The sequence below is a fragment of the Ursus arctos genome, unplaced genomic scaffold (genome assembly GCF_023065955.2).
Source record: "Ursus arctos isolate Adak ecotype North America unplaced genomic scaffold, UrsArc2.0 scaffold_23, whole genome shotgun sequence".
Taxonomy (NCBI): Eukaryota; Metazoa; Chordata; class Mammalia; order Carnivora; family Ursidae; genus Ursus; species Ursus arctos.
In genome coordinates, this window is record NW_026622908.1 from 46,993,140 (window position 1) to 47,061,120 (window position 67,981).

The 67,981-nt window shown below is 63.5% G+C and overlaps 2 protein-coding genes and 1 long non-coding RNA gene across 7 annotated transcripts; 2 read left to right on the plus strand and 1 right to left on the minus strand.

Annotated features, from left to right (window-relative positions):
* Positions 1-18,137: 18,137 nt before the first annotated feature.
* On the plus strand, positions 18,138-20,834 carry LOC113243958 (uncharacterized). Its single transcript, XR_003312258.4, has 5 exons — positions 18,138-19,539; positions 19,637-19,766; positions 19,847-19,964; positions 20,040-20,168; positions 20,254-20,834. It is a non-coding gene; the product is annotated as an uncharacterized LOC113243958 (long non-coding RNA).
* A 16,145-nt stretch (positions 20,835-36,979) lies between these two features.
* LOC130544621 (uncharacterized) lies at positions 36,980-53,460 on the plus strand. Its single transcript, XM_057317075.1, has 2 exons — positions 36,980-37,435; positions 37,810-53,460. The coding sequence occupies exon 2, from the start codon at positions 50,078-50,080 to the stop codon at positions 51,110-51,112; it is 1,035 nt and encodes a 344-aa protein (XP_057173058.1). The 5' UTR covers positions 36,980-37,435; positions 37,810-50,077; the 3' UTR covers positions 51,113-53,460.
* Positions 52,736-59,775, minus strand: MRPL23 (mitochondrial ribosomal protein L23). Of its 5 annotated transcripts, XM_057317078.1 has the most exons (6): positions 59,440-59,687; positions 58,725-58,785; positions 57,708-57,830; positions 56,809-56,891; positions 56,146-56,219; positions 53,456-53,761 (listed from the first exon to the last, which is right to left on the minus strand). In XM_057317078.1, the coding sequence occupies exons 1-6, from the start codon at positions 59,474-59,476 to the stop codon at positions 53,561-53,563; spliced, it is 579 nt and encodes a 192-aa protein (XP_057173061.1). In that variant the 5' UTR covers positions 59,477-59,687; the 3' UTR covers positions 53,456-53,560. The 5 variants fall into 5 exon arrangements, with proteins under 5 accessions (XP_026338698.1, XP_026338697.4, XP_057173061.1 ...); XM_026482913.4 differs by lacking the exons at positions 53,456-53,761; positions 58,725-58,785; positions 59,440-59,687 and adding exons at positions 52,736-52,961; positions 59,697-59,775; XM_026482912.4 differs by lacking the exons at positions 53,456-53,761; positions 59,440-59,687 and adding an exon at positions 52,736-52,961 and having other exon boundaries at positions 58,725-58,983.
* Between the last annotated feature and the right edge of the window lie 8,206 nt (positions 59,776-67,981).

The following is a 67,981-nucleotide window of genomic DNA, read 5'->3' on the forward strand; positions in this document are numbered from 1 at the left end:
GGCCTTGATGTCCCCGAGGCGACTGGTGGCCCCTGGTGGGGCCTCTCAGGGTCGTGATCCAGGTGGGTCCCGGGGCCGGCTCTACCTTGAACCCTCCAGATGCCGGAGGAAAGGGGTGGGTGACAGGGCTTCGGGGACTTCGGACAAACGCGGAAGAGGCGGTGGCTGGATGGCTGGCCACATAGCGGAAGAGTGAAGGAGAGCCATGCAGAGGAGCCTGGAAGGGTACCGGGTCTGGGCCAAGACTCCCACCCCCAGAGGTGGTCAGCAGAGATGCCTCCAGGGCTCCAGGGCCTCCCCTCAGTGTCTCCACACAGGGGAACCATAGAACACCCCTCCCGGGCCCAGCCCTGCCTCTTCTCTGCCCTGCCGGCCTCCCGCGTGGCTCCAGCCACAGGCCACGGGCGCCTGGCCACCTTCCCTGCGCATGTCCGCTGCCCCTCAAGGCTCAGTGGCCTGCTCCAGCCCCAGCTCAAGCCTCCCCGGAGCAGGGCGGCCTCCTCCTGCAGACTGGGACCTTTTCACGGCAGAGGAGATGCCTCCCCCATCAGACTAGGCTCTCCCTGGGACAGAGGCTGCTTCTCCCCTCAGATGCAGGCCTTTCTGGGGTAGGGGACTGCCTTCCCTTCGTGGGGGGGCCTCTGGCAAGGCAGGCGGGGCCACGACTTCCGTGTCTGCCCAGAGGCGCCCGGCGGGCGGCCCCCCCAGAGCAGAGATTCCCGGAGCCAAGGCGCTGCCTGCCCCACCACTGTGGAAAGTTGGCCTAATCAATAAGGCCGCATGCTAAATAAATCACTTGAGGGGCTTAGAGCCGTGTTTTTGCAGCGGCTGTAATAATAATATTAATAACAATGCCCCTCAGAAACCTGGCAAAGGCTACACTTGTGAGTGGGGGGGGCACGCTGGGGCCCCTGCCCCCCCTCTGTCTCTGCCCACCCACCAGGCCCTGAGGCCACCCAGGGCAGCGCACATGCTGGGGAGAGGGGGGCATCTGGGAAGACCCTCAGAGATACCCTGGCCAAAGGGGGCCAGAGGGGCAGGGGGGCAGGAGACGACGGGTGGAGGGGGGATCGAAGGGAAGGCGTGGGCCAGGGGCACCTGGGGAAGAGTGGGGACAGGTTCCCCGGAACAACCCCCCCACACACCTGCCAGGGCTCAGGGAGAGGTCTCACTCGCGATCATCCACGCGTTCTGTTCGCCCGTGACTGTCTCCATAGTCATAGGACTGGCAAGGCTGTGGGCCCGCGGTGAGCTCTGCCCTGGGTTGGGGTCGGATGGGCAGGCAGGAAGCCGGGACCCCGGCCCGGTGAGCACAGGGACTCAGCCGGATCCGGCCCGCTGGCTGGAAGGCTGAGCGTGACCCTCTCTCCGTGTAGGGCTGGGGCGGAGCCGCCAGCTGGCCCCATGGGCACACGGACGGCTCCAGGCGCCACAGGGCTAGGGTGAGGATCTGTGGTGGGTGTCCCGGCTCCAGACCCTCTGCAGGGGGCGTGAAGGCAGGACGCTCCCTCTCGGCCAGCCCCTCTTTCCCTGGCGCCCCCTCCTCTCCGCAGCCGCCCTCCCCAATGGGGGTCTCTTCACCTGACCTCATTCCCCCCTCACTCTCTACAACAGGTTCCCTGCCCACCCACCCCACCTCCCTAAGACGAGGGGGTCCTGCCCAGGCTCAGATTTTGAGGCCGCAGATTCAGGCCGTGTTCTAGGGCCCCAGGGGAGGACTGGAGGGTCTTCACCCACTACACTCTGCTAGACCCCGTGAGACCACTGGGCCACCACCCGATTCTGGGGGCGGAGAGGGCCAAGCTGGCTGCGGGTGTTCAGAGTAAGTGCTGCGGGGTGGGGTGCGGAGGAAAGCGTGCCCAGGACCTGGACAGACCTGGATGATTTGGCCGGGGGAGCAGGGGGACCGGCCCCCGAGGCTTCTAGGAGGGAAGAGGGACCTCTGTGTGGGGCTTTGGAGCAAAGGACAGAGGAGACCGGGGGTCCCAGGGTCTCCCATGCCTGGCCCAGGGTGGCCCAGAGGGCATCCCATGGGGGCTCCAGGGACAGGTAGGAGCCGGGCCAGCTGCCTACGCCCTGCCCAGTGGCCAGCTCTGCTCCCCAGGGCTGCAGATGAGAAGGCCAGGGGGCCGCTCTGTGCCCCGCTTCTGCCCAGCTGGTCCTGTCGGTGTCTGGGCCCTCGGGGTCTCTCCTAGCGGCCTCCCTTGTGAGGGCCCCGTGGCTTCCTGTCACGGGGGGGCAGCAGGGGGCACCAGCCAAGCTGACCGTCGGGCTAGAGAGCAGAGACCATGAGGGCAGCAGGTCCCTGGAGACAATGCTGAGGGGAAAGAGGCCTGAGGACAGAGGAAGATGGGAGAGGCGGTGTGCTCGGAGGGTCACTGGGGGACCAGGTGTGGGCAGGGGAGACCATGGGCAGCGGGCCTGGGGGGCAGGGAGGGAGGAGGGGTGAGCCGTCCAGCTTCAGGCTGGCTGAGTGCGATGGTCCCGGGCTTCGCTTTATTTGGAAACTGATTTCTGGGGGCCTAGGGGGTCCCCAGAGGACCCACTTGAGGGAGGGTTGTCTGTGCAGAGCACTGCTCTGGGAGCTGGTGTGGTGGTGGGGGCTGGCGGTGAGGACATCGAAGCCTCTCCTGAGTTCAAAGACGTCAGGGAGTAAAGGCCGTGGGCCCCCTTGCCCTCTGTTTAACCTCAGCCCCAAAAAGAGAAAAGGGAAGTGAAGGAGAAAAATAAAGGCCCCCACCCCTCCATCTTCTGAGTGGGGAGAGGGTCCTAGCCGGGACTTTCCGAAGTGGGACCCCTCCCCCGTCTGCAGCAGTGACAGAAGACACACAGTGTCCCCGGCCCGTCCCCACCCCCCCTGCAACCCCAAGCTCCACCACGTGAAAAATGAATTCCTTGTTTTATGATGAGAAGGGGGAGGGGGCACAGAGAGGGAGGGCGGTGGGGGGTGGGGGCGGACAGAAGGAGAAGGAGGGGAGAGGGGGAAGTAGAGAGGGGAAAGAAGTTCACGTTTTATCATTTTCCCTTCTCCTGGTTTGAAGGCCCCCGCCTGGGCAAGGCCACACCCCAGGCTTAGCCTGGATGCCCACCCCTGGGCCTGGGGCCCAGCCAGGCAGGAAGAAGGGGGAGGGGAGAAGGGGCAAGGGGTGAGTCTAAACTGGCTATGGGCCCAAACAGCAGTCAAAGGCCAGAGTGGAGGAAATGCATAAGGAGAACCAGGGCTAGGGGGTGGGCGGCCAGGGTCCCAGCTGTCCTGTGGGGAAGGGGAACCCTGTTCCAGAGGGCATATGGAAATGGGGGCGGGGGGGGGCAGAGAGCAGGGGGGGTGTGGCCTTCTGGGTGAAGCAGGGCAGCCAGCACCAGGCCCTACAGTGGACTCCAAAGGGAGCTGAGGGGTGACCGCTAGGTGCTTGCAGCAGCCCAGGTATGGCCAGCTTGGTCAAGGAGCTCAAAGCCCCAGGACCCTCCTTTCTTGGTACGAGGACCACAGGCCTGATAGGTGGTCAGGGGGCTCTCTAACGGGAATTTGCTCCCCGTGGACCCTCGCACGGTGCGCATCTCCAAGCCCCTTGGAGCCAGCAGCCTCCTCCCCAGCCCTCCACGCAGATGCCCCACAGGGACGGGGTTCATGCCAGAGCCGCCCCCCAGCACCCTGCAGCCCTAGGCCACGTGGGCACCCACAGCTGCACCTACACAGACCCAGCTGCTGCCCACTGGCCTTCAGATGGGCCTGAGCTGGGGTGGCTGGCCGACCAGGCCTGAGCCAGCAGACCTCCAGCAGGAGCTCAGAAGAGCCCCTCAGGGTCTGCAGTGGGAACCTGGCTCCCTATGGAGGCCCCGGGCCCCCTGCATCCAGGGAAGCTTCCCAGACAGGGCTGGGCCTCTCATTCCAGCAGAGACTCTGGCCGAGTTGCCCTGAAGGCCGGGCTCCCCAGGGCACAAGCAGATAATGCCCCTCAAAGCCCCATGTCCATGCCCCCCCCACCCCCCACCCCCACCTTCCCTCTGGCCCCAGCATCTCCGTGCAGAGAAGCATCAGGACAGAGCACTCTGAGAAGAAGTGGGCTGTGCCCACCGATGCCTGGGCTGCTGCTGGTGGTGCACGGGAAGGTGCCTGGGCTCTGGACCCCGGAACGGAGCCGGGCATCCCCCAGCACAGCCTGGTTGTACGTGGGCCCGACTGGGCAGGCTGAGAAGACACTCAGAGGCTATCCCGTGGGGATGGCTGAAGCAGTCCAGATCCTGGGAACGTCCCAGGGGGAGGTGTGCTCCAAGTTGGGAAGGCTGGCCTCTGTCCCCACCCCTTCGGACGGCACTGGGCCCCAGCACAGGGGTTTGGATGCCTTGAAGACGTGCGGTGTCAGGAGAGTGCCCTACCCCCAGGGCCTGGCCTACTTCCTGTCTATCCTGAGCCTCCTTTGAGAAGGGGTGCACCCTCTGTCACACCCTGAAACAGGCATGGAGTGAGGCGGGGAGAAGTGTGGCCCCTGCGGTTCTCCCCGCCAGCCCCAGGCAGCAGGGCCAAGCCAGATGCTGCAAGAGTGCCAGACGGCCTCTAAGGGTATCCTGTGAGCCCCCCTGCTCAGCCCAGTCCAAACCTCAGCAGAGCGGAGACCCCAGGCCCACCGTGGGCCGGCCCCTCCCGCGGAAGGAGAGAGAAGGGGGCAGACGGGGAGGGGCACAAGCACGGGCAGTGGGGCCTGCAGGGGCCCGAGCCCAAGCTGCTCCTCTGCCAGGAGACCCCAGGCTCATTGGAGCAGCCCATGCCCTTTGGGACCCTCCCAGTGGGACCTCCCGAGGATCCCTTCGGAGCGGCAGCCTTGCAGGTTCATGACATTGAACCCAACGGCCAGGAGGTTCCTCTGGAGACTGAGCTGTCCATGGAGGATGAGGAGGCTGGGGCCCCGAGGGGTGGCACAGACATTTATTCTCTCGTAATCCTGGAGGCCGAAGCCTGAGGTCCAGGCATGGACAGAGCAGGGTCCCCCTGAGGCCCCTCTCCTTGTGTGTGGATGGCCGTGCTCTCCCTGGGTCCTCACGGGGTCGCCCCTCTATGTGTGTCTGTGTCCTGATGTCCTCCTCCTGTAAGGACCCCGGTCTCACGGGATCAGGGCCACCCCAGTGACCCCATTTTAGCTCAAGCACGTCTGTAAAGGCCCCAGCTCCAGATCTGGCCACATCCTGGGGTGCTGGGGTCAGGACTCCAGCACAGGAATCTGGGAGACACAGTCCAGCCCATGACAGTCACTGTTTCAAGGAGAGTCACCCTAAAAGGCAGGAGAGGCTGCCACAGGGACAGGGGCAGGGAGGCAGGGACACCTTTGCCAAGGTCTGGGAAGTGGGGAACTTGGAAGTGACCTGAAGAGAGAAGGGGTGAACGAGCTTTGCCTTGGGGCCAGGGGGAATGACAGCCTTCCAGAACCTGGTCACTTGCCCCACTGGCCCAGACGCCCGAGCCCAGGTGTGCAAGCCAGGAGGGGAGGAGGCAGTGGGTGAGGGCTCCGTCTCGCCCAGGGGCTCAAGTGGAGGCCATCGCCCCCGAGCGAGGCCCCTGGACGGGAGTGGAGGGCCCTGGGGTCTGGGCGGGGTGACAGTGAGCATTTCCTTAGACAGGGTGATGGATGAGTGGGGGGACGCGTGGCTGGAAACAGTGTGGGAAGCGGCTTAGCCAGAGCCGGACGTCCAAGAGCCAGGAGAGGAGCCTGCACGTGCGCAGATGGCCCCCCACCTCCCAACCCCCAGCCCCGGCCTCGGAGAGCCAGAGCTCTGACGCACGGTCACACAGGGCCGGCGCAGGACGCAGCGTGTGCCCCCGCCGAGTGTCCCCCCAGCAGCCCCCGTGCGTGGCCGTGTCTCTGCCTAATGGTCCCCATGTGAGCTCGGACAAGGGAAGTGAGTTAAGGCAGAAGTTCTCTCCAAAATAGCTCATCAGCAAAGCCCAGATGGAAAAATCCGCCTCCATGGAGCGCCTTGGAATTGGAAATTATTTCTTTCTGGAAATATGCAGCGTGAGGGGTGAGGCAGAGGACAGACCCTGGGTGTTCCTTGAGACAGACACTATTGAGCCCACATGCCACCAGCCCCCTCCTCCTTGTCCCCTCCTCCTGGCTGCCCCAACTCGGGGGTGTGGTGCAGGGGGTCCGAGCCCCGGCACGGGCTCAGGTGGGCTCCTTCCGCCCCAGACCCACAGAGATGCAGGGGCCGTTGACCTCCAAACCATACCGTCCGACGGCCACCTTCCAGAGTGACCCAAGCATGCCCCCACGATCCTCTCGGCCCCGACGCCCGTGCAGCCCATGAGCACGTTTCTACTGCCCCTGCCGCTTGGCGAGGGTGGCCGTGCCGGGTGGGGGCTCTCCTCCAGGCACCTGCAGGGGCCCAGACTCCTGCCATCTTGGGGCTCTGCGCTCCTGAGGATGCTGGAAATTCCCACCTCCAGCTGGGGGTGGAGGGAGGGGAGGGAGGGTCCTTTAGGAAACTTAGGGGTCAGAAGTGGCACAATGTTTTCTGTTCACTTTTCCTGGGCCCACTCCGTCCTGTGGCCGAATCTACCCTGCACAGGAGCTGGAAGACGTGTTCCCGGGACTGGTCCTCGCTGGTCCCATCAGTGGCACCCCGCCCCCTGCAGCCCTGGTCTCTCTGCTCTCCCACCAGCCCCTGTCCTGTGCGTCCTGGCCTTCGGATGGGAACTTGGGAATGCACTGGGTCTGCTGTGGTGGGGGCTCCCACAGCCTTCAAGTTCCAGAGGAGGCCGGCTCTGCCGATGGGGAGCCCTCCATCCCCGAGTCTGTCGTCAGGGAGCTTGCAGTCTGAGTGGGAGAAAAGGCTCAGGTGCGGGTCCCTAGGTGCCAAGTGTGGAGGGGAGGAGAGAGGCAGCCCCCACAGCAGGGGGCCACTCTGAGGGGCGGCCTGGGGGCTCCAAACGCAGCCTGCAAGTTGGGCCCTGTGCATGTTGACCAGAGCAGGCAGGCCCTGGCATGTATTTTGGGAAGGGAAACAGGGCAAGGGTCCCCGTCTTCTGGGTCAGCCTCAGGGGCCAAGGAAGATGGGGGTGGGGGGAGACAGAAGTGACTCTCAGCTAGGAGATGACCGTGGACCTTCCCTGGCCTTTCTAGCTCCAAACCCCAGACACGCAGTCGCAGCTTTCAGGAATGTCCTGTCCGTGGGGGGAGCTGCCAAGGAGGATGGACAAGGGCCCAGGAGTGGGGGCCCAGGCAGGTGGCCAGCCGCTCGGACACTTTCCTGGCTGAGGTCTGCGTCCCCCATGGACGTGGCTGTGAGGCTTTGGTGGGCTTGCATCTGGGGGTGCGGGAGAGAGTCCAGGCCCCTCAGGTTCCCACTTGGGGGGCCTGTGTCGAGATGTCTGAAATATTTGTTTTCTAAGGGATTAACTTCCAGATGAGTGTCGAAGAGGCCAGGAGCCATCGCTCTGGCTGCAGCAGGAAGGGCCTCCTTCCCTCTTGGATGCTGACCCAGGAAAGCATCATCTGTTCCCTGCAAGCTTCGGGACACATCCCCGTCCTCCCTTTGCACGTCTGCCCATCTGTCTATCCGACCACCCGTCCACCATTCGTTCATGGAACAAGCATGTCTGCAACGACCGCCCATGGCCAAGGGCTCAAGACCCCATCTGGTCAAGCACTCCTTTCTCACCAAGCAGAGAGCGAGGCGGCCCCCCGCCAGGGGCTCCGTGCTGCTCAGCCCTGGCATTCAGGGGTCCCTCCTCGTCCTGCAACCTGGCTCACAGACACCCGTGCATCCCAGCGCCTGTCCCAATGGAAGTGACGGTCCCAGATGGAGGCCGGGCCGTTGCCCCCCTCTGTCCTCTCTTCCCACCGCCCCCTTAGGGGTCTGGTACGGAGCGAGGGGGGCATGTGGCTCCTCCTGCCTGCGGGACGTGGCCGTGTGGGCGGGCTCTCCGTCCTTCCGTGGCTGGGCCCACTGGACTTCAGCGTCCCTGACTGAGATTCAAGATGGCGGCGGCCCCTGTGGGCATCAGCCGGGGGCTGCCTGCACCAGGCCGGTGGGGGAGGAGACCCAGAGAAGGGCTTGGATCGGGGCGGGTCTGACTGTGGTGGGCTGCGAACGTGTGCGGGGCGTGGGCCGGGGCCCAGGCATCGCCGGTCCCCAGCTTGCAGGCCACAGACACCCCACAAACCAACTGCGAGTTGGGTTGGCCCGCGCTTGCCTGGTGTTCCCTGGCGGAATCCAAGAGGACCTTCCGGAGGAGGAGCGTGCTTGGGGGTCAAGGAAGGAGGGATGGTGCTTGCTCTGGGGCCTCTCTCCTGGGCAACCAGCGTGGGCTTTCCTCTCAGTGGCTTCAGGCCTCTTGCTTAGTGGGCAGCTGGCTTCTCAGACACAGAAACCGTGAGGCTTCCTGACACCGTCTGTGAGGCTTCGCCACTGCCGGTACTGGTCAGAACACCCCAGATTCCAGGGCAGAGCAGGGCAAGGGCACAGGAAGCAGCAGGCCACCCAGGGGCCGGGGTTGCTGGGCCGTCCCTGTGCCCCAGTCAGAGAAGTGGGTGCTGCTGAGTCACGGGCAAATCCGGCCATCCGGCGACATGCAAGGCGGCCTCTCCACGCCAGTCCCTCTTGGACTGAGTATCTCGTCTTATCTCTCTTGTAACCACGAGATGAAGGAAGGATCAGGTCAGAAAACAGAACCACCCAACAGACAAACAAGGGGTTCTAGGGGATTGGCCCCTGTGCTGGGATGGGGCAGGCACTCAGGGGATCGACAGACGGGAAGTGGAAGCAGGCAAGAGCCGCCAGACGCCACGAGGACACACACACTCACGTGGACAGTCTGGAGCCCAGCCCATCTCCTGCCACAGTGAATGGATTAGAGAGTCCCCCCAGCCACCCACAAATTCACGTCCACCCAGAACTAGGAAAGTGACTTGCTTTGGACAAAGGGTTTGTGCAGGCAGTCACGCTAGAGGGGACAGCCCTGACCCGATGGCCATGTCCTTATGAGAGAAGAGGGAATTTGCACACAGACCCACAGACACAGGAGGGGCCACGTGACCACAGAGGCAGAGCTGGGGGAACACCTGGGGCCCTGGAAGCGGGAGGAGGCGGGAAGCCTCCTCCCCTGGGGCCTCCAGAGGCAGCACGGCCCTGCGACACCCTGATTTCAGGCTCTGGCCTGAAGAAGCAGGACAGAGTCCCTTTGCATCGGCTTCATGCACCCAGTTTGTGATGACCTGTCGTGGCAGCAGCCACGGGAAGCAAGTGGGCCCCTCGAAGTTGAGGAGTGAGGGCGCCTGGCATGCACTGTGCCCCTCATACCAGGCCACGGACTCCGGGGACCAGAGGAGTGCCTGGTAGGACCTGGGGGCAGAGGCCCAGGTGCCAGTGGGCTGAGCGGCAGTGACAGGTCGGTGACAGGGTGCTCTAGTCTTCCCCAGGCCTGTGCCCACCTTCCCAATGCAAACACGGTGCGGCTTCCCTCCCCCAGGAACCTCGGCTGCTCCAGCCAGCTCGGCCACACTACAAAACCACGGCTGTGGCTGGAGCACGGAGACGTCTGGTCTCCCACTTCCGGCCTTTAGGCGGGAACGCTTCTGCCCACTGGGTCCAGGATTCTGGCCTGCCTGTGTCGTGCTCGAGCTAGGTTTCTGGGCCACAGGGAAGGATGTAGCATGGGCATGCTAGCTAGGCCATGAGATCCGTCTCCGGGACCTCTTCTGGGACCACTAGGACAGGAGCTGTCTCTCCGCCACGAAGTCCATACCCATTTCTTGGAACAGCTGGAACAGGTGACCCCATGCCAGACGGCTGACACAGCAGGAATCGTCTCTTCCCGGTGCTGGAGGCTGGCAGCCTGAGGTCTAGGCAGGGGCACTAGGAAGGGTCCTGCCTGCCTCTTCCAGCTCTTGGTGGCCCCAGGTGTCCTTGAGGTGGTGGCCACGTCCCTCCAGCCTCTGTCTCTGTGGTCACGTGGCCTTGGCTTCTCTCTTGTAAGGACACCTATCATGGGGTTACGGTCCAGTTACGTAATCCACGATCCCATCTCAAGACCCTTAGCTGAAGCACCACTGTGAAGACCTTTTCCCAACAAGGACACACTCATAGATTTGGGAGATTGGGACATGGACAGGTCTTTTGGGGGCCACTGTCAGCTATCTACAGACTACCTGGGTGGGGGGTGGGCGTTGTAAGCCTGGAGCTGCCCGTGGCCTCCACGCCACAGCCTGGGGAGAGACAGCCTCCTTCACGCGAGGACGAATGAGCAGCGGGGCGCAGAGCTGCAGGGAGGTGTCTGGGGAACACCACTCTGCGGTCCAGCCTACCTGCTGAAGGCAGTCGAGCCAAGCTGCTACCACTGCCACTGAGTCCGGTGGGGCTCTGGGCTGCTCACAGTGGGAGGAAGGAAAGGACCATCGGGGCTGCCTGGCTGCCTGGAGAGGGTCCCCAGGCGACCGTCTAAGGACCTCCCCAACACCTGACCAGGCCACCCGTCTGCAGGACAGATGTCCATCCGCTGAGCCAGCCGACCTAGTCTGGGTCGTCCTAGCAGGAGTCAGAACAAGCAGGTGGTGCTTCCTGTGTGCGCCCCGGGCGCCAGGATGGGCCAGACTCAGTGCAGCAAGGGGGGCCGATTTCGGCTTGGCCACCTCCTCTCAGCTCGGCCCACCCTCCTGCCCCCAGGCCTCAGAAGGCCCCACCAGGTAGCCCTCCCTGGACACATCGTCTGTGGCCCCTGTCGGCAGCCGCCCTCAGGCTGTGTCTCTCTTGATCCTGCAGTCCCGTCCCCCGGCAGCCAGCTCTGCGCGCCCCCAGTGTCTGGTTGGCTCCGATGGAGGTGTCCTCGCGGCAATAGAGATGGCACTCGGGGCGTCCGGCAGGCGCCCTTGGCCCTCCCCAGCTGTAAGGCTGCCTCCTGTCTCGCTGCTCTGCACCCCCACACGGAGTTTCCATCTTGGGGTCTGTCTTGGGCTGAATTGTGTCCCCTGTACATTCATATGTTGGCGTCCTAACCCCAGCCCCTCAGAATGGGACCGTATTTGGAGACGGGGTCATAAGGGATCATCGATGAGGTTCTAGTGGCGTAGGGAGGGCCCTTATCCAATGTGGCCGTGTGCTTACAAGAAGGGAGTGACGCGGGGTAAGACCCAGACACACAGGAAGACAGGGCAGAGGGGTGTGTCCGCAGGCCCACGGATGCAAGGACTCACCACCACTGGCCGCTGGGAGAGCCTCCAGAGGAACCATCCCCACTGACGCCCTGATCTCTGGCTTCTGGCCTCCAGAGCTGTGAGGGAGTCCCTCCCGGCTATTCGAAGGCACCCAGGCCATGGGGCTTCCTTATGGCAGCTCCAAGGCACCAGTACAGGCCCAGGCTGGCGGCCCCAGCCGGCACCATCTGTGCCCTGCTCCCCCTGCCAGCGGCGAGAGGACACGGCAGTGTGCGCCCGGACAGGTGACCTGCTCAGCACTCCGTCACGTGGCCACACCTAGCTGCAAGGGAGGCTGGTAAGTGTAACAGTACAGCAATTAGCATCCAGAAGCTTCTAACAGAAGACCCTGTTGGTCCATAAGGAGGGAAGGGGGGGGACAGCTGGCAGTCTGCGGAGTGGGGGCTAGACCAGCTATCTCTGCAGCCCACCCAACAGACGTCTGCCCCCACCCCCACTGCAAGTCGCTCTGTGCCAACGTGCTCTGAACGCAAGGCTGTTGCGGGAGGCAGCAGATCTGGGGGAGGTGGAGGACGGACGTGAGAGCCCTGGGCACCGCGTGCTTGAGTGTCAGACAAGAAAGTTTGGGTTTGCCTGAAGAAAGCCCTCACGTTTCCACTGGAACTGTGCACACACCGATAGCGTGGGCTTGGGGTAGAGCGAGGCTGCAGGGGGAGGGATTGCGGTGGGTCTACGGGGACCAGGGACCAGGGCGTGTCCAGGTGGCAGCTGAGGAAGAGGAGAAAACGTTTATAAGCAGGAGCAGAAGAAGGCAGAAGCCAGGGGTCGAGGAGGTCTTAGAACCTATTCAGGGAAAAATATGCAGGTGTCTGGGGTGTTAGTACCTGGTGGAAGGTTAGCTCCCAGGAGGGAGGCTGGCACCTCAGAGGGGAGGCTGGTACCCCAGGGAGGAGGCTGGTACCCCAGGGTGGGAAGCTGGTACCCAGGGGGGAGGCTGGTACCCCAGAGGGGAGACCGATACCCAGGAGGGAGGCTGGTACCTAGGGAGGAGGCTGGTACCCAAGGGGAAGGCTGGTACTCCAGAGGGGAGACTGGTACCCAGGAGGGAGACCGATACCCAGGAGGGAGGCTGGTACCCCGGCAGGAGGTTAGTATTCACGTGGGAGGGTACCCAGGGATAGGCTGTCACTGAGTGCAGCTGATGGACGTGGCCCTGGGGCTGGCAGGATGCAGGGAGAGTGTGGGGATCTGGCTCAGCTCACGGGGGCAGAAGTGATTACCTTGCTACTGATGGGATTTGGAAGGTGAGGGAGAGTAAGCATCACGGTGATGAGGCCAGGAGAGACTTTTTTTTAAAGATTTTAAGTAATCACTGCACCCAACATGGGGCTCGAACTCACAAGGCTGAGAGCCAGAGTCGCATTTTCTACCAACTGAGCCAGCCGGGCGCCCCGAGGAGAGACTTTTCTGAGAAGGGAACACAGACGGAGGCCAGATGGGGGGAAATGGCAGCTGGGCCTGGGGCCCACGGAGCCGTGGACACGTGCGAAGCTGCCGGCCAACACACAAGGGGCTAGTTCGTTAGTCCTTGGGTTTGCTGGACTGAGTCAGGGGAGCAGCCAGGCGTGGCAGGGGGAGCATGGCTCAGGCTGTGGCCCTGCCACCCTCCATGGTCCTGTGGCCTGTGCCAGCTGCTGCAGCCTTGAATGTCCCCCAGCATGTGACAGGGGGGTCATGGCCCCGTCTTTCCAACCCAATTCCTCTCCACGCCATGCCTGGTTCCCCCCACCGTGCACGCTTCTGCCACCACTCCTGACTCAGTGATGCTCCTTAAACTCTTACCTTTGACTTCTCCTGGCTCGGGGCAGGGACTTCTCCGTGCTTGCATCCAGGTGGCTCAACTCTAACACTTCTGGGGTCCAGGGTAGCCCGTGGGATCATGGCCTTGTTTCCTACTGAGCTTAAGTGGAGCCCCAAGCCCCTCACTCAGACCTCCAAGGAGCCGTCCGCAGCTCATCAGGAAAATCTGCCAGCTGGGCCACATTGCCTCCCCTCTGCCTGCCAAGCATCACCTGCAAAGATGACCCCTATTGGGGCACCTGGGTGGCTCAGTGGGTGAAGCGTCTGCCTTCAGCTCGTGTCATGATCTCAGGGTCCTGGAATCGAGCCCTGCGTTGGGCTCCCTGCTAAGTGGAGAGTCTGCTTCTCCATCTCCCTCTGTGCTCTCTCTTTCAAATAAAATCTTAAATAATAATAATAATAATAATAATAATAATAATAATAAAGATGCCCCCGTGTGCTCTGCTCACCCCCAGGGCACTCTACCCAACACTCCATCCAATCACTCGCGTCAGGGTCCCTCCCTCATCTCCCACTCCTGAGCCCGTAGGGGACTATAGGGTGATGCCCCAATGTCAGCAGCACTTCCCATGGGGACCTGCCCTTGGGCTAACACTTCCCACTGGGTGGACAGTCCATTTGCGCGCACCCGTCTCGCTGCTCAGGGAGTGCACAGTGGGTCCGCCAGGACACACACACACACACACACACACACACACACACACAGCGCTTGGGATATAGACACCTACTGTTTTTTCACGGGCTTGGTGACTGGACTGGACGAGCCTGGGGTGCAGGTATCAGGAAGTAGCCCTAGAAGGCCCAGTGCCAAGGTGAGGGGCAAAGAATGGAGCTCCGGGCTGGGCTGAGCTCCCACATGGGTTCCAGCTAGCAGAGGCCTGGGAGGCAGCCTTGCTCTGTGCGGTACGGCCCCTGCTCCCCAGCTTGCTCTCAGGGAGGCAGTGGTAAAGGACACAGAGGCAGCCATGAGATGCCATCAGGCCTAGCAGGGTGGAGACACCCCCAGTGCGGGGGGGGACAAGGGTGGTTGGCAGGGAGATCGCGGATGGGAGGAGAGGGTCTGTCCAGGGCAATCCACCTGCTGGCCTGGCCATGTCTGTGGACTCTGGGCACCTGAGTGGGGCTCTGGCCAGCATCGGTCATAGCACCCAGCCACCCACTCTCACTCTGGACAGCATGGGTCAGAGCTCTGGGACCCCAAAGCTTAGCCCACAGTGCCGGGCCCTGATGGTCCCTGTACTGGGGAGTCCTCTCTGGCTAGCAAGGACAAAATGCCCCTCCCAAGCAGTCTATTGATCTGCAAATGCACCCAGGGGAACCAGTGAACAAAAGAGGTGCCTAGGGACCCCAAGAGAGTGCCTCCAGACCCTGGCACTGTGGGGGGCAAGTGCTCAGAGGAGCTGTCATGATGGCCGCACCCTAGGTCTGCCCAACAGTCCATGTGCTGCTGGGAGCCCAACTGCAGGGACAGCACCGCTGACCTGGAAGGTGACAGCAGATGCTTGGAGGCACAGGGTCCCCTGCCCTGGGGTGGACATGACTGGGAGCCCAGGAGACCGAAGTGTAGGGACAGGAGCCCAGACTCAATGGGAAACCCTTCTCTTGGGGCCTCCGGCCACACAGAGGTCCTAAGGCTGCCTTGCCAAGCGCAGGATACTTGGGTCTTCCTCCTTGTTCTTGGGCTGACCCCTGTGGCCCCGTCACATCCCCTGATTGGTACTGAATTGGTTGTGGGTAGCAGAAGCGACCGCGAGGTGGCACTACTGACTCATACATCACAGCCCGAGGCGCCGGAGGCTGGGGTCCACCCGCGCAACATCCCGGGTCCGCAGCGGTCCACGGGGGTCATCAAGGAGATGGGCACGGGTTGGAGCCACCCCGGGGCCAACAACCACCTGAGGCTGAAAAGAAGCTGGGGAGACTAGAGGGTATACTTGGGGTCCCCATGCCGGAGATACCGTGGTGTCGGCTTCAGAAGGAGAACCCACTGGCGCCTCCAGCAGCACAGGGTTCCAGGTGCTGCCTTGCCGAGCACAGGTGGATTTCGGGGTTCTCCCCCTTACATTGGGTGCCAACCCCCGAGCTGATTGCACTCCCTGACCGGTGTCGAGTTCCCTTGTGGGGGTTGGAGACAGTGGTGGCCGCGAGGTGGCGGCACCGACTCACACATTGTGGGTGTCACGGCCGAGGCTGGGGTCCACCCATGATATGACCCGGGTCTGCCCAGGCCTGATTCCGCGTTGGTCCATGAGGGTCATCGGGGAGATGAGGTACTTGTCTGAGCCACCCCAGGCATGAGGTCAGGGCACATCCACAGCCCCTCTGCCACAGGTCCCCTTGAAGCCATCAGTGCCGTTGAGTGGGATTCATGTCACATTTCTCAGGCATGACAATGACAGCACCTGCCACCAAACCTGGAACTTTGCACACTGGACCCAGCACACTGACACCACCAAAGACAGCCCCCAAACTCAGCTTTTTAATGGAGCTGGCTGTGCCGCCAAGGGAACACTCCCAGCTCCGCACCCGCAGGCCACCAGGCATTAATGTCTCCATTCAACTCAGGTGTTCAGATGCTAATGATCTGGGCGTGCGGTTGCCTGCCGGTTGGTCGCTAAGGAAGGTCCTGCTGGCCGCCCAGGCACCCGGGCACGGCCACCAATGTGGGGTGCAGCAGACACTCCAGCATCCTGGGGGATCATTAAAAGGAAGGGATCCTACATGGTGGGCATGCCGTGTGGCCAAAGGTCCAGTTCCCCACATCGCACTCTGGGATCGTGGTGGGTGCGTGAAGCTGTTTTTCCTGACTGGGGCGCGCCGGGTCTGCACTGGAGCCCACGTGCTGCCAAGAGTGGAACCCCCGTGCACCCTAGGATCCTGGTGGCACCTCTTCAGAGAGAGGACCCTTGGGACTCTAGGGGCCCCGTGTCCTGGGGTGACAGGGAGCCCAAATGCTAGAGGGAAACTGACCACGCTCGACCCGAGGCAGCGTGGGGTCCTGGGGCCCGAGCATGGGAGGATTTGTGGGTCACTCCTCACACAGGGTGCTGACCTGCAAGCTGGTTGCACTCTGGGTGGTGCCGATTTCGCTTGTGGGTGTCAGAGACAGCGGGGACCGCGAGGTGGCGGCACCGACTCACTCACTACTGCCCAAAGTGAGGCTGGGGTCCGCTCCGCTCGGCGGCCCGGGTCCGCTCAGCCCTGATTCCGCAGCCACAGCGGTCCCCGAGGGTCATGGTGAGACAGGGTGCTCGACCGAGCCACCGCATCTGAGTCACCCCCGCCCGCGTGGTTGAAGCTGGGGAGACGAGAGGGAATACTTGGGGGTGGTGGGGGATCCCCATGCCGAGATACCGCGGTGTCGGCTTCAGAGGGAGACCCTTTCCGCAGGCGCCTCCGGCAGCATGGGGTCCCAGGCGCTGCCTTGCCGGGCGCAGGTGGATTTCGGGTTTCTCCCCCTTGCAATGGGTGCCAACCCCCAGCCTATTGCACTCCCTGAATGGCGCCGAGTTCGCTTGTGGGTGTCGGAGACAGCGGTGGCCGCGAGGTGGCGGCACCGACTCACTCATTACTGCCCAAAGTAAGGCTGGGGTCCGCCCGCACAGCGGCCCGGGTCCGCTCAGCCCTGATTCCGCAGCCGCAGCGGTCCCCGAGGGTCATGGCGAGACGGGGTGCTCGACCGAGCCACCGCATCTGAGTCACCCCCGCCCGCGTGGTTGAAGCTGGGGAGACGAGAGGGAATACTTGGGGGTGGTGGGGGATCCCCATGCCGAGATACCGTGGTGTCGGCTTCAGAGGGAGACCCTTCCTGCAGGCGCCTCCGGCAGCGCAGGGTCCCGGGCACGGCATTGCTGGGCGCGGGAGGATTTTGGGGCCTCTTGCTGTGCCTTGAGCCAAGCCCGAGTCCCACTGCACACCCCAAATGGCGCCGAATTGGTCGTGGTGTATATACGCAGTGGCCGCGAGGTGGCAGCGCATACTCACGTCTCCGCCCAGGGGCCACCGCGGCTGGGGTCTGCTTAAGGTGAAATGCGGCGGTCTGCGCCATCCTAACCTAGGAGTCCACTGAGGGCAAAGTCTTGGTTTTTCCCACAGTAAATCTGGGGGTTCGCCCCTGAGAAAGACTGGGGTATCGGGTGGTGGGCGGTGCCTGGCACTCTACGGTGGGCTCCAAGAAGCAGAGAATCTGCCAGCGGACCTCTCTCGGGTGCCGTGACTTCAGCTCCCTTGCCTACACAGGCTCTGCCCACGGTGCCAACACCCTAGACTCGGTGGGCGAACCCTGTGCATCGCAGGGCCCCGATACCCCCCAGTAAGGCCGAGGTGGTCACCCCAGGCACGGATTGGCCAAGGGTAGGGCTTGGGTCTTTGTTCGGTTCCTGAACCCATAGCGCCCCAGGCGGGCGGGCGCGCAGGGCACTTGTCACCAGAGCGCGCCTGTGAGCCCTGGAAACTAGCGGGTGCGCCTTGTCCGGGTGATGGGAACTTGGCGGTCAGGGGACCTGGAGCAGCTGCACTGCAGTGGGAAGTCTGCCCTGTGGAGCCGCTCTCCCCTCAACAGCCACTGTTGACTAGACGGTGCTGGAGCCGGGATCCGCCAGGCACCCTGACACACCGAGACCCCTGGGTGCTTCCTGTGGCCCAAAATGAGGCCTCATCCCCCACCGTCACCCCCATGTAACTGCTCCCTGTGGACTCCCGGGGCCCTAGGGTGAGTGTGGGGTCTCAGCCATGGTGGTGGCAGAGGGGGACCCTGAGCCCCATGCAAGCCGCCGGAGCCTGCAGCCAGAACCCCCACCGGGAGCAGAGTGCACTGGCCGCGCATGGGCTGGATAGGGAGCAGTGTGCACGGTCTGCCCTGAGGGGACCCGGCTGCTCCGACCCGAGGGGAGGGGGACATTTGGGGACAATGCCAGGCCCTGTCTACGGGATGCCAATGCAGGGGTGTGGAGAATGCCGTCTTTGGAGAATTCTGGGACGGGTGAGGAACGTGCGCTGGACCGGTCTGGGGAGGAGGTGGGCCTTGCGGTGGCCCCGAACACGGTCCCCACTCTGATTGGCTGGCAGGACAGGGGCGGGAATTCTGGGCGGGGCTACCCCAGTTAGAAAAAGCCCGGGCTAGGGCCAGAGAGCAGGGTGCGGGAGGGGGTGGTGGGTGGGGTGGGATGGGGGGCTTCGGGGGAAACTGGGGAAGCGGGGGAGCCGAGGGGTAACCAGGGAAGCGTGGGGTACTGGGGGCAACCAGGGGAAGATGGGGACAGGGTGTAGGGAAGCTTGAGTGGGCCAAGGATCACCTTGGAAATCTGGAGTCTGGCGGGAGTGGCCGAGAGTTGAGGGGCTGGCTTGGGCAGGGCTGGTGGGCACCTGGTGGGAGTGTGGCGTGGGGTCCCAGGTGTCTTGGAGTCTGGGTGACATTGGCATGGTGTGCGGTGGGCCCAAGCCGGGGGTGTAGAGAGAAGAGGGGGGAGCCAGACATTCATCCCGGTCAGTTTTGGTTTCAGGTCGTGGCGGCTGTGGACAAGGGGAGCTGGAGAGGGGCTTGCCCAGGACCTGGGGCAGTTGGGCTGTAGCTGGCAGCCGTGGGTAAGTGAGGACAGCGGTCTGTCGGCCAGGTGAGTCCCCTCCCCTCCCTGGGTCTTGCTTCGCTGGCCTTCTGCAAGGAAGAGGTTCCAGGGAGCAAGGAGCAGCGAGGAGAAGCGGCTGACCTCCCAGCAGAGCGGCAGGACGAAGGAGGGCGGTCAGGACAGGTGACATCGTCTCAGGGGGAGCTGAGACTGTGTAGGCTGGGGGGCCGTGTGCCCTTCCCAGGTGGAATGAGCATTTCAAGAGAGCGGGCGGGACATGAGGCAGGGCTGCCAGCGAGGGAGGTGACAGGTGGCTGAGGGGGTCCAGCTTGTGGGGGGCCCCAGGCCTGGGTTGGACAGGAGGAGGTGGGACTCAGGAGGCAGCAGGGTCCCCAGCCGTCACTACATCTCACCCACCGAAATTCATTTAGTAGAAGGTACAGGAGCGGCTCCAGCACAGACCTCCCAAGGCCCGTGTCGGAGCCTCGAGGGCTGGAGAGCGGGAAAGAAGGAGCAGTGCGCGGGGCGACCCGCAGCAAGACGTCACCTGGAGGGCGCGGCGGCCACAGGTACGGGCTCCAGAGAGATTTCTGCAGCAAGGAGGCTGCTGCGGGCCCGGCCTGCGGACCACCGTTCCCACGTGGCACTGCAGCCCAGGCGCAGGTGTGGAGAGGGCCCACGGCGTACCTGGTGACACTGTATGCCCTCGCCGCTCAGCCCCTGGGTCTGGTGTGACGGACAGGATAGCACCCAGGGGAGTCAAGGGCACCGGCGAGGCCGGACTAGGTGAGGAGGTTGGGGCGGAGTGAATGAGAGCTCTGGTGAGGGGTCGGGGCGCAGGCAGGGGTGAAGAGCAGGAGCCTGGCGGCGAGCCAGGGGAGGCACTGGCGTCCAGAGCCTGAGGCCAAGGTGGGCCTCCGGGCAACAACGGAGCAGGGATCGGTGCCTCCGGGTTCGGAGTGGAGACGCGGGTGAGTGACCAGCCTGCTGGAGGCGTGCCTGACACCCCTGCCCCCAGCTCTCTGTGCCCACTCAAGCCCTTCAACCACCTTCTCCATTGGCCCACAGCCAGGTCTCCAGGACGGGTGACGGACGTGCCTGCCGGCCACCGGAGGCCAGGCGCGAGGCTGCGCTCAGAGGGCTACGACATGGTCCGGTGTGACGGTGAGGATGGGCGTGACGCCGTCCGGCCTTCCTGGTAAGTGCAGCTATGAGACATGACCCCTTCAGGCCAACTGTCCCGCAGAGCCTCACTCATGAGCACTCTTCCTTCCACAGAACATTCTAGGCTGGCACCACGAGGGGTCAGAACACCTACAGGTCTCGTTGCTTTGCGTTCCTGAAAGAGTCAACACACTGCTGCTCTCTGGACCTCTAGAACCCTCCAAATGACAAGGTGAGGCGTCCCCCGGCCACCCGCGGGGAGCGGGCTGGGCCCAGGAGCCGGGCGCTGAGTCTCTCCCGCCCGCAGAAATGGTGCTACCCAGCTCATGCCTGGGCCTTGGAACCGGGACTTCTTCAAGTCCTTCTAGCTCTGACTCAAGAATATGCTGCATCCTGACGCCACTACACTTCTCGACTCAGGAATGGACTCCGGAAGGTGAGCGCGGCACCCTCGTTCCGGAAGCTTCCCCAGCTGCCCTGCCTGGCCCCCACTTATGCGTCTTGTCGCTCACTCTCTACAGGTGAAGCTAAAGGAACGAGATCCGCCTGACAGCACCACTGTCAGAAATGAGCAGCCCCCGCGGCCACCGTCACCCCCCGCCTGGCAACTTCATCTCCGTGGCCACCCTGCCGTGGCCAGGCGACCACCGGCCGCCACGCCCCCAAGCCCCTCACCCTTCTCCTCTTCTTCCTTTTCTCTGTTCTCTCATTTCCTTTCTTTGCTTTCCTTTCTGCTCGGGACGCTCGAAGCCGCCGTGACTCTGTCTCCCCGTCCCTCCTGAACTCAATTTGCACTAAGTCGTCTGCACTGGTTCGGAGTTGCGGGCCTGGACTCGAGTCCCCAAGCGAGCGTGCAAGCAAACTGCTGAGTGTGTCTGGCCTCTGCGGCCCGCCCGCGCCCGGCACCCGCCTGCCACCCACCTCTGGGGGTGCCCGGGTGCAGCCGAATGTGTGAGGCCCAGCCCCCCTTGCCTAGTCCGGGAGCTCCTAACAGCGAGCAGACCTTGAAGCAATTCCACGCAGAGCCCTCGCTCCGTGCCCCTCCCCCCAGGGCTTCACAGAAGCCTTGGACTATCAATAAACACAGTTACAGCAACTCGTCTCAGGGACTCTGGGGTCCGAGCTCTTTGCCTGGGGTGGGGCGCGCCTCGGGCTGGGGGGCGCACGGGATGGGGGACGTGAAAAAGACATATGGGAACGGCGTGGGGGAGCACCAAGCATGGGAAGGGCGAAAGGTGGGGAGGGGCACGGGGACAGAGGGGAGTCACAGGGCGGGGAGGGGCACAGGGAGGAGGTGAGGTGAGGCACACAGAAGGGGAGGGGGCATGGGGCTGCACATAAGTCAGGAAGCCTATGGCCTAGGGCCCAGGAGGAATCTCGGGGGTGGGGGTGGGGGTGGGGTGGATGAGGAGGGGTGGGCAGAGAAGGGCATACGACCTGTGGGGTGGGGTGACAGAGGGAGGGACACATGGGGTGAGGCCCAGGGAGGGGTCTGTGGGGCCAGGGCCCCTTCAGGGAGGGGTGGGGTGGTGGGGGTGGCCAAGGGAGTTCTCAGCAATGGGAGAGAAGCCAGGCAGCACGGAGGCTCCCTCAGCTCCGTCCTGCTGCACTAAGTGGTTCAGGGTCTCCCTGAGCCCCCACGCCAGACCCCTGGTCTAGGGGATCTGTTTGCAGAATCATGCTAGGGGAGTGGGCTTGCCATGCGGGAGGGCCGTGCAGCCCAGGCCACTCTCTTCCACAGAGTTCCGCTGCCCCAGGGAGTGGGGGGCAAGGAGGTTGAGGCAGCAGAGAAGGGGAGAGGGGGAGGGGACGTAGGTGAAGGACAAGTGAGGGGACATGTCCTGCTGGTGTCTGGTCTGGGGTTTGTGCCGGGCTTGCCAGTGCGGCCCCCAGGAGCTTGTGGTTGTGGTCCCCATCGGAGACAGAGCTGGGGCGGGGACCCCAGGCTGATGGCCCTCAGCCTCTGGTGGTGCAGACGCTGGGAGCGCGAGGCAGTAGCTTTGGGAAATGAGGCTGGGGTCCCTAGCCCCTTCCCTGACCAGCTGACAAAGACCAGATGGCGAAGGGCCGAGAACCCCACCTCTGCGCCGGGCCTTTCCTGGGCCGCCCTGACTCTGGGCCCACAGCGCCAAGCCGCCCCCACAAGCTCCCCGCCACAGACTCCCCCTGCCCTCCGGTGTCTGGAACCACCGCCCCCCCACCAGACTGGCACTGGGGACCAAGAGTGGGGCCCTCGGGACTTCTGCTGCCACACCGGGCGGGTGGACGCCGGGAAGCAAGGTGGACGGCAGGCCTTGCGTGGGGCCCGCTGGGTCTCCCAAGCACCTCCATCATCACCCGGAGGCGCCCGGAGCTATGGGCTGCTGCTGCGTCCCTCTCCAGGCCCCCTGGCCCGGGAGATGAAGGAGCCCGTCCCTGAGGTGTTGAGTGAGGTCTGTAAATGGCCATTATTATAAACGCCCATCTCTGCTGCAGCTCCATTCACCTGGGCCAGCTTCCTGGGGTGGTGGGGGGGACAGTGGTGTGGCCATGCAGGTGGCTGCAGCCGCCCTGGGGTTGGGAGAAGGCAGAGGGATACCCTGGGGACCACGGGAATCGTGGGCCCCAGGAAAGGGTGGGCCATTGTTTGAGCCCCCAAAGTCAGTGCGGCCAATGCCTGGGTATTGTGGTCTTCTGTCACCCCTGCGTGAGTCACAACCACACTTCCACCCTGACCTGGGGCCCAGAGGCCTACTTGGGAACGGAGTGCATCTGGTCTGGAATGCGGGAGGGTGGGGACGCCCCTTTCCACACCCACCTGGGGGAGAATGCCTGGGGCCCCTAGTGCTGGGACCTGCCTCTGCCCCCCAGGGCTGCCCACGTCTGTGCCCCCTTGTCCCCTCTGAAGGCACAGGGCTGGGGTCACCCTGGGCCTGCCCTTCATTTTCTCTGCTCTGGGGCTGGCTCCGGGCCTGCACGACCAGGAGGGAACAGCATGCGGGGAGGGCCCTGGGGCCGGAGAGTGCAGGAGAGGTGAGAGGCAGCCTGTCCTCTGTCCCCGTGGGCTGGCCCAAAGCAGCTGGGGCAGGAGCCCCAGGCCAAGGCTCTGCAAACAGGTCGTGAGCCCCCGCCTTGCTCAGGGACTGGGAAAACAGAGGTGGCAGCCCCCGCCCTGACGAGCCCCTCCATGGAGCAGGGACAGCCAGGTTGGAATGTGTTTACCTTTGGCCCAACCCGATTTCCTGCTTTTTAGAGAAGGGGCTCCAGAGGCTGTCAGACAGGCTCCTGGCGCCCCCACCACCCAGAGGCGCTTTCAAAATGCCCCTGCACTGAGTTAAGTGTCTCCAGCAAACAGGGGCTTGGATTTCACTCCCCCCTTCCCCACACGGGCTCTGTGGGGGTGGGGGCCCAGCAAAGGTGCGGGGGAGGTCTGGGGAAGACTGAGCCCAGGGCTTTGGCCGGCCCTCCACCCCAACCCCGCTAGAGGCCCTCAGGAAACGAAACTGGGGGAGGGGGTCTTCAACCTGGACTCTCCCCCAGTGGAGCAAATCATCCAGCTTCCAGGGAACACTACTCAGTAAGAGGGTGTCCCTGCAGACCCCCCATCCCCGTGTCCACAGGCACATGTCCGTGTGTCTGTACGTCTCCCGTGGCCCACGTGGCCCTGCATGCGTGGGCTCAGGCAGCCAGCTGCATGCTCCTGGGCTGTGTGTGTCCACAGCCCTGTGGCTGTAAGGGAGCCTCTGCCTGGGGCGCTGAAGGCATGGGTGGGGGCCCTGTCCTCTTTGGGGCCCTCTGTGGGGTCTGCTGGATTTTGTGTGGCCCAGCCTCATGTGGGGGCCGGTGTCCCTGGAGGGTGGACATCTGAGCCCTGCTGTGTGTGTGTCCTGTGCCTCTGTGAAGCTTGTGTCTCCGCACGGGTTTAATGACCCAAGAGCCCACTTTCAGGCAGGGATTACGGACAGCTGGGGGCGGGGTGGAGTCAAGACACTTGTCATACCACTGAATGGGGGCAGAAAAAATTCTAACAATACAAAGGAAATTAACTCTTGAACAGGCCTAACATGACATTTGGGGTCTCACTACAATACACCCTGGGAAGTCTAAAAGAAAAAAAAAACACAGGGGTTGGGCCCCTTGCTCCCACCCCAGGCTCTAGGGAAGACAAATGGTTTCCCTCTTCCCAGAGCGGAGGGGCAGGGGGCCCTGGCCGGAGGCCCCGCGTGGCCCTCACCACCAAGGGGGCCAGGAGGCTCAGCCACTGGTCGTGGCGGGGACCCAATCCGAAGGGTGTCCTGCCCGCTCTCTGCCAAGCTCCCGTTACCAGGGTCTGTGGGTGCGTATACCCCGAGAAGCCCCAGAGAGCCAAGCAGAGATGCTGTGACCCGCAAGAGGGGGATGGAAAGTTCTGGAAGGAGCGTGGCCAGCGTGGCCTCCCCCAAGGCTGTGGTCTCCACACTAGGCCGCCCCCACCTCTCCATCTCTCCCTCGCGGACTCTTTCCCTCCCTTCCCTGCATCTCTCCCCAGCCTGCACCTGGTGACGCGACTGGCCCTTTTCCAGGGGTAAGGGGACCCCGCAGGGGCCCCTTCCTGGAAGCCCACCTGCAGGCCGGCTTGCTGGGAAGGGGCCTGCTCCTCGGCGGCCCCCAGCGCCCGAGCCACTTCCTGGAAGCGGTCACTGTGGATATTCTGCTCCTTGTCAGCACTGCCTGAAGAACCACACTGAGTCCCTTGTCCCCCTGGGGCCCGTGCTCCAGCACCGAACACCGGGCCAGGCACAGGCGGACAGCCAGGTCCTCGGGGGGCGGTGCGGGCCTGGGGCTGGACCAGTAAGCAGACATGGGTGCCAAGTGCAGGGGGGCCCCGTCCCTGCTTCTGCCCAGAGCTCGCACACACTAGCACGTGCCAAGGCCCCACGGATGCCTGTCCCGCGGGGCCGGGAGGCGGCCGTGGGTGCAGAGCTGAGAAGGTGTGGGGGCACGGTGCAGACCCCCAGGGGTCCCACACTTTGCAGAAACCCATCTGCTGGGGTGGAGGGCTTGGCAGGAGGGCCTGAGTTGCTGGTGCCTGATGGGAAGGATGTGGGGGGTGGGGGCAAGAAGCCTGACAAAGCATTTGCCTTGAGCCTCCTAGGAAGATAGGCCCCGAGGGGTTTGGGGGGGGGGTGACGGGTGGGCAGCAGTGTTGGGAGCGGGGTGGAGGAGGGGAAGGACTCTGTGGTCAGGGATGGGCGGGATAAGAACAGACAGTCAGAGGCCTGGGGCAAATGGCTACCGGGCCTGATGGAGCCCTGACATAGGGGCGCCCAGCCCAGGCCCCAGGTGAGGTGTGCACTGGAGGATCTCAGGTAGGGCTGTAGGCAGGGCTGGGGGCACAGATGCTCCCCGGAGTGGGCCCCCGTCTGGCCTTGGAGAGCCAGGATCACCAGGGGCCATGGAGGACAGAGGTATAGCTCTGGGGCTTAGGGGGGATGGGGGACAGGACCGTGGGGACCGCACGTCTGGGGGAGAGCACAGCCCAGGCACGATGCCTCCTCCCAGCCCTGCCCTCCCCTCCTGGCCCCTGCCTTTCACGTGCAGGCAGTGGGTTGGGTGGGACGTGCAGGAGACGGGGCCCAGGGGGAGAGCAGAGGCCCCTTGGGTTTATTCAGGTGGCTTTCAGCTCACACCCCGTGCGTGGCGGGGCCCACAGCACGAAGAGAAGCACACACAGAGCTCCCAACAGTGACATCACCCCTGTGTCAACAGTGTCCTTCGGGGTTTATGAAGCAGGACGGACCTGCTCGGCCTCCGCCCCGCGCCCCGCGCACCACCCCCGGCCCACACACTAGCCCACTGTTCTGGGGTCTGGGGCTGGAGGCCGTGCAATGGCGTCCTGGCACAGCCTGCTCCTCCATCCACCCCCAAGCCCCCCACATCCCTACCAGAAAGCATGTGGGGCCATGGGCCTGGCCTGTACCTCCTGGTCCCTCGGGGAGAGGCCTGGAGGCCCTGGGGCACAGGCCCGTGGCTTGGCCGTGGGGTGGAGGGCACAGCACAGTCTCTGGGATGGGTCTCAGGCTGAGCGCTGTGGAGGGGACACCAGTGGGTCCCTCCAAACATGGGCCAGCCCCCCAAGACCTCAGAAAAGCCAGAGGGGCTTCCCTTCCTGACCCCAGGCTCTGGCTGACTACCATCCTGGGACCATAGGCCACTGGTCAGAGGGTGGACGGCAAGACCACCATGGTGACCCCTGCCCACCTAGCCCAATGGCACCCCTGGGAGCAGGGACATTCCCGCCAGGTCTCCTGGGGCCTCCTCCCGAGTTGGCCTGCCCCCTGAAGCCAGAACCCCACCAGCCCCCATCTCCAGGAGGGTGCTAGGGGGCCTGGGACACAGCCAAGGCAGGATGCAACCCCACATCCTTGCTCCCCACAAGTGCTACGCGTGATGGGGACGTAGGAGGGGTCTCTCTCCGCAGAGGGACCCCCGTGTCCAGCAGGCCAGAGAGAGCCTGGTGAGGCCGGGAGGCTGGAGGCCTGGGGCTGGGGACAGGCAGGACTTCGGGGTGGACAGCATGGGCTCCCCCACCCGCAACAGGGCCAGCTGGGGAACACGCTCCCTGCCACACCTCCACATGGCCCGCCGGTGGGGTGGAAGGGGTTCTTCTTTTCAGTTACTGTCCTTCCCTGGATCACAGACCCTTTCCAAGAGATTTCTGGGGCCCAGACTGGATGAGTCGGCTTAGAACAGCAAAGGAGGCCTGGCAGGGGGGTCTGCCGGCAGGAGGCGACCCCAGGGTGGCATGGCAATCGTCAGGGTGCTCTGGAGACCTTGGGTCCCTGTGCGCTGGAGGCTGGGGAGAGCGGGAGGGAGGGAAGGGGAGAAGGGGGAGGGGTCCGCTGCCCTTTGGCCTGTTTTTCGTTGCTAGCTTCCTGTTCATCGAGCTCTGTCACTGAGGAAGGGGGGTGACGAAGGAGGATCCCACCGCTCTGGGCCTCCCTGCCCTTGGCTGCCTGTGTCCTCCCCCCTCCCACAGCCCTCTGGGGGCTGACCCCTTGCCCAGCCCCCGGACCCCAGCCTCTGCCTGTCTCTTCAGCCAATCCGCGGGCCCCCACGGGTGGTCCCACCCGTCAGAGCTGCTGCAGGTCAGCCCCAGCCCCCTGGGGCAGTGAACTTGCCCTCCTGGGGCCACAGGCCTGGAGCCTCCAGTCCCCGTTGCCCCCCACCCGAGGGTGAATGACCTCACCCTAGGACGTGGGGCAGAGGGCATGTGTGCCAAGAGTGGCCCCCAAGGGACACGTGGCTGTTTGCAGGTCGGGAGGTGGCAGAGATAAAGCCGCTGTTTTCCCAGTGGGCACAGAGCCAGGGGGGGCGAGGGGCGGCCCAGGGTCAAGGTCAGACCCGCTGCCTCAGGGTCCCCTACCAGGCCGTTTGTCCGCCCCCCCATCCCCTCGGCATGGAGTTCCGGGAGGAAGGGTGGGGGACAGTTGCGAGCCAGGCCCCCCGGTGCTCGGCAGCCCCTCTGGGACTGTGTGGTGGGCGGACAGACCCAGCAGCCCCCCTTCCTGAGAGGGTCCCGGAGTATTAGCCTCCCACATGTGGGATCCCGTCATGAGACAACCTCATTAAGGCCAAATTTCATGGGTCCTGTGATTTGGGTGGGCATGGCCCCTGCCAAAGGGGCTGGCAGCTGAAGACAGTTCACGGATGTCAGTGACAGGCGGAAAGAGGGTGGCAGGCAAGGGAGGGAGCCTGGAACAATAGGATTAAGGGCTTACATTATATGCATGTCACGGGCAAACGCTTGTGGGGAGAAGGGTGGGGGGGCTGAGGGGGCTGGGTGGGAAGGGAAGGACATCTGGACGGGATCCGGAGGAAATGGGACTTCAGACGTCCCACGCCTGCCCACCCCGGGCCACCGTGGGCATGGTGGGGGCGGCCCGAGGGGCCCCCAGACTTCCTGTTCTGAGCTGGGTGCTGGGCCCGCCAAGCTGCTGGATACCACGTTCAGCCCTGCTGGGGTCTTCCCTGGGGTCGAGTAGGAAGAGGCTGGCTGGAGGGCCACAGGCCACCCAGCCCAGCGCAATCCCCCGGGTCAGGACGGGCCCCAGACCTCCCCGCTCCCCCACCATCCTTCATGGAGCTGTCACCCAAGAACGTGCTCCAGACGCTCACTCCTTCTGGCGTAGGCCCCACGCAGGCTCCAGGCTTCCCCCGGCCCTGACTTCCCCTGTGCACACCCTCGGTCCGTCTGCACACACTGGCCAGCGGTCCCCAATTCCTGCTGCCCCCACCACCCTGCTGTGCCCTCCTTTCTAGCCCGGCTCTGTTGCCGGGCACATAAGGAGGCACGCAGGCATGTCTGCGTCTGTTGTGACTTTTCCCAAAGACCCAGGTTGGCTCCGGGAGCCTCCTTGGCCACCCCGGCTGTGCTCACAGGGCATGTAGGAAAGGGTGCCCCCAGATCCAGCCAGCCAGCGCTCTGCGGGCTCTGCCCTGCTCAGGGGAAGGCGGCCAATCCGTCACGGCCAACAGCAAATGGCCCATCACTTCCAAGGTGGCAGAGGGTCTCCACGGATGGCCAGGGTTCCCATGACTCTGGGGGCAGGCGTGCATCTTGAGAGGACTTGTAAGCCCTGCCTCCCCCACCCCCCGGGGTCAAGCCACAGGGAGCAGTGGGGAGGGGCTGCACGGCTGCTTCCCCGAGAACCCTGCACGCAGAGAAAACAGAGAGGGGGTTGAAGGAAGGACAGACCTTCGGGGCTGCGTGGAAAGTCCTGGGCAGAGTGATTCCTCTGGAAAGACCTTCCAGCCGACCCTCGGCCCCGTGGGCCCAGCCCCTGGGAGACAGAGGCTGCCCACCTGCAGGCCAGTCTGGGTGCTGGTGCTTCCCTCTGCCCCTTGGCCCCGCGCCCCTGCCGTCCACCACACACATATTCCCCCTGTTTTATTGGAACGTCGAGCCACCTACCGTCTGGGGAAGAGAGGGGACAGCCAGACCCCGGGGGGAGCGGCCATTTGGCCCAGCGTGAGTCCTCTATACCGCCTGGCTCTGGTCATTCCAGACTGGGGGTGCCCCAGGAGGTGCTGCCGGGTGACCCTGGGCCTGAAGGGGCGTGAGCGGGGCGCTCTGGCCTCCAGCTGCCAGGAGGCCCATGTGTTGTGACCTTGGGGTCCCCTCTAGGCAAGGAGGACTCAGAGAGACACCTCTCTAATAAAAGAGATGTCCTGGTGACACCCATGGTCCCCTCAGCCACCAGTTTGCTCAGGGGCTCTGGGCACCTCGCCCAGATGGGCCTTCCTCCTCGGGACGACCCACGAGGGAGGAAGCGGACGACGGTCCTGCAGCAGAGAGGTGGGGGGCATCCCCGAGTCACCGTGGGCGTGCATGGGCCCCCCAGGGCCCGGGTGCAGGTCCCGGCTCAGACCCTACATGGCGACTGCCCCCTGCCTTCCTCTGTGTGTGCTTGTGTGTTGCGGGGGTGACTAGAGGCCCCCCCAAGGCCGAACAGCCCACCCTCCAGGGGGGTCGTGCACCAGCGAGAAGACAGCCCTGGAGTGTGAGGGTCAGACTATGGGGCAGGAGGAACTTTCTGGAAGGTGAAAGCCTTCCCCCGCTGAACCTGCAGAGGAGGGCCGTCCTCTCTGTCTACGCCCACCCCCCAGCCCAGGCAGAGAGGGGCCTCCTGTGTGGGCTCTGGGATGCACCCCCGGGGCAAAGTCCCGGGACACTGACCTCCGAGCTCAAACAAGCTGGTGGGGCTGGGTCCCCCTGGGGGCCTGGGGGTCAGGGTCAGCACACAGCAAGTGGGGAAAAGGGCACTGTGCCTGCCCCTGGGGGGAGCAGGTGGCCTCTCACCGGCCTCACCGACTTCAAGTCAAGTCCTCCAAGCCGTGTTCAGCCTGAGGGTCACCTTGGTTGGGGGTGGGGGCTCCTCCTGCTGCCTGCCCACCCCCAGCGCAGGCCTGTCTTTACAGTATGGGGGTGCAGATGTTGGGCATGGGGACAGGGGTCGGGGGTCCCGTCGACACATCCAGGAAGAGCCTTGCTCTCTGAGGGTGACCTGGCCCTTGAGGGCCTTCCAGGGACAGGGTGAGCAGGGGATGCTCGTGGAAGCCTGCCATCCCTTCCTTCTCGGCCGGGGGTTGGGGGGGGAACTCGTTCCCCGATTCCCATCCCCTGTGCAGGGGTGGGGGTGTCCTGCTGAGCCTTGGGCGAGGGGACAGGCAGAGGCAGGCACAGAGTCCAACGTACCCCGCCTCCAAGTGGCTCGGGGGCTACGGAATCCACCATAAAGCACGCTGCCCTGGGCACCTTCCCGGGTCGAGTCTGGCAGCAGGGGGGCGGGGGTGTGCCTCCAAGCCAGCCAGGCCTGGCCGGGGAAGAGCAGGGGCGTGTGGACCCGGTAGGGCAACGTCATCCCTGATTCTAGACGCTTCTCAGGGCTCTGTGGGAGCTAGAAGCCTCAGGTTCTGCAGCTGCCTGGGAGCAGGGGTCCGTGGTCAGGTGGCCCCACAGTGGCCATGGGAGGCCCAGGCGCAGGGGACCCCTGGGAAGGGTGCAGCTGGGCTTTGTTCCAAGAGGAGAAAGGGCCCTGTTGCCTCAGCAGAGGCTGTAGGGGGCTGCCAGGGCCTGAGGCTACAAGAGGCCCTAGGATGCCCCAGAGCCTGCCAGTTCCAGAGCCCCCAGCCTGGGCCGGGGAGGGTGGGGCCCCTCATCCCCTTTCCTGCAAAGCAAAGAGCAGAGGTGGAAGGAGGAGGGGCCTTGGCCCCCCAGAGCCCCAGGCATGTAGGAACAATACCAGGGAGAGGTCAGGCCGGGAGCCCCTAGACACCCCCAGACATCCACGGGGATGAGACCTAGCTGGAACTGGTACTGCCCTGGGGACAGGGCCACCTGCGGGAGGAAGGCCGCCTCCCAGGCCCGCTAGCTGGCCAGGCTGCGGTTTTCCACGACCTGGGGTGGCAACAGGGCTACCCAGCCTCCAGAGTCTCCGGCCCCGTGGCTGTGGTGCATCCCGCTGGGGAGGTCAGAGGCTGCTCTGGCTGGAAGCCCCCCGGCCACCTGGACTCCCAGGCGCTGCCTGCCCGCTGCTCCCTGGGGATCCAGGGCCAGCAGAAAAGTGCCGGCGACAGTGTTTATTTTCAAATGACATTTTTTAAGAAAAACAGCCTCCCCCAAATGCTTGACCCTGAGTCTGGAATGTGGAGCTGCAAGCAGCTGTCCCCTCCCCAGACCCTTCACAGCTCCCTGGTTGTGGGCAGGGGGCCGGGGCGGGGGGAACCTGGGAGACACTGGCCCTACGTGGTCAGGACGTGCGTCCTGGATCTGGGCTCTGTTCCTGGTCTTGCTGTGTCCCCAGCAGGACGCTAACACCCCCCCCCCCGGCAGCCCCAGCAGGGACGGCTTGTCTTGGCCAGCTGGACCGGTCACCCCTGCCTTAGAGTTCTTGGACATTTGCTCCCGTGTGGCTCCCACATGGCAGCCCCATGCTTCTGCTCCCACTATGCTCCCAGCCTGGGTCCACCTCGGCCTGTGGTCTGCCCGCTGCTTTCTCTGCCCTCCTCTGAGCCCCCACCCCCAGGAAACCCTCCAGGGATCTCAGCCGGTCGGCTCCTGGGGGGCAGCCGCCCACAGGGAGGGTCCACGCCTTCCTGCCCACAGGCAGGGGCTGGATCAGTAGGTCCCCCTAGGGGGTCACTGGGGGAGCACCCCACTGCTTTCCAGCGCCTGTCCCCTGCCACGTGCCTGCCCTTACTCCTCTCTGTGGGACCCCCTACCCACAGCTTGGTGGCTGGTCAGCAGGCTGCCTGGGTGGCAGGAAGTCAGGGGGCAAGCTGAGGCTGGTCCTGGCTTGTCCTGCCCCTGCGGTGTCCCTGTCCCTGCTCTTCCCGGAGGAGGTCCTCCCGCGCCCACTGCCAGAAGACGTGCAGCGACACCCACCCTGGCCCTCTCCCTGGCCTGTTGGCCCCCTCGCTGCCCACGCACCTGGTGCCAGAGGGCCTCCCCTTCCCCCTCGGAGGGGACAGGCCCGGGGTCCCTGGCAGCCACCGCGAGGGGAGGAGGCGCCACCGCTCTGCCCCTGAAACCCCGGGGCTTCCTGTTTCGCAGCCCACAAAACACTAAAGGCCGGCAGGTCCTGGGACATCAAAGGCCCCGGGAAGCTCGTTGTATTGAATTAAGTGTAAAGGAGGCAGAGGCATGTGGCTTCCATTCCCCACAATGACGCCTGCGCTGGGAGGGCTCCCGAGACCCGGGGCCGGAAGGGAGCCGGCCCCCACCTCTGCCCCCGCCCCCAGGGGACAGCAGGAAGCCCAGGTAGGGGCGTAAAGAAGCCCCTCCAAGTGGACCCCATTTTGGTCCCCCCCCAAGAGAGCAGACCAAGGGCCAGCACACCCCAGGCCCCTCTGCCGGCTGGGCCCAGTGCCCTCGGGGGCCCGGATGGCGCCCAGCCACGTTGAAGGGCACCCAGTCCCCCACAACACATCTACAGACAAGGAACCTGGAGCCCCAGCTTTCTGGGCCTTCGGCCCCTAGAGGGTCCTATGAGGTGGCGGATGGGGTGGGGGGTGAAGGCGGCCGCACAGACCCTGCTGCCCACCCCCTCCCAGGCTGGGGGGAAAGAGCTGCTCGGAGGTGGGAGTGCCGGGGCCGGGGGTTGCCACAGTCTGCAGGCCCCGCTGAGGGGCTCCGGAGGGAGGGAAGCATGGTGTGGGGGAGTGGGCCTGGGGCCCCGGGTGGGGGCGGAGAGGGAGGAGGCCCCGAAGTCAATGACCCAGGGGATTATCTTCTTGGGTCTCTGCACACAGTGTCTCGTCTGCAAAGCTGGCTGAGCAAACGCCAGGAGCCAAGGGTCGGGGAGATTCGATTGGCGGCCCCCCCCACGGCCCCCTGTCTTCCCATGTTGGCCAAGGCCTGTTTTCCCGGTCAAAATCCAACGCCCCATTTGCCCCCTTTAGGACTTAATGTTCCGGGGGGCCCAGTGGTTCCAGCACCACGTCCACACCCCCCTGGGCACCCCAGCCCAGCCAATGACCACTCCATGCTTTCCTGGAGACCGCTCCCCTCCCCGTCCCCGTGGGACAGCTCCCCTCGCACTGTCCCTGCATCCTAGGAACACCTCTCTCCCCTTGGATCAGGGCCCCCCTGTGTGGGCAGCAGGATTTTCTGCTCCTTCCTGCTATGGACCAGAGTGGTCCTGATGGGGATAGCTGTAATCTTGTCAGCCCCAGTCACGCCTCGGCCGGGCCGGGCATGACTCGGTTTACCTCAGGTCACCAAAGCCCTGGGGGCCCTGCTTGGTCCACTTGGGGGAGGGGCTCCTCCCTTGGGCAGGCCCTGAGACCCCAGAGAGGGCGCGGGGAGGGGGCGCTGGGGCCGTAAGGCAGAGCTGCAGTGCAGGGCAGGCAGGGGTGGGAGGGAGGGGCAGCGTGGGGGTGGGGGAGCCCCCCTCGGCCCCTCCGAGCAGCTGCTTGGCTTCTCCGGGCCCATTCCGCCTGGTGTGAATGTCCACCATAATCAATCATGGAGGGCTTAGCCCAGGGGGCCGGGGCAGACCTGTCAGCCGGCTCCAAGCGGCAGGGACAGCTGCTATTCCGGAGGGTTCCCAGGGGCCAGACCCACCAGACAGCAGCCTCTGCCCCCTCCTCTGAGGGGCGCCCCCACGGAAGGCCCAAACCGCGGGGACAGAGGGACCAGGCCCCAGTGTGGAGGGCGACACGGGAGCCGGAGAGGCCACGAGAGGCTGCGGGCTCCAGCCTTGGCCTCCAGAGGAGCCCCCGCCCCACGGGCTCAGTACATCCTGGACCCCCATCCTTCTGTCTCAGGCAACACAGGCTGGGGTGCAGGGAGGGCTGGACCTGGCCCCCAGCAGCCTGGGGTCGAAGGTCTTTGCCTCGTTGGGGAAGGAGGGATGGGCTGATGGATGGGGACAGCTGCAGGCTCCGCTCCCCACCGGACAGGGCTCCCTTGTCGTGCTGGGCCCCCGGAGGCCCCATCCGTCATGGCCCACCCAGGCCCCGGGTCCATCCCGCAATTCCCCTAATCCCCCCGCCGGCTTCTTCCCAACGCTCAGGGCGGTTGGATGCATTTTCCAAATTCCCGGGCGCTGCTCCTTCCTCCTCAAATTCCTCGCCCCTCGCCCCATCCCCACCATGGGAAAAGGCCGCCACTGTCCCCACACATGCTCTGTCTTGGGCTGATCGGGGGAGGAGCAGCTGGCTGGCCGGCAGCTGTGAGGTGCGGGGGTGCCAGGGAGGAGAGCCCAGATTAGGGGGGCGTCATGGGAAAGCTGCAAGGGAATGCTACCCAGAGCCCCTCCTGCTGGCAGCCCCGTTCCGCTCCCTCTGTGGAGAGAGGCAGATGGGGCTCCCAGCCGGGACCACTGTATCCTGCTGGCCACAGGCTCTGCCAGAAAAGTCCATCTGCCCGGGCTGAGTACCTGGCTCCAAGCGTCGTCCCAGCTCATCCAGCCCCGACACCTGCTCCCTGGGACATAGGACGGGCCAAGCCAATCCCCACACGCTGGCCAGCGGGCTCCACGGAGAGGGCCCAGGATGTCCACAGGGAGGGAGGGGCTTCCCACAGGGTTTTCCTCTGGGAAGGGGCCAGAGTGCAGGCCTGATGGCAGGACCAGGGTGGGGTAGCCCTGGCTGGGTGGGCACAGGGCAGCCCCAGCAGGAGCTGTGACCCCTGAGCCCAGCTTGACGTGTCCAGGAGGCCCAGAGGACCGACTATCCCCAGGCACAGCTGGAAACGGCCAGGAGTAGCCCGAGTGCCCACAGGGTGATCAGCCACGCAGAGGGCGGACTCCCTGCGGATACTCTGCCTGCTCGGAGCCTGGAGGGATAGCGGACCTCCCACCCTGGGCTCCTCTCAGACACTCCTGGGGCTTCCCAGGTCTCGGTCAGTCCAGAATGGTCCATGCAGCCCTTTGTCACTGGATGGTGGCCCGGGTGCCACCAATGCTCAGATTGGAGAGTGCAGCCAGCCGGCCCTCCCTGGCGCTTGAGCTGGGCCTCCCCAAAGCTGGTGGGCCTGCCCCGGCCTGCTGTCGGGCCTTCCTTCTCCTCTTTTCCCTTGGCATCCTGCAGCAGACAGTTTCTCTTCTGGTTTTCCTGTCCTCTTTTCATGACAAAAATCAGAATTCTTTTCCCTGCCGGCTGACATGGAACCCCAAAGCACTGTGGCCCCAGCTGTCCAGCCTAGTTGACGGAAGCTGGCCCTGGCCTCCTTCCTGGGCACGTGCACCCTGCCATTGCCAAGCCCTCCCCATGCCTTGTGCTCAGGAGTCTTCTACCCCTGCCCTTGTGAAATGGACAGTCTCTGAACTCGTCCCTCATTTCTTCTGTTGGCTATGCACCCTCCAGGCCCGCCAGGGCTGCCCAGTGCTTTCCTGGAGGATGTGTTCCACGTGTCCCAGGGAGACACGCCGAGGTGCTCAGAGCCCCTGTGTCTCCCCATGCCTCGTGCCCCGCATCTCACCCCAGCAGCCACAGCCTGGGTCCGGGGCACGGCTCTGCACAGCCGAGGGGGTGGCCCTAGAGGTCATGGGCTGGGACAGCAAGGGATCAGGGTGCAGGGAGAGGAGACAGTCTCCTTGCGGGGCCGGGGCTGGGCAGGCAGGTGCTGCGGTCCTGGAGTCTGGCCAGCAGGAGGATGCCTCCCCGCCTGGGGTCTCAGCTGGGGACGCTGCCTGGTGGATGGGAACGGACGATGGGACTCCGTGACTGCAGATGCCCCCGAGCTCGCCCCTCCCTAGAGCACCTTACATGGTTTCCGTTTCATTGTGCTAAAGGACATGTGACAGCATCGGCCACCCTCGCCATTTGTAAGGGGACAGTGCCGTGGCACCAAGCATGTTCCCCTTGCTGTGATGCCCTTGCTGCTTCTCCAGGGGCCTTCCTCACCCCGAGCGGAAGCTCCCGGGACGTGCCCAGACTCCTTGGCCTTTACACCAGTAGGCAGATGGCCAGGGAGGCAGCTCCAGGTCACAGAGGAGCCGTCTGAGACACAGAAAGGCCAGCCAGTCTCCCCAAAGTCCCGCAGAGAGCATTGGCAGAAGGGCACCCGCTGAGTGGACAGAGCGGGGACATGGCAGAGAGGCCCGAGTCCCTGAGACAGGCAACCAAGACTGCCTGTCGGCTGGACGAGGCTCCAGGCCTGCCACCTGTCTGCCGCCCGGAGGGTGGGCTGCGCAGCCCTGACGGCAGGGGGGGGGTCACCTCCCAGCCTCTGGTTGTCATTAGCTGCTCCTGGGTGGGAGGGGGCCCTGCAGCCAGCGAGGGTCGGGGCTCGTGCAGGGCACCTGGGCCTCATTACCCTCAAGCACTGGGGTCTGAGTACGGTGCAGGGGATAAAGGGCTGCCCGCCCCCTCCCCTCCAAGCCAGCACACGGGACCTTCGCCAGAGTGGAGCTGAGCCGGGCTCCCCTCAGAGCCCGAAGGCGCGTTTGCAGAAGACTCAGCCCAGCAGCAGAATAGGCTGGAAGAATGGGGGTGGGGGCCGGATCCTGGTCCTTTCCCCATTCTGTGGGGTCTCTCTGTCCTTTGCTACGGTGACCTGGGGTTGTTTGGCCAAGGCCACCATCAATGCCCCATTGCTGACAGATGGGAGAGATGAGAGCATCTTTCCCACCAACACCATCCTGGGTAGGACCCTCCTGGCTCTCCCCCATTTCCCCCACCCCCAGGAACCATCCAGCACATGATGGGGCCAGGAGGTTGCCGAGGGGACCCTGGAGAAGTCCACCATGGCCTGGCATCTCCAAGGTGACTGAGATCCTAGCTCTGTAGCCATGGGAGCTCTGAGGCCCCCAAGGACCCCTGCAAGGTGCCTTCCAGCAAACACCCTCAGCTTAGGGGGGGCCGAATGGGCCTGTGTAGGAAGGGGTCCCCATCTGGGGTTAGGCCCCTAGCTTAGGCCAGAGTGAGGCTCAGGGTTCCGGCCCCACGTGGAGCAGAAGCCTGGAGGGAAGATTCTCAGGGCTCGGGTTGGGGGCAGACAGCGGGGCAGAGCCCTGGGGCCCTAGGCTGGCTCGAGCGCCCGTGCTGAGGGTTACACATGCATCCCCATCCTGTCATCCCAGATCTCGGGAAGGATACCGTGGCCCTCCTGGCTGACCACAGGAATGTGCAAGATGGCTGCTGGGAAGAGGCAGGGGTGGGGTGGGGCGGGGCGGGCCTCCGTGCAGCTGACCTGAGTGATGGGAGCACATCCCGACCTTGGCGTCATCACCTCCGTGTTTTTACCCAGTGAACAAATATACACTAAATGGGGCACAAACGAGCACGGCCAAAGGAACGGCCGATTCTGTCCTTTCTTCTTAATCCCTTTGGCTTAGGGTTTCCCCGGCCTGGACAGCCTGTCCGAGGGGAAGGCTGCCCAAGGGCACACGGGCATCCGTCCGGGGACATTCAGGCAGTGACCAATCCCTGGCCGCCCTGGCGTGCACCCTGTACCGTGGGCCTTTTCCCAGCCGGCCGGTGTGGGAGCAGCCACTGTGGGTCCTCAAGCCTTGGTGAGATGGTCAAGGATGGACTATGATGGAGACCAGCATGCGGCCATGTCTGTCGGGGAAGGAGGAGCTCGGGCCAGGATGGAAGACATCTTTGCTGTCCCCTCGGCCAAGCCACAAAAGCAACCCTCTCCCCCAAACTCCCAGCACCAACCAACCTGGAGACCGCCCTGGGCCGGAGCCCAGCACGGCCACCGCTGCGTCTTGGCCGTCCAGCTCAGGACAGGTCAGTCCCCACACGTCTAGGCTGGAGCTAGTCCTTGAAGGGCCTCAGGGTCCCACTGGGGCATAGGAGGGCCAGGTGAGGGCCCTGCCGTGTGCTCGGAGAAGACCACTAGGGCTGGCTGGGGCACCTGTCTTGGAGGAAGGTGATGCCTCCCTTCAGCAACCATCACCAGAGGAGAGTCCCGGATTCCAGCTCTGGGCTGCAGAGTACCTAGCCCCACCTGGAGACGGCTGCCCTTCCCTCCCACCCCAGCAGGCTCTGGAGCCCCCGGAATCCTGCCTCGGCCCAGGGTGGAGCTCGCCTCCCACTGTAAGCAGGAAATGTCCCCAATCCCACCTAATTTTGGCCTATTTCCTTCCATCCTGGCTTCCCAGGAGATGGAGAACAGAGCCCGGCCCCTCCCGGAGGCTCCTTGAGTCCCAGGAGGGTGCCCTCCTTGCAGACAAGCACGCAAGCCCCCAGCTCCCACCGGACAAGTAAGCTGTTGCCGTGGGTCCCGCTTGCAGTCTAACTGGCTTTGGGAAAGCAGACCTCATTAGGAGAGAGCCCCTGTGCCCCCTGCCCTAATTCCCAGCCCCCAGCCCCATTGGGCTGGGAGCTTTGACCTAAGCAAACAATCAGTGTGGGCTGAGTAACCAGGACCCTGGTCCACATCTCTCCACCATGTCCTGCACCCCAACCCCCCAACCTGGTCTTGAGCTCAACGATGCATTTTTCTGGGACCTCCTCCAGATGCCACCCAGTTCCAACCCAGGGGAGGGGTGACAGGGCTGCTGTCCTCTCACGAAAGAGGACTGAAGCCTGGAGAGGAGAGGGGCCAGTGAGTTGTGGTCCACACTGGCCTGCGTGGGGTCATGCCATCCTCACCCCAAGGAGAGGGTCCTGGGGATGGATCAAGGACGAGTGAGCAGCTTGGGTTTTCTAGAAGGTTCTTCCATATCTCTTCTGATTGAATTACTCAATGCCACTTTAGCAGGGCTGGGCTTCCTCTTGGCCCAGTGGGATGAGGCCCCCTTCACTGGGGCACCCACCTCTGGCCAAGAGCAGAGCACCTGCCCTGGACCCCAATCCCCAGGGCCCTGCCCCCAACACTCAGCCAGTGCTGGAGACAACCGTCTCTGCAGACCCCTTCTCTTCCCTGCTCCCCGTGCAGCCCAAAGATGCCCCAGCCTCTTGGTGGGGCAGCCCCAAGGGAAGAACGGGGCCCTGGGACCAGCAGCCCTCCACACGCCCTGCGCACTGCTCACCATCCCACCCCATCAACCCCCAAAATACATCTGTGTGTTCAAATGTCTGCTGCTGGAGGGAACTCCGGCCAGCCCACCTGCCCGCTGCCCAGCCCGGGGCTGCTCCGGGCCACGGGGTGCTCAAAGGTGCCCACAGGCACACACGGACGTTACAAAATGGCAGTCCGTCTGGCTGCCCTTGGCAAGAAAGAAAGATGCTGGTGTTTGGCCGAATGGGTCCCGCTCCATCTCTCTGCAGCCCCTGCCTGACCCCAACAGCTCTCTCTCCCCCAAGGAGTGGCCGTTGGGACTCGCTGGGTCCATACTCCCGGCACCGGGCCATGGGGACATGCTTGTGATGGAGCCCCTTCCCCAGGACCAATGGTCCATCCTCCTTGCTCGTCCCCAGCACCCCTCCTCTTTTTCTAAATGTACACGTTGTCCCCATGAAGAACCTCCATCCTTCCCAAGTTCTCCCACCTGCCCTGCCCGCCTCATCTGACCGACAGCCTTCTCTCTGTCCCGTGCTCTCCATTCTTGGAACCTTCTGTCTCCTTGCTGGTCCCGCCTCCCACTGTGGCCAGAGGGCGGGCAGGTGAGACCAGGCTCAGATGCACGTTGGGCGGTGCAGGTGCTGGCCCAGAGGTGTTGCCGAGCAGCTCCCAAGGAGGCCCCGGGATTGGGTGGCCACACAGGTAGGTGGGTGGGTATGCCGGGGGCCAGGAGAACAGGCTGTTTTCTCTGGGAGCAGTTGCCGGGAGATCCACACCAGGGACGGCCAGAGCCTGCCCTGGGCCTGGGGGAGCTCTGTCCTTTGGAGCCAGGCAGGGCCATGTCTGGCTGGGGCAGGGAAGTGGCTGCCCCATCCGGGCCTACGCTTCCTGGTCTGACCCGGAGCCGCTGGGTGCCGGTTGCTACGGGAACCACACACAGCCTTGGCCTGGAGTCCGCCATGTTGCCGTGCTGCACAAACGTGCCTTGCTGCCCCTCACTGCGTCACCGTAGGGTCCCCACTGTGGCCTGAGGACCACCCTGGAGCCGCAGCGCAGTCCTCAAGGATCCCCAGTGGGACTGGATTCGGGGCCCTTGGACATGTGAGGATCCAGAAACAACCCAACTAGGAGGCCAAGATGGCCAAGGCCTTACTTGAACAGGGCTTCCCATCCCAAGTCGTCCGGATCCAGCCTTGTGGGGCCACGGCCGGCCACCAGGTTCCAAGCGGGTCTGGGACGCCCTCTCCTGGGGCTCTCCCACTGCTCTCTGCAGCGGGAGTGTGGCTGGCTGGAAGAGGAGGCAAGGCCGGAGGGGTGGGGAGGGGAGGGTGCCTTGGCCACTTTGCTCCCCTCTGAGAGTTGGGGAGGTCTGGGGAGGACAGGAAGGGCTCACAGAGGGAGATCTGAGAGGAGGCGTCTCAAGGAGGACAGGCAGCATGGTGGAGAGCACGCACGAGGGACAATGTCCGTGCCCCTGGCATGCGGCGGGTCCTGGCTGATCGTCCCTCCGGAGGCGTGCCACGGACCGCCTGGCCAGGCTCTGTTTGCTGCGTGTGGTGTTTGTAGAAAGTGCTGACCTGCCGAGCCCAGAAGCCAGGCGCAGAGGGGACAGGAAGGCGCTCGCTGCCCCACATGGGCGTTACATTTCCAGGGCACCGGAGCCACCAAATCTGCCGGCCCTGTGCCCGGGGACGCGCTTGCCGGATTGCTCGGCAGGACTGTCGGCTGTTCCTGGGGAGACGGTTGGACACCCACCCTGGTCTCGTGTCCCTGTCCAGGTCCCTCCCCATCGCCTCCTCCTAAGCCCCCCCACCCCCCAACAATGGTGTGCCTCTCCCTTGGGACCAGCCTGAGGAGGAAAGCAGAGGGAGCCACCCCATCCTAGCCCCAGGGGCCCCTCCCAGGCACCCCGCCCCCCCACCCTGAGCTGCCTCTGCTCTCCAGCTCTCAGGACCCCACTCCCAAGGGAGGAAGGCTGGACCTCAGGGCTAACTAGCTCCTGCCAGGCCCTGGACAACAAGGGCCACACTGGGCAGTGCTGGGGGGCCCACGTCTGCAGGGAGGGGTGTCCAAGAAGTCAGGAGAGCAGCCCAGAGGCAAACCCCGGGGTCTGTTAAGGAAGAGGGGGTTAGTGGGCAGTGGGGAGAGCTTCGTGTGTCCCCAGCTGCCCTCTCTGGCCCTGGCTGGTCACTCCCTAGGGGTCCCAGGCAAGTGAGTGGGCCATGCCACGACGTGAGGTCAAGTGCCACAGGGCCAAGCTCAGGGGTCTGTTGGGGGTCCTGAGCGAGGGAAGGAAGAGGGTTTGGGAGGGGTCACGGGCCAGAGGCAGGCCAGGTCATCCTGAAATGGGGTGTGTGGCAGAGTGCTGGACCTCAGGGTGACTTCTGGGTGCTACCTCGTGTGGGCCTGGACAGGTCACAAGGGGAAAGGGGCTTGGACCTGAGACTCAAAACCCCCAAGAAAAGTGTGATGGGAGGCAGAGGGAGGGGCCCTAGCGGGACCGGCCTGTCCTATCGATGTAGGACACAGGGGCTGGCCAGGGCCCGGCAGTGTCGGGGACCCAGTCCTTCCTGCCAGGATGGGGACAGGCAGAGAAAGGTCACAGAGGCACACGGGGCTCCGTGGGCTGGAGGGTGGACCTACCCGAGTGGGGGTGGGAGGGTGACACGCGGCTTGGGGGCTGTGTCCCGTAGGTGGTGGGAAGTAAAGCGGGAGTGGCCACTGTCTGGGGGGTACGGAGAGGAGGCAGGGCAGCGTGCAGCCTCCGCGAGGACACACACGGGCCTGGCTGACGATGAGGAACAGAGCCGGCAGGACTCTGGCCCGACAGGCTTTGGGGTGTAAGGTTCCAGGCGAGGGCAGCCCGGGCTGGGGCGGCCCTCTTTGCCAGTGTGGGTGGGACTGGGGTGAGCCGGGGCACGCAGCAACCCCCCGCACAGGTGGGCCACCCCACCCCCACCTCCGGCCCACCGCCTGCCCGTGCAGGGTTTCTGGATTCCATCACGTGTCACAGCAATCTGGCTGTGACATAATGAGGCAGGCCGGGGTCAGCGGGGTGACCTCTCGTGGCCCCGATGTTTGGAAATCCCAAATCACAACGACCCAGCAGAGGAGCCCGACACTGGATTTTCCGAGCGGGCCCCTTCAATCACCCAGAGGCAGGGACGGGAGTGGCCAGGCCCCTTAGATGACTGCTTCCCTGGACGGCCGCACTGCGGGGCCCTGGGACTACCTGGGACGCCGGGGCAGCCCCCAGCCCGAGGCTCCTTGAGGCTCACCCCTCCCGGGGCAGAGCTGACCTCACTCCAGCAGATGTGAGCGGGGCCGCCTGGAGCCGGCCGCACACACGGGACAAAGAACAGTGTAGGGCCCAGCACCAGACACAGAGTGACCCCGTGCCCGTGCTTGCTGGGCGCCCGCCACGCGGCCCAGGGGCCCGCGCAGCCCGCGGAGGCTCTTGTGGCCGAATCAGCACCGTGGGGAGGGGAGCGGGCCACAGCTCGCCCTCCTGCCTGGAGGTTCAGCCTCATGCGAGCAGATTCCGACAGCCTTCTTGTCCCTCCCCTCCAGGTGTTACTTGGGAAAAAAAAAATCTTCTCCCAAACTACATGCTGAAGTTTTTGGCATGAAAATTTAATGTCAGAAACCTGTAATCTCTTCCCCAGAGATAAGACACAGGCTCGTGAGGAGTGGAGAACCGATTCCTCTAACCCAGAGAGTGGCGGCTGGCTGGGGCGGGCGGGGGGCTTGCGTGGGCCCTACAGGGGCAGAAACACCAGGGGGCTGGGCCAGGGGCACCCCCATGGCGGGTGACCTCGAACTTCCTGAAAATGCCGGTCTCCTGCCCGCCCCTTGGGCCTTGAGGGGAACTGGCCTCTCTGGCGTTGGGACGAGACATGTCTGAGGTCGGGGCGGCTCAGGTGTCCCCGTGATGCCCGTGGCTTCTCCCTCAGACCCTAATTTAGGCCTCGAGGCTCCTGGCCTGTGTGGCCGGAGGGCTCAGGTTGCCGACAGCTGACGCAGGAAGGACAGCTTGGCCATGGCCACACACGACCTCTCCAAGCAGTGTCCCTCTCGCTCCGGGCCAACAGCGCCGCCCTTGGGGGAGACGAAGCATGCACATTTGTGCTTCTAGGTCCACGCCCTTGGGGGACACTGTCTCCCACCACCCCAGACCCTGCGCTGCTTCCCTATCAGCTCTCAGCCCCGGCGGCCAAACCCGGGTGTGGGCGTTGGGCATTGTAAAGTGCCCGGCTTGGCCCTGGGTGCCAGCCTTGGCTCGGCGTAGGGGGAAGTGAACAAAGGGCCCCAATCTGTGCTTGCCTGGTTTTCCCCAGTGATGCAGATGGAACATTTTTAGGCGGTCCCCAGCAATCCCTGCGGGGAGCAAAGCCTCCTCCTCGTCAGACCCCGGGCCCCAGGCCTCCCCTGACCAGGGGCACCGCACAAGATGAACAGGCAAATCTGGAAGGGGGGAGCCCCCTGGGTGCATGGGTGCTAGACCCCAAGTGCTGAGACTACATTCCAGGGAGGGAGTGGTTGGAAGGCACCTTGAACTCAGGGCCTGGCAGGCCTGGCATGGGGGCAGGGTCCCCAGGCTGCAGAATGCAAGTGGACCGTTGTCTCTCAGTGTGTGACACTACTGCCCCCATCAGGCAGCTACCCGTGGGGCTCTGTCCCAGCGACCCTCCCCAGCCCTGCTCTGCAAGGTCCTGAGACCCTAACTTGCTGAGGCCTGGGGAGCTGTGGCAGGGTCCCTGGGTCTGGGTCCCCCCTTAGTGGAAGGAGACCTGGATTGGGGGCCGTTTGTCCTGTGAGCTGATGGCCCGAGGGCCCCCAGAACTTGGGTTTCCAGTGGCCTGAGCTCCACTCTTGACAAATTCCAACATGCTGGGGGACCCTGAACCCTGGGGGTGCCTGGCCACTCACCCCAGCTCCCACCCCTCCAACCCCCAGGGCACAGGTCCCTGCGAGGTGCCCTGGCTTGGGGTTGGGCGGGGCAGGGGCAGGACAGGGGTACACAGGTCTCAGCACGGCTAGAGCAAAGCCAGCCCGTGAGCTTCTTCTCCCAAACTTGGCGGTGTCTCTGAGGCTGTCCCACCCCCTGGAGGGGACGACCAGGAGTCAGGGGGCCACTCTGTTGTGGGCTGTTTGCCGGCCCCTCCCGGCGTTGCCATGGCGATGACATGGGGTGCGGCTGGGAGCCATACCTCAGAGGTGACTAAGTGAGCCATGCCGCCCGTTATAGCGCCCGGCGCCCTCCGGGGCCTCTCACACCTTGGCCCCTGGCCCCCGGCCCCCAGCAAGAATGTTCCATGAGCCCCGTGGGCAAGCATGTGGCCCGGCATGCGAGGCCAAGCGCGCCGGGCCGGCGCCGGCTCCCCTCCCGCCCGGGCGTCACTGGCCCAGCCCGGAGCCTGCCGGCTGCACTGCCACCCACCCGCCTGCGCTCTTTCCCTCGAGGCTGTCAGGCCCCAGCTTCCTGGTGCGAGAGGCTTCCTGCACTTCCTGTGTTTCTATCTGGTCCGTGCAAGCAGACCCTCAGCGGGACGAGCGCTCTTCCTGCCCCGCACGCCGGCTGCCCCGCATGGCACGCCACACTCCGCGGGCCACGCCATCACTGACCCCTCTATTCCGGGGGCGGCAGCGGGGTGGACTGTGGGCTTCGGCCCAGGACCCATACCCGGCACCCCGGCCCGCGGTGGGGGGACCCCGGGGCAAGGAGACTACCACAGGAGAAAGAAGCCCGTGTCGGGACCTGGGGCTGGGGCCGGGGCCGCACGTCACTAGGGTCTTGGAGCCACCAGGGTGTCCCCTTCCCAGTCCCCCACTGCTCCGGGGGGCCGCGGGGGTCTGGAGAGCCCCCTGGGCAGCAGCCCCTGGGAAAGGCCGAGGTCAGGGGGCTCAGAAGAGGCCACTCTAGCAGGCGCCGTCTTGAGCGACGCGGACAGCTGCGCCCGCCTCCCGAAGCTATTCCTGTCTGAGCCAGAGTCGGGGAGGGCCGGCCGGGCTTCCCGGCATCCAGTCGGGCAATACGATCTTTCCAGATAAAGGGCATTCCTGGCGCCCCTCATCACTCTCCTCGGGCAGCTGTCGGCTCCACTTACCCCCTAAGCCCCACAGGAGGCTCCGAGCAGTTTTCCCATTCCGTCCCAGCCGAGGGGCCAAGGCGGATTTAGCCAGGGTGAGGCGGGGTACGGGCCGGCAGGGGTTGTTCTGGGAGGTGAGGACAGGCAGGATGGGGACAGCAGCTGGTCCTAATCCCACTGGGCCTCCTTCAGGACCAGCCCCACAAGGCCTCTTGCTTGCTTCTTATTTTCAGGAGGCATCTTCTAGAACTTGTGCTGCCCCGTCCTGGGGGCACAGGGACATGCTCAGCACAGTCACGCGCCAGGTGACCCCGGGTGCAGGGCTGACCTGGGCGGCTGGGTCCCCAGGGCCTGCTACCAGCACTCCGGGGACACGTGGCCCGTAGCCTCAGTGCTGGAGTTCTGAGTCCGTGCGCCCACGGGACACCCAGCCACACCTGCACCCCAGCGCAGGGGGCCAGCCTCCGTTCCCGAAGCCCCTCAGGGCCCGGCCTGCGGGGCAAGGTGGCGGCTACCCCTTCCTTCACACACCTCTCACCCAGGAGCCCCCGAGGGGTGGGAGGGAGAAATTCACCAGCCCAGAGGAGGGACATGCCCACTCTGGGGCTGGAGGAGGGGCACAGGAAGGAATCAGGTAACCACCGGCTTGTTTCCTTAAATGGGAAAAAACCCCAGCAGTGGCACAAAGCCTCTCCAGTTGGTGGGCCTCCTGAAACGGGGCAAGGGATCTGGATGGTCCCCCAAAGACAGGGAGGGGAGCAGGAAGGGGGCGCCGCAGATGCTAGGGCCTGGCCAGGCAGCAGGAGGCAGCCCTTGGGGCTGGGGCTTAGGGACCCCTAGGTAAGGGTGAGATTGCTCAAGGCCCCTGCCAGACCCTGACACCCTGGGAGCATGGAATCACTGGAATTCCTCTGTGAACCGGCTGGCTCATGATGGGGCGGGTCAACCTCATGGCCTGCCGACCACGCCACTGTCACCCCAGGGTCAGGGGCCAGCAGGAAGGGAGGTTTCTGTCCTCGGCCAGCAGGACCAATGGCGTCTCCAAGGATGTGGCGTGACTGGGGGCCCATGGGGCAGGGACTATGGGTTCACAGCAGGGTGTGTGGCGCCCACTTCCGGCACCGCCTCCTAGGTCTGGACAATCTCATGCGGGTTTAGACACCCCATGAGCCTTCCCACAACATGACCGTTCGACTCCTGTGGGCCCCTCCTCGGGAGCTCTGCCACACCGTGGCCGTGCGAGGGAGCTCATCCCAGACCCGCACACCACGCCCAGCAGGGACACAAGACGTGGCAAGCCACCGGGGTGGTAGACAGCCATGGGACAGAGACCAGGCTGGCACCCGGGACCGGGACACACGTGGGGGGAGAGGAGAGCCTGACATCAGGGTCAGGGGGTCCTGGGAGCAGGGTCCTCTGGCTCCTCCCTGGCCGGCATCATCATTCCCACATTTCACATAAACCAAGATGAGCCCACAGCCCAGGGCCTCACAAACCCCAGGGGAGACCAGGAACCTGGCCCCGGCAACCCCTGTCACAAGCCTCTAAGCCTGCTCTGTGCCCCAACATGCTATCGGTGGGCCCAGAGCAGCGAGAGGACCCTGTCCCGGGTGGGCGGCCGTTGTCTGTCTGCCATTAGCAGCCAGGTGTCAGGAACCGGTGCCCCGGGCCCCCGGGCAGCCCCGCATGGCCCCCTGAACACTAGGATGGACCCCTCATGTACAGGGTCCCCATCCCCCGCTGTCAGTGCTGTGAGCTCAGAGAGCAGGGCAGCCTTGGGAGGGCACAGCGGTAGGAACCTTGCCAGTTGCCCTGCCACCCCCTGGGACAGCTGAGGCCCGGTGCACGTGGCTCCAGCAGGGGTGGGTACCTGTAAGGCAGACACTCGCCCCTGCCCTGGCCGGCCTCCCTAACCAGCCAGCATGTGTTCTGGAAGCCTTTGATCTGACTTTTAATGACCATCCCTGCTGATGGGCCATCATTGGTGCCCCCTCCGTGCCCTGGGGGGGCTTATCATCTAGACTCCCCAACCGATGGCCCCGAGCTGGGTGCTCCTGGGCTCTCATGACACTCAGGGGTCAAGAGCACATTTTTAGTGGTGCTCTGGGCCCAGGGTCACCTGGGACCTCCCTGGCCTGCTGCTGGGGGAAAAGAGCACCTGGAGGGAGGGAGCCCCACGTCGTTCACCACTCAGGGCTGGCTCCAGGTTGAGAGAAACCCAAGGTGTGGCCCCAGCTCTGAGGGCGGGGGGGGGGGGGGCTGCACCTGACCCTGCCCACTGGGCCTGGGGAGCCAGACACCCTGTGAGCACGGTTTGGGGCTTGCGTGCTCCTCCAGGCACTGCGTTCTCTGAGCTGGATGGCAGCTCCTGGCTACCCGGCCTCCAGGCCCATTCCCTAAGGCTGTGCAGCGGGAAGGGGTTGTACCCTCCACCAGCCCCTCTGCTGAGAATATCCGCCCGACCAGCCACAGCTCTTTGGTGAACAAGGCAGGCGGTGGGCATGCGGGGCGGAGGGCATGTGCGGCTCAGCGGGCCAGGGAGCGAGGCAGGAGCCTCCCACGGGGCTCCCCGCGCTCAGTCACTCATTCACACAGGTGTGCACACACGCGTGCACACGTGTGCACGCACGCACCAGCGGGAAACAAGGCGTCTTCAGCGCCGGGCAGCAGACGTGGGGTTTTATTAGTGCTACAAATCAGATATCACACAGTTGGGGGCTGACATGGTTTTTATAAGAATTATTTAGGGCCCTGGCCGCCGGTGAAGTCCCCGGGAGAACCCGGCGAGGAGCGTCCAGCTGTTTGGGCCGTCGGAATTCCGGGCACTTCGTAAAGCGAAGGTATGAAAGGCCAGCACCTTGTTCTGTTTAAGGGGGCGCGTCACCCCTGCCCTGGGCCCACCGCAAAGGCTTCTGGGAGGCACCTCCCCCGCAGCAGGGAGCAAAAGGCTGCAGCGGCGAGGGGAGGGGCCTGGGGGCACTGAGTCCCCCTGGTGGTCTCCCCAGCTCCCTTCCGAGGATTTTCGAGGTTCCCCTCCCGGGTGGGCAGTGGCCGTCCTGCCGCCTCCGTGCCCGCCGCTCTGGGCCTGCCAGCGGTGTCTGTCACTCAGGACACCAGCTCGGGGGTCGTCTAAAGGCTGCCCCAGCACGTAGGGAACGTCACAGGACCAGGGCTTGCCACGGGGATGCTCGCGGGTACCCAGAGAGCTGTACAGCTATGGTGCCCACGCGTGGATGCGGTTCCTGGTGGAACCAGCTGGCAACCCTCTCCTAGCCTCCTGCTGCCCTAAGGCGTGAGGGCTGCCCGGCCTCAGACCTGCAGACTCCTGTCCTCTCAGGGGCCAGGCAGACAGGGGACCCTCCTCGCTGGACTTCCTCGGAACTCTGTGCATAGGAGCTGTAGGGCGGGGGTGGTCAGGGGATCTTGCCTGTCATACGTCCCTGGAGGGGGGGGTGGCAGAGATCTTGGTGTTTGTGGGGGGGATTGGGATGAAATGCTCTCACTGTCCTGGGGTGTGGGGGACACCAGGAGGTGAAGGCTGGGGCCAGGAACTCTGCGCAGGGAGGGCAGAGAACACGGCCACGGGAGACAGAGCCCGGGGCTCCCCCTGCAGAGCCTGGGCCCAGGCAGGGAGTGCAGACACAGGCAGAGGCCTGGGGTCTCCCTCCCCCGGCCGCCCCTCCCCTGGCCCGGCCTTGAGCGGGGAAGGGAAGCAGGCCGGCCTCTCCTCCCTCGCCATAACGTCAGGGCTCCAGCATCCATCCGAGGCCGGGGCCAATCAAAGCCAGATGTGGGGGCAACACAAAAATGCTGATGATTTTGACTAGGAAAAGCCCTATTTACCAAGAAATAATGAAGTGATTTGGGGGATTGTGCTGGGATGACCTCAGTCAGGAAGGAGCAAACCCAGATGCTAAACCGGTCTCCCAGTCCTGGGGTTCCCGCGGGCAGGCAGGCAGCGGGGCCTTGCACCGTGGCTGCCGCTCCCTCTGGGCCGAGCTGGTGGAAGGAGGCCGGGCCCCTTCGCCCTCGAAGTGGGGTGGGCAGTGGCAGGAAGAGGGGCCTCCGGGCCGCGTGGCTTGGGGTCTGCCACGAAGGGCGTCCTGGTGCGGCGCGGTGGGGCAGTGGGAAACGGCGGGCTCCTTCTTTGCCCTGAAGGGACTTCGAGTCAGTTGCGAAGATGGGACAGGCAGCTGCACGCATGAGACCAGGGCTCGGCCCGGGCCCCCGGACGTGCGGGGAGCAGCCCACACTCTGCCGGCCGCCCCACACCTGGGCAAACAAGGATTCCTGAGGGTGAGGGTGGGGTGGCGTGCGAGGGGAGGGGGGCCCCAGGTGCAGCCTTCAGGGCAGGAGCAACACGGGGGCTGCGGTCCCCAGGGCCAAGACCCCTCCCAGGGCCAGCCCCGCCGGACGGGAGGCTCCCTGCCCCCCGCCCTGGCTCCTGTCGGACCCTGGCAGAGCCCCTCTTCCGGGTGCTCGCCCCGTGCAGGCCTTGGTGGTGGGGCCGGCGGTGGACATGGCCCATCTGTGTGCCGCTTCCACGGACGTTTAGGGTCAGAGAAACGCCCTTCCATGGCGTCGGCTGCCCCGGGCTCGCCTGGAACAGCCCAGGACAAGCACCCAGTCCTCCCCGGGGCAACGCAAAATGTGCGCCCCCAGAATCGTGGGCCCAGAGGCGGAAGCAACCCCAGTGTCTGCCACCGAGAGTCGATTTGCTGACGTGGACGCAGACACCACGGAGCGCGACGTGGCCTTCAAAAGCATGTCCTGAGGTGGGCTGCGGCACGGACGGGCCGGGGGCACCTGCGACCACCAGCGCACACAGGGCAGGGTCCCGTGTGGGCGACGTGCCCGGGACAGGCTAGCCCACGGAGAGACGGGAGATACGGAGAGCGGCGCTGTGGCTGGCGGGGGCTGGGCGAGGGGGGCGAGGAGGGCCGGCCACAGGGTGCAGGGCTCCTTCTGGACAACACAAACATGTTTTTAAAACGGGTCAGAGTGTGACAGAGACCCCGCTCTGCGAACACCCTGACGTCTCACGACATACTTGCAGTGGGCGGGTGGCAGGGTATGTGAACTATGTCTCCATAAAGCCGTCTGGAGACAGAAGAGGACGTGCGTGCCCTGCCCTGCGTGCCGGGAGGGAGGCCCGGGGTCAGGCGGAGTGGGGACCCGGGGCCCTAGGCTCACCACCCAGCACCCACCCACGCCTCACCCAGCTCCCAGCTCCCGGGGTGGGACACGGGGCCAGCACGTCTGGCTCGGCGGGCTCACTGGGCTTGGCCGTTCCCCAGTTATGCTCCCGCACAAACCAGCAGAATTTAGGGTCACATGAAAGCCAGGAAGTGGGGGGGTACAGTCACTCCCGAGGTGCCTTCCAAGAGGCCCCGGGGGTGGGGAATGAGAGGAAGTGCGGCGTCCCTGGGCCTGGGTCCCTGCTGGAGAGTGGGGGCCCACGGGAAGGGGGCTCCTGGGGAGGGGGTGCACAAGGGGGCCAGAAGGCGGGGAGCCCACCCGACATGGGGCTCTGGGCTGCAGGCGCTGTGTGGGCACTGTCCCTGCAGAGGGCCCCGAGGCCTGGCAGGCGGGCGGGTGAGGTGGGGGCCCTGCCCCAGCATCCCGCCGTTATCTGCAGTCAGTCAGAGACCTAAGCTATGTCTTAGGAGCTGGGGAGACAGTGGGCTGCAGCCCTGGGGAGGACTCGTCGGCCCTAGAAGAGGAAAACCAGCCGCTGACGGAGAGACTGTGGCCAGATGGGTTTCCGCTCCGTCCTGGCGGCCCTGGGCGGCTGGGCCTCACCTGGAGCTGCTGGGGGGGGGGGTCTGGGATGCATCCCTGGGGGCCTGGGGCCTGCCCGCTGCAGCTGTAACTCATCGGCACAGACCAGGAACTGAGCAGAACCCGCGGCAGTCCCCAGGGCCCTTCCCAGCCCCGGCCCCAGCCCCCTCAGTCCTGCCGGCCTCTGCCTGCTGTAACCTGACGTCCCCCCCGTCTCTCATTCCCTCTTGCAAAGTAAACAGACCTCCCACATGGCAACACACGAACATCGCAGAAGATGGGGGGCTCGTGGGGGGTGGGGGAAGCACTGGGGGCTCTCGCTTGCTCCCTCTGTCCACAGACTTCCCCCACGACCTGGTGCCCTGCGTGCTCCCTGCAGGACTGTCCCCACGGGAAGGGACACCCAGACCCTTCAGGTCAAGCGTGCAGCCCCGTGAGAGGTGTCCAGCCAAGGTGGGCCCGCTGGTGTTTGTTCACAGTGTGAGAGACCCTCTCTGGTGCCCATGCAGAGATCTGGAGCTCCTCTCCTGCTATGCAGAACAAGGGGACACTGAGTCACAGCCAAGACAACCATGGGGCCAGTCTTAGGGGCAGAGACGGACCTCGCAGGGCACATGTCCTCTCCTTCCCCAGCCTCCAGCCAGGGAGCAGCCTGGAGGGGAAGGGGTGTCCAGCCGGCTCCTCCTTGAGACCCTGAGCCTGAGGGTAGGGTGGAGCAGCCCCCCAGCTGCAGGCCCACTTCCTGGATTCCTGGTGACCTGCAAGCAACCCCCACTGCTGTCCTCCCCTCCACCCTCGTTCCCATGGGCCCCTCGCTGGGCCCCAGACAGGGAGGAGGCTCTGCAGGCCCTGGGGGTGCAGGGGAGACCAAGGACATGGCTGCTCTCCGGCCCCTTCCACCTCCCCCTGCAGAAAGATGACCGTGCCTCTGGGGGTGGAGTGGGGTGGGGGGGACACAGGGGTCTTGGGGAGGCTGCAGAGCGGGGCATCAACGAGGAGGCCAGCCGGCGGCGGCGCTGGGTTGCATCTGGGGTGTGCGTGGCGGCCCGTGGTGGACGTGCTTGGATGAAGGACAGGATTCCTCTCCCAGCCTTGAGTTGGGGTCCTCGGGGCCGCGGGGCCCCATGAATTATTTCTCTAAGGAGAATACCGTTGACTCTGCTCTCCGGTCGCCTTCCGGACCTTCCCCATCACTTTAAATCAATGCTGAAGGGCGGCGTTTGCCCGGACCTTCACCCTCCAAATGGAGGGAGCTGCGAGGCCCACGTGACGCCGCCGTCCCCGGTCTGGGTGTCCCTCAGGGCGGAGAGATTGCGGGGACAGCCCCCGTTTCCCCCCGGCCCCTGCAAGGCCCCCCGAGAAGAGCCAGGGCCCTCCTCAGGTCACAGGAGGGCAGTGCTGCAGGACGGAGCTTCCCAGGCCTGGTGGCATCGGCGTCCTACCCAGGGGCAGTGTGGCAACTGTCCCGAACACCCCAGTGCTTTCTGGTTTGCTCCCAAATCCCTAGGCCCGCCTGAGCTGTCTGCATGAAACCCACATGCGGACACACCCACCCCGACGGTCCCAGGTCAGCAGGCTGGGCAGGCTCGGCCCTGTTCCGGCCACCCGCATTTGGGGCACAGCACCCAGGGCTCACGGGGCACCCACCACATGGCCCGCAGACCAACAGAGCCACTGGCCAGCTTGGCTGCCTGGACACCTCGGGGCCGTGGGCCCTCGACCTACACCCTGCAGGTCCCCAGGCGCTGTCTCCTTCCCGACCCTCCACCTCAGGGTACCGATGGCCACTGACCATGCCATCCTGCCCTCGGGCCTTCAGGCCGACGATCCTTCCCACCCCACCCTCCCACCCCACCCTCCGTTTCCCACCTCCTGCCCTCCGCGCCCTGTTCTGCATTAGGGGGGCATCTGTTCAAGACCGCGTCCTCTGGTCCTGCCGTGGACCCCTCCCCACTCAAGAGCCGCCAAGTGGTGCTGCCTTGGACCCTCAGCAGGACGGGCTCCCTGTCCGTGGCGCTTACCCCACCCCTCCTCACGACCTTTTTCACGAAGACCCTTCTCATGGGGACCCCAGCTCGCCTTGGGCTCACGGGGCCAGAATGGGTCACACAGGCCCTGCTGCCTGGCTGCAGGAAGGGGCCGGGTGTGCCGTGGGGTGCGGGGCACAGCCCTGCAGGGGATGCTGCGCACAGAGGACACGGAGCCTGGGGCTTTGCTCCACACACGGGACTTTATTTGGACCGTCAGCGCTGCGCCCACGCTGGGGCCGTCACAGGCCGAACCAGTCGGGAACGCCGCCGCGCCGGGGGTCCCGGCTCTGTCTCCGCTGCTGCTCCTCCAGGAGCTTGTCCTGGATGTCCTCGTCGCCGGGGCTGCCATCAGGGCTCTGCTCTTTCTCAGGAAACAGATCGGGGAACGTGAAGGTCTGTCCGTGCGCCTGCGGAAGAGACGAGCAGTCCAGCTCAGAGCTGCGGCTCCGGATGCGGCGCCGGTCCCGGGAGCCTCCACGCAGGGGACAGGCGGAGGGGACCCTCCTGCCCCAAGCCTCCAGCATGGACACGCGGCCTGCATGTCGGGGGCGATGTCCCTGCTGGGAACGCGAGCATGGCCGCTGGCCGCTGGCTCTCCTCTACCAGCGGGCAGCCACGGCTCCGGACAATGCCCCTTTTCATCGGCATTATCTCTTTACGGAGTGGTGTCTGCCGCGGCTGGAGCCTCATTAAAAGCAGCCCAGCAAAGCGCCCATTCACGGCGCGGGGGCAGCGCGGGCGGACCGGGGGGCAGGCGCGAGGCGCAGGCACACACGGCACGAATAACGTCTGGGGCCGCGCTGAAACTTTCCATCCAAAATACCTACAGGCCTTTACCCACATTAAAGACTCCCCTTCTCCTGGCTCGGAGCTTGGCAAATAAAACGCACATAACGTACAAAGAAATGTACATATGCAGCAGTCTGTAAATCAAGACCGGCTTTGCAAATTAACTGGTTTTACGTCTTTCACTAACAGTTCAGAATGTGCCGGTGCCGGCCAAGCCCTAGCCCGGACCCCGCGCACGGGTGCGGGGCACTGGCCCCCGCGGGTGCGGAGGAGGGGGCCCGGCAACTGTGAGGTGCCCTTTCAGTTTGCATCGGCTCATGGAGTGGCCCCCCAAGATCAGGGTGCGGGGGAGAGGGGGCGCGCACCAGGGCAGCGCTGTTCCAGACGGGCAAAGAAGGATGGAGGACGGCATCTGTATCTGGAAAATTTTAATAAGTAAAATCAGTAAAGTGCGCTGGTTCTTGGAGACCCTTGTTTTGTAAAGAAATTTGGCTTTGGGCAGGCGGCCAAGTAGGATCTGAAACAGCCCACAGGCCCCACCCGAGAAGGGAAGGTTTATAAATTCTGATCACATGGTGCGGAGCGCGGGCCCGAGCGAAGAAAGCAGGGCTGTGTGCGCTCGGTGGCCAGCCTGCAGCGGGGTTAGCTTACACAGCTCAACGCTGCTTTTTTTTCTTCTTTAAAATACCAAAGGGCAATAGTTTACACGCAGGGCTGATTGCCCAGAACGGGGATTTATGTTTAATATATCGAGGTGATTTTGCTAGTTTTCTGAGGTGGGGGAAACCCAAAATGACATTTTAAAATATAAATTCAAAGATGCCAATTTGCAAGAGCTCCGGAAAAACGGACGGGCCGGTGAGAGAAATTCTTCACTTCTCACCAGAGACAAGAGCCACTTGTGGGCGCCCCTCTCCGGGGAACTTCACCTTGTACTTTCAAAAGTAAACCCTCAATCCCGCCACGGCGCAGAGCGAGCAGCAGTGTGGGAACCGGCCCCGGGCTGGCGGCCCCAAGCGCCCCCGGGGCCACCGCCTGGGCCCCAGAGGGCTCCTGCCGGGGGGCGCAGGCCCACAGAGATGCGTATCGGGTTGTCGGGGGAGACGGGGGAGACGTGGGGCCCCCGCCCCGCCGGACCGGCTCTTCCGCAGCAGTCAACTCAAAATAGATTCGGAAACTTAATTTGTGCTCGTGATTGACCCTCTGTGTGCTTTACAATTAGCTCTGTTTTTAGAAGCCCCAGAGCGGGGCCCACAGGGACATGCCGGAGAGCTCGGCCCGGCAGATGGGGGCAGAGAAGGGACCCCTTCAGAGGGCAAGGGCCCGAGCTTCCTGCCCGTCTGCAGGCCGGACCAGAGGCCTGCGGGACTGGGGGGCGGGGGGCCCACTACGAATGTCACTGTGGGCCGCTGTGGGCCTGCAGGAGCCGAGCCCAGCGAGGACTCCGCCCCCAGCCGCGCGGCCGGCTTCACAGGGGAAGAGAGGCGCGGCCCTGCAGCAGCTGCACACACAGATCGAAGTGGGCCGAGGTGGGGCCCGGGGAGAACGCGAGGGCTCGGGTGACTCAGAAGCCACTTGCAACCGCTGTTGGCCCGCGGAAGGCCTGGTGGCGAATGCCGGCACGGGGGTGTCAGCCCGCACGCCGTGACAGAGACAGATGGCCCGATTTCACACACAGGACACAGGCGCCTTTATACGGCCAACGGGCGCTCTCTCCACCTGGATTGGCTGATTTTATGCACAGCAAATATTAGGCCAAATAATTACAGGGGCCCCTGTTTAGAACAACTGTGACTGTTTTTCAGAAAAGCTGCCATGCTAACTCGTCTCTTAACGAACTGCCTCCTCTCACCCAAAAGAGGTCTGCAGGCCCCGGGGAGCTTTTCCCAATAGCGCTACTGCCATCTAGCGACCATGGCCGGCCGCCTCCCGCTGCGGGCACCACTCTGGCTGTTCAGCCCCCTACGGAAGAATCTAGAAGCCCCTCCCCCCTCACCCGTGGGGGTTTCCAACAGTGGGGGCAGCCGATGGACCCTGAAGCAGGGCCGTCCCTGGCAGGTTGGCATGGAGGTGGGGGGGGGCCCTGCCGTCCTCTGGAGGGCTCATCTGCAGAAGCATGTCTTGGGTCCCCTCCGGCTGGAAGGGGAAAGCCTGAGCAGGGGCTCTACAGCTATGGGTCTTCCTCTCCGCTGGACGGAGATGGGGCACTGGACCCTCTCCCCACGCCCCAGGCCAGGCAGGCAACACGGTCAAGAGAATCTGACAGAATGTGCCGGAGCCCCACAACGCAGTCCGGAGGGGAGGGGGCTCAGCCAAGACCCCAGGGCACACCAAACAGGTCCAGCTCTGAGACCCAGGCCCATGCAGCAGCTTTTCTCCCAGGCCATCAACTGCCTCCCCCAGCCACCCCCGGGGGCCTGTCCCTCTGAGGACCACTCTCCAGGGGCAGGAGCTTTGGTTTCCATCTGAGCCCAAGCCCCCCCGGGCCTGAGTGGGCCTGCCCGAGCCCACAGCACGTTCAAAGTCCAAGGGCACGACATGGCTGGCCCCAGAGAAGTTCCAAAATGCCCCGCGCCGTCTCCTCCCACGGGCTGAATGCGCTCTGAGCACGCCTGGGGCTTTGCTGGGGATTAGGGCGAAGTGCAGACTCTGCCCAGCGCCCGCCACGGGCCTTGAGATCCTGCCTCTCAGGGCCTCCCTGGGCCCCAGGCAGGGGCCGCTGCACAAACACGTCCCCCACGCCGAGGTCACAGTCGTGGTAAGTCACGCCCAGGACTTGGGACTCTGCCGAAGCCCACTCACCAGCTGCACGTAGGCCACCTTGTAGTCTGGTTTCTTCACCCTGGCGTTTCTGTAATCCCTCTTCCTGTTGGAACCTGTCCGGGAGGGGGGGACACACTTTACTCCCAAGCACGAGATTTTCAGTCCGACTCATCCAGGAACCCACTTTCTAGAAAGAGGCAAACGTGGAAGAATTGGCTGGCCTCCCACAGAGGACAGGGCATCACACCCGAACGTGACTGGTTCGCGGGGACACGCTGCGCTGCAGGACCCAGCACCACACCACCGCAGACCTCTGCTCCGTTAAACACCCAAATGCCTTAAAGAGGTCAGGAGACCCATTTCCCCCTTCATCAGCTCAGCAACACTGCACAGGAGGGTTCCGTATTTAACTCGGGGTGCAGGGGGCGGTCAGGGCCCATAGTGGAGGAACGAGGGGATCAGAGAACCAAGAGGAAAGTGCCCTGATCCCGCTTCCTAGGTGGTTGAGGGCATAGCTTGGAGCAGGAGTGGGGTGGCCCACCCGCGTTCCAGCCCCAGCTCTGCCCTATTGGCAGCTGCTGTGGCCGCCGAGCACCTCAGTTCCCCAGCCAGAAACAGCCCCCCGCAGTGGCTGGGATGAGGCCTCACGAGCTCCGAGGCCGTGCCCACCCCCCCAGAGGGCAGCAGGGGCGCAGCACGCACCGTGCTGCACCCTAGTCCGCACGGCAGCCACGGGCACATTGTAGATACGCTCGAGGTAATTCCTGAGGTCCACCCTGGTCATCCTGGGGTAGAGACAGAAGAAAAGTAGGTCCACGCCAGGCTGAGATGAAAAGCAGCCACCCGACCCTACCCGGCACTCTCCTGTCCCCCACATATGAGTGGGGGCCACAGGGGGATTGTGCTCACGAGGGGCCAGGCCCCCAGGCAGAGCTCTCCCCAGGGAAGAGAAAATGTGGGGGTGCCCCCAGGCTGCCAGGAACCCAGCCGACCAGGGCTGGTCCTGTGTGCAGCTGCTGTCCGACTACGAGATCCTTTTCTAGAAACGGTGGCCACGGCATTGGTGGGTTAGGCCCCCTCCCCTTTCCACTTGAAGTGGCATCATCAATGTGGCCCTTTACCACTCCTGCCACTCGAGCTCAAGCTGCCCCAGGCCCACGCGCCGGGAAGGTCACATCCTGAGGCCTCAGAGCAGCAGCCTGCAGCCCGGGGGACAGTGCCTGGGGCTTCTGCGAGGGAACCACCCGGAAACTAGGTTTTGGAAGCTGCGGCAAGAAGCTCCAAGAGCCTGGGCCCAGCCGCCTGGGGAGAGCTTGGAGCTCAATGCAGTTGAAGCGCTGGGCCCTCCGTTGGGCTTCCCGGGGAAGGGGGAGGAGGAGGGGAAGGGGAGTGGGGGGGAGGGGAGGGCGTGGGGGCAGCCCAGCCTCACCGGGGCTCTGCAAACAGCAGGCCCTCGGTCAATATTTGCAGAGCAGCTCGGAGAGCCGCCTGTGGTGTTTTTACAGAGGGGAGAAGCCACACGTAGGAGCTAGGTTCTGTGACAGCAGCAGGACTGCCAGCCCGCGGGGGCGCTCCCCAGCCCGAATTCCTGAGGGGCTTACTCCATGGGGATCCGGAACTGCACGGTGTCCTCGGGCTGGGCCGTGCCGGGCCGCACCAGCTGAATGAAGAAGTTTGTCCGGAAGACGCGGAGCTGGGGGTTGCCCAGCTGGTACAGAGGGTACCTGAGAGGGGGGTTTGTCCACATCAAACACAGAGCACAGGACCCTGGGGTCGTCCCCAGCAGACCTCCATTTGTTTACCCATCGCAACAGGAGTGGGAAGCAGAGGGCGGCAGCTTTCCGCAGGCCAGTGCCCCAGGGCCCCCTTTGCTCACTGCACGGTTCTGCCCAGCGTGGGCCCTGAGAACCCTGGTGCCCGTCGACACGTGTGGGCTCAGGGCCGGCCTCTGGAAAGGGCTATCGAGTGACTCAAGAAATAAGCCCATGCCCGCCATGGCCCCCCAAAGACACTGGGGGCCAGACTTGGAGACCATATTTGTTCAAAGGGATGGTCCCACAGGCAGGCAGGCGGCCGTGGAGCCGCACCCAGCCCCGGCTCACCCCACAGCAGAGGGCCGGGCCTGGGGTGGGCACGCAGGGACCTGGCGTCATCACGGGTCTCACCGGTAATCCTGGTGGCCACTCTGCAGCACTGCCCATGGCCCCTGAGCTTGGGGCACCACCAGCACCCTGAAAGGGGGGCTCAGGGAGGCCAGATTCTATGCTGGGCAGGATGAGGAGGGCCAGGGGTGAGAGGACAAGGGTGAGCCTCTGGGTTGTGCGGGGACCTGGGGCATGTGGACGGTGCGGGGGCTCTGGGAGGCCAGGGCACCTGCAGGACTGACTGGCCAAGCGCCATCTACCTGAGATCTGCCAGTGACCAAGTCAGTGCGTGGCAGCTGCCCGGCAGCACCCTGGGCAGTCTCCACGGCAGGGTGAGCCCTGGCGAGAGGCTGGAAGGGCGGCTTCTAAAGGGTGCAGGCCTCGCCCTCTCAGGGCCACAGGAACACCAGGCCTGCCTTGTTTTACCCTCCTTTGTGGAGTTTGGGCCAATGGCTGGCCACCCAAGGGGCTCACCTATTCCCCCTGGCGACCAGCTGCGGCACTGCAGGGGGGGCAAGGGCAGGCCCTCTGGGAGCTGTGGAGGTGGGGACGCAGGGGTTCAGACCCTCCATCTCTCCAGGTCCCTGGGCTTGGGGACCGAGGGGTGCCCTCGGCTGGGGTTGGAGGGAGGCCCAGTGTGAGGGTCAGAGGTCAGAGGCCCCAGGTGGGCAGGACATGAGTCTCCCCAAGCGTCCAGGGCCTCGAAAACTTCCTGTCCTTCCCCACCCACGGAGGGCCAGGAACAATCCCAAGGGCCTGCCTGAGCGCTGCTGAGCCCCCTCCTCCTGGCCTCCCATGCCCGCCGCACCACCTGTGGGCCTACCCACTGCCCCCGCCCGCCTGACCCTCCCGCGGATTTCACAAGCCTGACACTCTGCATGGCTCTAGTGCAGCTCCGAATCTCTCCTGCCTGCTCCCAACACAGCGACCTGGCCGGCTGCCACCAGCCCTACCTCCCTGTGGCCCCGAGGGTGACTCACCCGCGATCCCACCCTCCCCCTCGCCCCCACCCACCAGCAGGCCCTGCCGGCTCCCCTCCCGAGCCTCCCCGACCGCTGCGTAGACCCGCCGACCCCGAGGCCAAGCCCGCTGCTCTGCCTGCTCCCCAAACCCGCGCCGGCCCCTCGGCCCCTGCACCTGCCGGGGCGCACCCGGCCCCCCAACACAGGGTCGCTGGCCGCGGACCCACCCGGGGCCAACGCGCATGCGTGCATGCGATCACTCATTCATTCAGGGGGCCGGTCGCGCTCGCCGGGGACACTACTGCGTCAGCCTCAACTGTGGGGGGCGGGCCGCGGGGGTCCCGGCGACGCGGGCGGGGGCAGTCCTCCCGGGGAGGGGGGGCTCGAGGTCCACGCCGCGTCCGCAGCCCCCTGACCGGCACCGCGCCCCTCCCCGCTCCCCCGCCAGGCCCGCGCCCCCGGTCCCCTGCCCCCGGCCGCTCACAGCACATTCCGCGCCATCGCCGGCTTCCGGGCCGCGGGCGGAAGGAGGGGCGCGCACGGCCCGCGTGGACCTGTCACAGCGCCCCCTGGCTTCCGGGAGGGCCCGCGGCGCCCCGCCCACCGCCCCGCCCCGGCCCCGCCCCGCGCACCTGCCCCCACCACCCCGCCCATTGCCTCGGCCCCGCCCCCTGTACCTGCCCCATCGCCCCGCCCCGCGCACCTGCCCCCACCGCCCCTCCCACTGCTTCTCCCACCGCCGCCGCTCCGCCCCCCGTTCACCTGACCCACTGCCCCGCCCACCGCCCTCGCCCTGGCCAGCGCACCTGCCCACACCGCCCCGCCCACTGGCCCTCACTTGCACACCTACCCCACCGCCCTGCCTACGCACCTGCCGCACTCGCTGCACCTGTCTCATTCTGCCCCACCTTCTTGTCTCATCGCCCCAATCCACGTCCCCACCTCACGCCCCTGCTCCACGCACCTGGCCCCTACTGGGCCTGCACATCTGAGCCACACCCTTGACCTGCACGCCCTGTGAAGAGCCCCAAATCCCTCATGCCCCTGGGTCTCTCCCTAGCCCCGCACACCCTTCAAGTGTCCAGAACCCATCTTGCCCAGTCCCCTCACCCTACCCAGGCCCCATCCACTCCCTGCCCCTCACACCCTGCCCATGCCCTACAGCACCCCCTTAGTCCGCATGGCCCCCCCACACCCCTCTGCACCCCCACACTACCGCACACGCTGTGCCCTGGTGCCCACAGCAACTGTAGACCATGGCCAGCCACCCTTCCAGCTGCTGGCAGAGGTGGGAGATGGGAAAGTGGGGAAGGGGCAGGTGGGTGGCCCTCATTGAGGCCCATCTCTCCACCTGGCCAGGTGGCTTCATCCCCGCCCTGATCTGGGGCTCCAAGGCCCCTCACAGCCCTTCTGGCCAGTCCTAGGCCCCTCTCCCCATCCCTTGGGACCCCTTCCCCCTACAGCTTCCCACACAGCCCTCACTTGGGGGACCCCCACTCTGTGGGGCACATCTGGGCCCCACTGCCCCCTCCCCCCCAACAGCATGACGACCTGTGGGGAGGACCAGGCTGCAGCCTCCTTTCTCTGGCCCTGAGGCCCCACTCTTGACCAGTTTCCTGGGCTCCATGGCTTCTGGATTCCTCAATCCCTTTAGCTGCTTCTCCACCACCAGACTGGCCTCTTCTCTCTGCACCAACAGCAACTTCAGAGCTGCTTTTCAGAGCCGGAAGGGCATGAGAGGAGTGTCAGGCAATCTGCAGGGAGAGAAGAGACCCCCAGGAAGCAGGGAAAGGGTCTCACCTCCAGGGTGGGGATGGACCATGGGGAAGGCAGCAGGGAGGCTGAGGAGCTGTTGGCTGCCCTGGGTCTAGAAGAGGAGGGATTGGGTCATGGAAAGGGCCTGGAGTGCCCTCCTTCTCCCTGTGTCAGGCATAAGTAGGTTCATCTAGGATGAAAGTACTAAAGATGAGGAGTGGGCACTAGGGATGGGTTAGCTGAGACAGTGGGGTTCAGCCTGCTGCTGGGGGATGCATGGTGGGGCCCTGGAACCCTGTGTAGGAAGAAGTCATTGGGGAGGAGGCACACTGGGTGGCAGGGAGAGGGACAGAGCTGGAGCATCGGTGTCCCTGGGGCCAGGAGGCTTCTTTTTAGGAAGCGCTGACTCTGGCCATATTTGAACTCCAAGGCATGATGTTTCATGGGAAGGGCCTTCAGAGGTGTGGCTGGACGCTGGGCTCAGAGTTGTGTGTGGCTCGGGGGGGGCGGGGGGGTGGCAGTCAGTGGACTGTGTATGGGTTGAGGGGGGCTGCTACTCAAGAGGGAGTCACATCTAAACAGGGAGCTGAGGTCCTCAAGGAGGGTGCTGGCAGGGATGGGGTCTCCACGGGGCAGACCCCTCGACACTCAGTCCCCACCCCTTTGATTCTCAGTCAGCGGGGTTCCTCCCCAGCAGGCCTGGGATTTCTGAGTGCAGAGCCTGGTGTTAGAGCCTGGGGCATCTGTGAGCACCCTCTCTCTTCCTCCTCCTCTGGTCTCATTGGATCCGCCCTATCACCAACAGCATGGCTTCCCTGGGCTAGGGCTGCCAGGTCACGCGGAGGGAGCTCCATTAAATTTGAAGCTCCGATAAGTTTTTTTGTTTGTTTTTGTTTTAAATAGACATTATTTTTTTATTATTTTTTAAAATTTTTATTTATTTATTTGACAAACAGAGAGAGAGAGAGAGCACAAGCAGGGGGGAGGGGCAGAGGGAGAAGCAGGCTCCCCGCTGAGCAGAGAGCCCCATGTGGGACTCGATCCCAGGACCCTGAGATCATGACCCGAGCTGAAGGCAGATGCTTCACTGACTAAGCCACCCAGGTGCCTGTACTAGACATTATTTTTAAAGCAATTTCAGGTTTACAGAAAAATTGCACAGAAAGTACCAAGAAATTCTAGTAGCTACCCTTCCTGTCCCCAGCAAATTGCCCTATTGTTAACAGCCTGCAGGAGCTGGAACCTTTATTACGGTTCATGGACTGATAATGATACATTATTACCAGCTGAAGTCTACCACCTTGACCTTAGGATTCACTCTTGATACTGGACATTCTGTGGGTTTAGACAAACGTATAAAGACATAAATCCACCGTTACGGGATCATGCAAAGTAGTTTCATGGCCCTAATCCCCTGTGTCCCTCCTGTCCATCCCTCTAACCCCCGGCAACCCCTGATCTCTTTGCTCTCGCCATCGTTTTGCCTTTTCCAGAATGTCACATTGTTGGAATCCCACAGGGTCTTGCCATTTCAGATTGGGTTCTTTCACTCGGTAAGATCCAGTTAAGGTTCCTCCGTGTCTTGTGTCTTTTCATGGCTTGATAGCTCATTTCTTTTTAGTATTGCTATTTAGTATTGCTAATATTTTCCTGTGTGAATGGATCACAGCTCATCCACCCACCTGCTGAAGCCCTGCCGGTTATGAGTGGAGCTGCTATAGACACCTGTGGCGCGTCTGCTTTGGGCGGACAGGAGTTTCCAGCTCCTTCGGGTACACACTATGGAGCACAATTGCTAGATCGCACGGTAAGAGTATGTTTAGCTTTGCAAGAAGATGCCAAACTACCTTCCAGAGGGGCTGTCCTGTTCTGCATTCCCGCCAGCAGTGAGAGAGCATTCCCACTGCTCCTCATCCCCACCAGCATTTCGTGTTGTCGGTGTTCTGGACGTTGGCTAGTCTGATGGGCGTGAAGGAACATACCTCTTCTGTCTTCACATGTATTTTCACTGGCTGACGTCTGACACCCCCACCTGGGGCCCCCCAGGGCCCGGTGCTGGGGAAGCCCCAGGAGTGACGCAGCTGGTCCAGGGGAGGAGGAGTCCCCAGTGGGCAGACCAGGAGCGGGCCCAGGCGGGAGTCATGCTCTGAGGGCAGCTTACACACTGAGCTCCCCAGGCCAGGCTGGGGAGCTGGGGCTCCTTTCAGAGGGCAGCAGGAGACCCTGGGCTAGAGGGAAGGACAAAGTGAGCTTGGAGGTGACTTCAGGCTGCAGACCAAGAGGGTAGGAGGCAGGAGAGAGGCCATGTGTGCACTCACTCTTTCACACGCTCATTCATTCACTTTACCCATATTTGCTGGGAACCTAGTATGTGTCCAGGGTCCATCCAGGGGTTGAGGACACAGCCTTGCACAGAGCACTAAACCGATGAATCCGTTGCCTCCGTGGTTCATGTCCCCCAAGTGAGAGGTAAACCAGCGAGATACATCAGATGCTCTTGGGGAAGCATGGAGGGAAAGGTAACAGGAGGTGGGAGGGGACAGCATGTGCAAAGGCCTGGTGGTGGCATGTGTAAGCCCTTGGTCCTCAGAGGCCCCTCGTCACCTGAGTGAAGGAAACTTAGTCCTCTGTCGTCCCATCTTCAGGGTAGGGCTCCCTGAGGGCAGGAACAGTGGGCAGGGATGGGGTTGAGAAGGCTTCTGAAGGGAGGGGGTCCTGATCCCTGGAAGCAGGGTTCTGGGAAGGGAGCTGCCCACAGACCATCTCTAGGTAACCCTGGGGAGCAGGGGAGCCTGGTGGGAAAGGAAAGAGGAGCGGAGGGCCCGGGGGGGCAGGTGGTGATTGAGACGTCACCCCCCAACTCTGTCTTTATTGACAACCACAGCTGATTCTGAACTGCTTCGTAGAGCGGGCACGGTGGTCACCTGGCTACCGGGTTTGACTTTAGTCCGCACTGGGCTCCAAAGGCCAGCACGGTACGCCTGCTGCGGAGACAGCGGACGCGCCCTCTGCACAGGCACGAAGCGACACGGTGACACAGGTAGAAGCTTGCTGGCTTGAAAACCTGCCTCCTCAACTGAAACCTATGAGAGACTGTAGGAAACAAAGAACATTCTGGAAGGGGACAGGCCTTCTCCTGGCCTGTGTAAGGATCTGATCATCAGACTCACGTGTGTGTGTGTGTGCGTGTGTGTGTGAGGCTGGGTGCGTGTGTCAGTCTCGGACACTAGCTGGGGTGTCCTATGATTCCGTGCAAATCCGACCTTCTCCACCCCGAAGACCCTCCCCTCCTGATGCCAATGGCAAATCCAGGTTGTCACCTGTGCCTCTGAGCCTGGGCTGTGCACTGGAGGTTCCCACGGCCCCTCCTTGGGTGCTGTTGCTACATCCCCAGTTCGCTATAAGAGCACGTGATTGGAGCAGCCAGGTGGAAGAGGCACACAGGGTGAGGTGTGGGGGAGGCCGTGGAGCCTCGGCGCTCTCTGAGGGCGCCACTGTCCCCGAGTCTCCATGCATTCGCCAGCCCGGGAGCTCTCTGAGCCCCTTCCCTGGGGGTTTCATGGAGGCTTCATTACGCAGGCCTGACTCATGAGATCATTGGCCTTTGGTGATTGATTCCACCTCCAGCCCCTCTTGCCTCCCTGGCGGTCAGCGGGCAGGACTGAAAATTCCAACCTCCCCTCCCCCGGCACGCAGCCCACATCCTTAGGGCCTTCCCAAAAGCCCGCTCGTGAACATACACCCAGCCGTGGTGGGGAGGGGCTGGGGCAGTTCACCTTCGTGGCTCTTCGGGAACTGAGGACAAGAGACCAACATGGTAACAAAAGATGCTCCCATCATCCTTAGGAATCCCAAGGGTTTTGGAGCTGAGCTGTGAGCCAGGAGCCGTGGACAAGGACCAAATATCTGTGAGAAATATACTGGGTTCATCTGAACGACCCAATATCTGTTTGCTGTAAATCACAGTCTCGCAGCCTGGTCTTGTACCAAGAGAGACACCAACTGTCAGGCATGCCCCTCCGTACAGTGGGCCCCCTGGCTTCCTCGATCTAGGGGACTCAGGCAGTGAACCGTCCAGCAGGGCCCTGCATTCCTGTGACGCCGAGTTTCACTGGAAACAGCGCTGCCTCAGGTCCTCCTGTGTGGTTGGGGTGGTTCCCTCCGTTTGAAGGCTCCGAGAGGGCGAGGTAGCCCTGCTTGCTGATGGTCAGATTGGCTGGGCTGATGCTGGCTTAGGCGGGACAGCCCGGGCTAGGGCCGCATGGTGGGGCATCTGCTGGCCCCTCCCCTGCCCCTCACTGGATCCTGGTCCTGGCTTTAGGGCTCCAAGCAGGCCACACTCCCCAGAGCCCAGCTCACCTGACCAGGAGAATGGGTCCCACCGCAGGACGCCCCTGCCTTCGTGGCCGGCTCTGAGACTGCCCCGTGAGCCCACAGTTCCCTCCCCAGAAGCTCCTGCACCTGCTCGGTATCTGCGCGTCTGGCTTCCCTGGCTTCCCCTTGGCACTCCTTCCCGCAGGTGCCTCTCAGCCAGACCGGCACATAATAACAAAGCTTAGTAACCTTCGTCCACCAGGCGTAAAACGCCGTGTCTTCCGTGTTTGCATTTCTACTTTCTGGTGACAAGTGTCTGTCCTCCTCCCTACATTCCTCATTCATCGCTCATTTGCATTTCCGATTCTGCACTTGTCTGTTTCTGTCTTTTGCTCATCTTTTCCCTGTGAGGGTGTGCTATGTTCTGGGCTGAATTGTGTCCCATCCAAGGTCCTATGTTGGAGTCCTGACCCCCAGCCCCCAAGATGTGGCTGCATCTGGAGATGGGGACTTTATAGAGGTGTTGGAGGGAACATGGGGTCACCGGGGTGGCCCTAATCCAATGCAACCCGGCTCCTTATAGGTAAAGAGGATCAGGACACAGATACGCGTGGAGGGACAACCCCGTGAACACACAGGAAGAGCACGGCCATCTGCACGCAAGGAGAGAGGCCTCAGGAGGACCATCACCCCCCAAAGCATCCCTGGACCCTCACCACCCCTTCTCTCATCCCTCCCTGCGCCCCTCCCCATTCCCAGTCAAGCAACCAATGACCTGGGTAGCTTGCATTTTCTGGAGTTTTCTATAAATGGAAGCATATAGCTTGTCCTCTTTTCTGTCTGGTTTCTTTCTCCCAGCGTGACTATTTTGGGATTCATCCGTGCTGTTGCGTGCCTCAACCCTGCATTCCTCCAGTCGCTATGCTATGGATGGGCCACAACTTGTTTACGCACTCGTGTGCTGATGGACGTTTGGGCTGTTTCCAGTTTTTGACGATTAAAAATAAAGCTGCTATTTACATTCATGTGAAAGTCTTTGTGAGGACAGACGTTTCCTTTTCTCGTGGGGAAATGCCTGGACGTAATGACCACATCACATGGCAGGTGTATGTTTAACTTTTTGAGAAAACAGATACTGCCACACTGTGTCGTTTAACATTTCCACCAGCCATGGGAGGTCCCTCCGCATTGTGCCCGGCATTTGTTATGTTAGGGCTTTTCAATCTTAGCCGTTCTTATGGAGTGGTATCCTATGATTTTATCTTGCTGTTCCCCAAAGACAGCTGTGCATCCAGTCACGAGCTTTTTTTTTTGCCATTCATCCATCCTGTTTAGTGAGGTGCCCATTCTAATCTCTGGCCTGTTTTTTAAAAGTTGGGTTGTTTGCTTTCTTATTATTGAGCTGTGAGAGTTCTTTCTGTTTTCTGGATCGGCCCTTTATGAAATATGTGTTTTGCTAAGGTTTTCTCCCAGCTGGTGTCTTATGTTTGCATTCTCTTTACAGTGAAATACAATGAAATTTGAAGAGCAAATTTTAAATGTTTTTGATGAATTTCTATTTGCCGATCTTGGTGAGGGGGGGATTGTGCTTTTGGTATTAAGTCTGGGAAATCTTTGCTGATCCATATTCGTAAAGATTTCCCCATGTTTTTATAGTTATTTAGGTCTATAATCCATTTTGAGTTAATTTTTGTATTCAAGTAACAGTCCTCCTTCCTTTTTTTCCTTTCTTTCTCTCTTTCTCCCTTCCTCCCTCCCTTCCTCCCTCCCTTCCTCCCTCCCTTCCTTCCTCCCTTCCTCCCTCCCTCCCTTCCTTCCTCCCTTCCTTCCTCCCTCCCTTCCTTCCTTCCTCCCTTCCTTCCTTCCCTCCTTTCTCTCTCTCTCTTTCTCTCTGCAGGTGGATATCCACCTGTTCTAGCATGATTTATTGGGAGAGCTATCATTTCTGCATATGTGTGGGTCTATTTTATTCTCTTAATCTATTTGAATATCTTTACACCAATACCACCCTGTTTTGGTTACTCTAGACTGATCCTAATTCTCAGAATGTTAGCCTGACTTTATTCTTCTTTTTCAGGGTTGTTTTGGCTACTTTGGGTCCTTTGCATTTCCATATGAATTGTAGAACAGGCTTGTAAATTTCTACATAAAAAAACCTGCTGGGATTTTGGTTGGGGCTGCATTAAATCCCTGGGTTAAATTTAGGGAGACCTGGCATCTTAACAGTGTTGAATAAGCCTTCCAATCCATGAATGAGTTCCTGCCTCTGTTCATCTAGGTCTTTAACTTCTCAGCAATGTTTCATATTTTCAACACGTAACTCTTCCACGCCCTTTTTCGCATTTATCCCTATTTTTTTGATACTATCAGGAAGTGTCGATACCTGGTCATTCACTGCTGTTTTACAGAAGTACAACTGACTTTGTATGGCGACCTCGTGTCCTGAAACCTCGGTGAACTCACTTAGTTCTTGCAGCTTTTCCTGTAGAACCCATTGGATTCGATGATCCGGTTGTCTGCGGATAAAAGTTTTCCCTTTTCCTCTACAGTCTGCGTGACGTTTTCTTGCCTAATTGCACCAGCGAGAACCTCCAGAACAATGTGAAAGGAAGTGGTGAGCAGACGTCCTTGTCTTGTTCTGTCTTTAGTGAGAAAACTTTGTCCTTCTCCGTGAGATGGCAGTTATTAGGTTGAGGGAGT

Excerpts from the sequence above, each read along its gene's own strand:
- LOC130544621 (XM_057317075.1), top strand. The coding sequence starts at position 50,078 with ATGAAAGCCAGGAAGTGGGGGGGTACAGTCACTCCCGAGGTGCCTTCC.
- MRPL23 (XM_057317078.1), bottom strand. The coding sequence starts at position 59,476 with ATGAGTGATCGCATGCACGCATGCGCGTTGGCCCCGG. Across the intron at positions 57,831-58,724 it reads CTGGTCGCCAGGGGGAATAG|GTACCCTCTGTACCAGCTGG; the intron begins GTGAGCCCCTTG and ends CCCCCCTCTCAG. Across the intron at positions 56,892-57,707 it reads CAGTTCCGGATCCCCATGGA|GATGACCAGGGTGGACCTCA; the intron begins GTAAGCCCCTCA and ends TCTCTACCCCAG.